Source organism: Paroedura picta, chromosome 5, assembly GCF_049243985.1.
Source record: "Paroedura picta isolate Pp20150507F chromosome 5, Ppicta_v3.0, whole genome shotgun sequence".
Classification (NCBI taxonomy): Eukaryota; Metazoa; Chordata; class Lepidosauria; order Squamata; family Gekkonidae; genus Paroedura; species Paroedura picta.
In genome coordinates, this window is record NC_135373.1 from 79,356,942 (window position 1) to 79,429,030 (window position 72,089).

At 41.3% G+C, this 72,089-nt stretch overlaps 1 long non-coding RNA gene across 2 annotated transcripts; it reads left to right on the forward strand.

Moving 5' to 3' along the window:
- The first annotated feature begins 13,514 nt into the window (after positions 1-13,514).
- On the forward strand, positions 13,515-22,701 carry LOC143837998 (uncharacterized). 2 transcript variants are annotated; one of them, XR_013231190.1, is made up of 4 exons: positions 13,515-15,522; positions 16,278-16,388; positions 17,758-17,916; positions 20,150-22,701. It is a non-coding gene; the product is annotated as an uncharacterized LOC143837998 (long non-coding RNA). The 2 variants fall into 2 exon arrangements; XR_013231191.1 differs by having other exon boundaries at positions 16,278-16,384.
- The last annotated feature ends 49,388 nt before the right edge of the window (positions 22,702-72,089 follow it).

Consider the following 72,089-nt stretch of genomic DNA (forward strand, 5'->3'; position numbering starts at 1 on the left):
GCCTCATAATCTTGTAATCTTTTTGTATGGCCATCTGCCAGAAACAGCCAGCACTAGTAGGAGGGAAAAATTACATTCTTGGCCAACCAGCAGAAGAACAGGAAACAAAGACTTAAGCTGGACCTTAGACTATTCAAGTGCTGGATAAATGTGCAGGTTCATTCAGCAAGGAGATGTCGGCTCCTTGCCCTGTCTCCTGGTTGGAAACAGCAGCGAGTTAAAAGGACTACAGCTAGAACAAAAACCATTATCATAATGCAATGGGAAAATTCAGTGTGGTAGTAGTGAAAGACATTCTAATATTTCAAGTAATTCTGGAATTGCATGATCTGAATCTGAAGAAGACGGCAGGACACTGCTACGGAAACATGCGAAAGGGAGGGTCTTACTTTTAGGGATTCTTTATACTTGTTGTTGTTATGTGCGAAGTTGTGTCCGACCCATCGCGACCCCATGGACAATGATCCTCCAGGCCTTCCTGTCCTCTACCATTCCCCGGAGTCCATTTAAGTTTGCACCTACTGCTTCAATGACTCCATCCAGCCACCTCATTCTCTGTCGTCCCCTTCTTCTTTTGCCCTCAATCGCTCCCAGCATTAGGCTCTTCTCCAGGGAGTCCTTCCTTCTCATGAGGTGGCCAAAGTATTTGAGTTTCATCTTCAGGATCTGGCCTTCTAAAGAGCAGTCAGGGTTGATCTCCTCTAGGACTGACCGGTTTGTTCGCCTTGCAGTCCAAGGGACTCGCAAGAGTCTTCTCCAGCACCAGAGTTCAAAAGCGTCAATTCTTTGACGCTCGGCCTTCCTTATGGTCCAACTTTCGCAGCCATACATTGCAACTGGGAATACCATAGCCTTGACTAAACGCATTTTTGTTGGCAGGGTGATGTCTCTGCTTTTTAGGATGCTGTCTAGATTTGCCATAGCTTTCCTCCCCAGGAGCAAGCGTCTTTTAATTTCTTTGCTGCAGTCCCCATCTGCAGTGATCTTGGAGCCCAGGAAAATAAAATCTGTCACTATCTCCATTTCTTCCCCATCTATTTGCCAGGAATTGAGAGGGCCGGATGCCATGATCTTAGTTTTCTTGATGTTGAGTTTCAAGCCAACTTTTGCACTCTCCTCCTTCACCCGCATCAACAGGCTCTTTAGTTCCTCTTCACTTTCTGCCATTAGATTCTTTATACTATCTTTTGGGTATCCAGAGGATCATTTCAGTGAGTGCCAATGATTTTCTGGATACAGGTTGCCTCTGATCTTTGCCCTTATAAGAAGGGTTCAAAGTATTTGCAAGGGATGCTAAGATTTTTGCCATGTGTAAGTTAGCAAGATAAACGTACCATAACTGATGGTATTGATTATGGTGAGGAGTTCCTGGGATTATTGAAGTGGCAAACATCCTCAAATTATTCCATATTAGGTGGCTGCACAGTAGCTTTTTTATTACTAGCATGGCTAGCAGTTTGATGTCCTAGCCCTATTAACAGATAGACCCATTGGCCTGATAAACAAGATCATTCCAGATCCAGGAGACAGAGCCTGCAGCATGAAGACTGGACCAGCTATTAGACTATGGGAAACCTGAACCAAAGAAAATGCCATTTCCCTAAAAGTAAGCCTGAAAAGAGGAACGTGAATTTTCCAACTGTTATGATGAAAATTCACTGACAAGAAACAATATAGATACTGGCTGATTTCCCAGAATGAAGAAACCCAGACAGGCTCAAGAGTCCATGGCTTTTGCAAATAAACCACTCTGAGATGAGCAAACAGAATGAAATCACTGGCAAGGACAGTAATATGGAGAGGGTTTGAAGTTGCACTATCAGAAATAATACTGTGTGTGTGTGTGTGTGTGTGTGTGTGTGTGTATATATATATATATATATATTATTTCTAATATGCCCTAGGATTTTAACAACCACCCTGAAAAGACAAAGAAAAGGGGAAGAAATCTCAGCCTTCATAATAGTTTAATTACTTAAGGTTTTTACTACCTCCTCAACTCATATATTCTGGTGTGCATTTATTTTTTTCCCAGTATTTTTTGTTTGGGCCTATTGGACTAAAAAAATGGGATTCCCAAAAAAAATCCTGTATCCCTATGCTGATATTCAGCATATCAGTATTCAGATCTAGGATTTTTAAAGAAAAAATTGAATTCTTGCTGGTCAACTAGATCCAAGAAGAAAAAACGAGGGGAGGGGAGATTTCACATCCAAAACTGTTCTGAGAGCAAACAATCCACTTGCAACTGGCATGGCTGATTCTCAGGCTGGCTTCTACTTTAGCCACAAACTTGTGCCAATGGGGAATGGTCCACTCCCTGCTGGCATCACAGATCCTTGGGCGGGCTTTTCCTGCAGCCCTGTTTAAACCGGGCTGCACAAGACCTGTAGGGTCTTTCTGACCCTACAGGTGGATTCATGACAGCAGGTGATCTTTGGGCTGTCTTCTAGTGTGGCCTAATTTAAATGGGGATAAACAAGTAGCCACTCTGAAGCTGTGCTGGCAAGGTACACTGGTCCTTTAAACTTCATTATAACACTATTCCATAACAGAACATCACATATAAAGTGAAGAACTCAGTGGTGACTAGAAGTAAAAGGACAATACAAAACCATGACACTTCTTATGATGAAACAAAATATTAAGCATTTTAATGACACACTCACCTCCTTATGTAGACAGGTCATCAAGGTTCACTGCCACTTTATTAAATAAAGACCAGTGTAGGGATGAGATGCCATGGGTCACAAACCACTGCTCTAAGCATCATTTGATAATAAAGAAATTATATTGAATTATCTTGATATTTCTACCACGACTTGAGTTTACAGTTACCTTCAACCAAGGTCAAGGCAGCAAATGTATATATATAAACGTATATATATATATATATATATATATATATATATATATATATATATATATATATATATATATATATATATATATATATATATATATATATATATATATATATATATATATATATATATACACGAGCGTCAAAGAATTGAGGCTTTTGAACTCTGGTGCTGGAGAAGACACTTGCGAGTCCCTTGGACTGCAAGGCGAACAAACCGTTCAGTCCTAGAGGAGATCAGCCCCGACTGCTCTTTAGAAGGCCAGATCCTGAAGATGAAACTGAAATACTTTGGCCACCTCATGAGAAGGAAGGACTCCCTGGAGAAGAGCATAATGCTGGGAGCGATCGAGGGCAAAAGAAGAAGGGGACGACAGAGAATGAGGTGGCTGGATGAAGTCACTGAAGCAGTAGGTGCAAACTTAAATGGACTCTGGGGAATGGTAGAGGACAGGAAGGCCTGGAGGATCATTGTCCATAGGGTCGCGATGGGTCGGACACGACTTCGCACCTAACAACAACAACAACATATATATATATATATATATATATATATATATATAGCATAGAAGTTTGCTGTCTTGACCTTGTGTATATATGCATGGGCAAGAGCACTGACCATCTTGCTGTATAAAATAATGCCATCTAATAATATTGTCATTTTCACTGTCTATAGAAACACATTTGTGGTCATGTGAAAAGCACAGGGGAAGAGCAAGATTCTTAGCCAGCAAACCTATCATATTCTTTGGAAGCACTCTGAACAATTTCCTGATGTACCAGTTTTATTAAACTTGACTGAGAGGTGTGCTGTACGTGGGACTATACTACATCAATAGCCATACAATGTATTTATGATGCAAAACATACTAAAAGAGTAACTACTAAAAGAAAATATATCTATGAATATCTATATGTCTATATGTCTATATCTATCTAGATATGCAAAGTTTCAACAGAGAAAAATCTTTGCTAAAGACTGCTTGCAGACTCCTCTTACAAACTTTACCAGGCTTTCTCAGTTAGGGTTTCAGGAAATTCTGGGAGGTTTTGATGGCCCTGGAAGGATTTTCCAAATTGATGGGAGTTTATATATATGTTAAACATTTATCAGGTGACATGACCATGTATGTCAGCCTGCCTCACCTTCCCAAAATGACCAGTGATGGGCCTGGAGAGGGTGGGGAGGGTAGGATCCCCAGGTGTTTCCCAATGTTTCAGGTGTTTCCCAATGGTAAAAAAGTTGAGGAGGATTGATCTATACAGTAGGACTTATCTTTCTTTTCTACTAATGTTGACTTATTCCCATGTCCTAGACAAACTGCTGTATAATAACATCCTCAGCCTGTAAAAAGGTTTAGCAATCCCTGTCTAACTACCAAAGGCAGAGCATCTATGCCCAGGCATAGCCTGAATCAACTGGATTATTGTGTTCCAGATGCAGAGGGTCAGAGGCCCAGGATGATTAGGATGCAGTAAACAAGAGTAGACTGCCAAGCATGACAAAATTTTGGTTAAACACATGCACACAGAGATGACTTGTACAACTTTATGAGGGAATAAAAAACCTTTCCCAGATATCTAGCCTGTCTGCTTCAGGGGAAAATGTTTTCTGCCATTGAGCCTATTTTCCAAACCCAGTATGATTAGTTATATAATCTGAACACTCCCAGGGATGTTTCTGTGACTCTCCAAAGAGATCAGCAGGAAGCAAATCTATGCCCCCTTTACCATCAATAGTGGACATTTTATGTTCAGCATGAGTTGTTGTCTCCCCTAAGTGGCTGTTTTTTTTTCTTTTTAAGTTTCTATTGGGAGAATAATGTTCACTACCTGTTCAAGGTGATATGACATGGTTGGGGTTTTCTCCCCTTTAGCTCATCATTGTTTTCATCTCTTTCCTTTTTGGAGCCTATATGGTACAATAAATCACATCTAAAGGTGGTGATTAATAATGAGACGCTTCACAACAAAGCCACTGCAGCAAGAAAGAAAAAAAGAGGAAATTGAGCAAACAGGCAGGGTTATCTGTCACCAAATGACAAAGTTCAAGTTTAAGAAGCAGCTTGTCAAATACAATCGACTGAACGAGTGATAGATTAGATCTTAATAGCAGTAAAAGTAAGCTATAAACCATTGCCTTCTCTTGCAACATAAAAGCCTCTCCTTTAAACACTTGATGATGAAATGCAGTAAAACAAAATAAAAAATGGTACCTGGATGACTGGCAATGTTTCTTCTCTGCCCTGAGAACAGGAAGTGTGGTACCATTTTGTGATGCCTGCATACTGCCAAGGTCAAGTTCATATTTTCCTTTGTTATTGAAAAAAATGACTGCAATCCATCTCATCCCTTTCCTAATTCTCAGGCCATTACAAACATCGCTCGAATCCTTTTTCAGTGTGACGCTCTTTTGATGAATAGTTTCCTATCACCCCTTCCCTTTCAATGTGCTACTATACAAATCTTTCTGCTCATTTTTCTTTCCACATTAAATGTAGTTAAAAATATCATTTAGTTTTAAAAAAAACTTGCTGCCTGGCATACTTCTCCAATTTATCTTTTTTCCAACTGCTACAGCAGTCAGTGGTGATTCAGCAGCAATTGTGAGGTTTTCTTCAAATTATCCAACTCCTGGGAAAAAGCAGTTATAGCCAGGACAAGACATGTTATATGCTAATAGTAAAACTTGATGCAACTTTGTTGAACAGACCTCCCATGGCTTTTTTAGGAACTAATAATAGAGTGTCAGGCAGTTTAGATTAAGGTTGTGAAATATGAATAGCATGGCCCCTTTCCCCCACGTTCTAGGGTTGACCTCTGCTGCCTATAAGCTTCTATTTGTCTCTGCAACAAACAGAGGCAAGTCCACTCACTCTTCTAGTATCAGCCAACCCCCTTCTCACCTGGATGGTGTGGAAAGAAAGCCATAAACAACCAATAAGGGCCATATGAACACTTGGAGGGGGATGAGAGGAAGGATCAAAGGGAGAAAGGTCTGAATTTTTTTAAGTCTCCAGGTTCATCTGAAAGCTTAAGAAGCATGAGTGGAAGTTGGCAATTCCTGGCTAATTCTCCACTCCCCATGCTTCAGTCTCTTATATATACAGTTATATAAAGTTGATCCCAAACATCATCAATGTAAAGAAAAGTTGTTGTTGTGTTCAGGATCTGTTAATCTTTGTATTGAGGCCAGAAATAGTCATAATCATATTTACCAAGGTAGGGAGATCATATCTCAGGAACATCATCATAATCTACAATTAGGGTGGCCAGTGGTCAATAATGCCAAGCAGTAGCAGGCCACTAAACAAACATTGCTTTGGCTTTTTTTCACTCACATGCATGGTAATGTGATGGGAAACTGTGGTATGAGGAAAAGGGGCATAGAATCCTCAATTTCCTAGGGAGTAGATAGAGAAGAACCTAGTGCAGGCCCATCCTTAGTCATCTGTAGGAAAGTATATGACTGTGAAATTATTTATATTTTCATTTATAATAGTCTGAACCCCACAGAAAGAGAACTCTGTAGGAGAGGAAAGGTATCATGAACTCATTGATTGAAACAATTAGAGTAAACAAGTGAGGAGTCCATTAAATTAATGGGGATGGAATCCCATTCTTCTCTCTTGGAGTCCAGCCACAGAGGCAGTGGCATCTGAGATCTGCTCCAAACCAAGAGAGGCTGCTGGTTTCTTCAGGGCTCTTCTGCCTCTGTGGCTAAGTTTGGAGCAGCTCCCCAGCTCCACGCTGCTATCCCCAGGCCCAGAGTGACTCCCAGGCTCCACCACTGCAGCCAGACTTGAAGCTGTTCCTAGGGTCCTCTGTGGTTATGGCCAGATACACTGCTGTGCTGCCATGTCCAGGCCCATCCATAGCTTCCAGACACTGTCACTGTGGCCGGGCCTGCCCTCGGCTTCCAGGTTCTATCACCATTGGCCCTTGTCTAGCTGTGGAATTTAATTCTGGAAAATTAAATCCCTCATTATATTTAAAAAAATATTTCCAGTTTTTCTGCATACCTGAAGAGTCCCCCAAGTGTGCAAAAAAAAATCTTCTTAGCCTCCATGTGGCCCTAATCCATGGATTTAGTTATCCACAGATCACAGTTGATGGTAGCTAATAGTATATAGATATTTCATTTATTTATGGAAGAAAATATTTCCTTTCCTCTCTCTGTTCCTCACAACTGCCCTGTAAAGTAGATTAGGATGAGAGTATGTAAATGGGGATTGGAACTCTGGTTTTTCCACTCTTAGACCAACACTATACCATTCATATATTGGATATGCATCAACACATGAATCTCAGAATCCAGAGTAAATATGTCTTTCTGAGATACTGTGGCCTGAAAATATGGAAATATTTGTTTGGCTGAAGTGGGGTCTAAGACTGCATAATTTCTTTACTTTCCATACCCCAGGACCATATTAGGAGAACATCCCATACAACATCCCAAACAAAAAATGTCTAAAGACAGAATATTCCCAAATCCTCCATTTTTTTTACTCTATAGCAAATCTCAGGATACCAGTTTCAACTTAACTTCCACCATTTGGACCACAAGTCTCAGCTCATGGCCCCCTTCTTCTCCACACAAGAGACTCTCTGTGAGCAAGATGAAGCAGAGAATGCTCTGACAACTGCACTGTGAGAACACCACTCTTCTAAGTGCTAAAAAGATTTCACCCATTCTGATAATCTTTTGCTTCTCTCTCGTCTTGGCTCTTTCTCTTGATTGCTTCTTTGTGGACAGTATTATAGTCCCTTTTTATCTTTACAAATATTTTAAAAAGACCTGTGCTCCTACAAACTTGCTAAATTACTACAAAAACAAACAGGGCTGATTGAATTTATCAGCCTGAACAGCTACATTATTCTACCTGACAGACTGGATGGTCGGGAAGTTTGCCTGTGCTGTGGAATACTGGAAGGCCATGAGCCCACTGCCCCCCTGAGGTTTATGCCCCTGGTGAGCAATAATATTCAATTAATTATTGAATCAATGCATGCTACCATTGTGAGTGCAGTGGCACTAGGCTGCAAAAAATATTTGTAATGCTACTTCTGTCACCAGTATACCAGTATAGCAGTAATCATCAGTAAACCTTATAAAATCCAAATTGACTGCTCACCCAATACCTGATTGGCCCTCATCCAAGAATGGCCTACCCAGGGTTTAGACCCAATCAGGAGGCAGCCCTCATCCAGGAAGGACTTAATTAGGGGTCAATTCTCCACCTCCAACTTCTTTCCAGTTTCAAAAGTTTGCTGGGTGGAAGAGGAGCCAGTGTCAGAGCATGCCCTGTAAGTTGATCTGACCTTTTTGCCTCTTTCAACTTGGAGGACATGGGGACAATGCCTCTGCCCTGAAAATATTTACCCTTCCTGGCTGAAGGCTGCCTCCTGATTGGGGCTAAGCTACCAGGATGGGTCATTCCTAGATGAGAGCCACCACTTACTGATGAGTAAACATTCCCAGGGCAGAGGCATTTCCTCAGCACCATGGATCCCAGAGGGCATTCGGGGGCCATTTCTGGGCCTTCTGCGGCCCTCCACCTCCAGAAGGTGCACAGAAGCTGCCCCAGCTCCCCTGCGCCATGTCCTTCAAGTTGAAAAAGGATAGGAGGCCAGGACAATTTACTGGCTGCAAGGCATGCTCTGAAGCTGGCTCCTCTTCTTCCCAGAAAACTTCTGAAACTGGCCGAAAGTTGGAGGCAGAGGCAATGAATTTGGGTAACAGGGCTGGTTCACTACCATAGTTTACTTAGCCTGTTTAATATGCTAGGGTTTCATACTAGCACATACAAAAGTTATGTGTTTAAGGGCCTTTAATTCCCTCTGAAATGGATTGCTATATCTTGTTAGCCAAAACAGAATGAAATGAAACAGTTCAATATGACGTTATATAAGCTGTGAAAAGAGAGGCAAGAAGTCCAAATGCATGAGTTGCTTGAGAAACACATTCACAGTACTTTCAAATGACTGTCACCACTGTCCTTCTGTAACAATGGATCGATACATACAGTTGATTGAACATTCAATTCATGGACTTGACCTTTGCTTCTGAAGTCTGTTATTTGATAAGAAAGTGCAAAGGTGCCCTTCTCCTTCCTATGATAACACCTTCCTAACATTTCACTACTACATTTAGCCTTGTTTTCAGTCTATAATTCAGTCCTCTGCTTAGGAAGAGTCTTCAGTCTTCAGAACCGCACTCAAAGAGTTGTTGTCAATGGTGTTTCATCAGACTGGAGGGAGGGGAGTAGCGGGGTACCTCAGGGCTCGGTGCTCGGTCCGGTACTTTTTAACATATTTATTAATGATCTAGATGAGGGGGTGGAGGGACTACTCATCAAGTTTGCAGATGACACCAAATTGGGAGGACTGGCAAATACTCTGGAAGATAGAGACAGAGTTCAACGAGATCTGAACACAATGGAAAAATGGGCAAATGAGAACAAGATGCAATTTAATAAAGATAAGGGTAAAGTTCTGCATCTGGGTCAGAAAAATGAAAAGCATGCCTACTGGATGGGGAATACACTTCTAGGTAACACTGTGTGTGAACGAGACCTTGGGGTACTTGTGGATTGTAAACTAAACATGAGCAGGCAGTGTGACACAGCGGTAAAAAAGGCGAATGCCATTTTGGGCTGTATCAACAGGGGCATCACATCAAAATCACAAGATGTCATAGTCCCATTGTATACGACACTGGTCAGACCACACCTGGAGTACTGTGTGCAGTTCTGGAGGCATCACTTAGATAAAATTGAAAGGGTACAGAGGAGAGCGACGAGGATGATCTGGGGCCAAGGGACCAAGCTCTATGCAGATAGGTTGAGGGACTTGGGAATGTTCAGCCTGGAGAAAAGGAGGTTGAGAGGGGACATGATAGCCCTCTTTAAGTATTTGAAAGGTTGTCATTTGGAGGAGGACAGGATGCTGTTCCCACTGGCTGCAGAGGAAAGGACACACAGTAATGGGTTTAAACTACAAGTACAACGATATAGGCTAGATATAAGGAAAAAAATTTTCACAGTCAGAGTAGTTCAGCAGTGGAATAGGCTGCCTAAGGAGGTGGTGAGCTCCCCCTCACTGGCAGTCTTCAAGCAAAGGTTGGATACACACTTTTCTTGGATGCTTTAGGATGCTTTGGGCTGATCCTGCGTTGAGCAGGGGGTTGGACTAGATGGCCTGTATGGCCCCATCCAACTCTATGATTCTATGATTCAGTAGTCCTATTGCTACTATTCAATTCAGTGGGTATTGTGTAAGAGACAACAGTCCTTGCACTTTCAATAAAGAGGCAGAGGAGATATATAATTATGATTCAGCTCTTCAACCAGAATGGTTGATGAAATATATCACTTTTTAATTAATATAATTTAATATGGACATGGCTCATTATTAAGCCAAAATATTTTTTCAATGAAAATCGCTAAATGGCAATCAACAGGCCTTCTTACCCACCATACTATTTGCATTAAGCCTACTCAGATAGACATAGGTGCAACCCTTGTACATATGACAACCACTGTACTCTGACTTCTCAGAGCTTCAGGACCCCAAAACAGGTTTACCTGTACCCTAACATTTGTTCCCAGAATGTGTCCCCAGTGCTATATCACATATAGTCCTCTTATTTTGATTTTCCAACATTTTATCATTATCAACTTAGATACTAGATTGATCATCACTAAGAATCAGAAGTCATTCAGACTTGTATTGAATAGAAATATTCTTATTAGTTATTTTGAATGTTTTTTTCAGGTTTTGTTAGCTAGCTTAACATTCAAATTTTGACATGTTTTGAGGAGTAGCCATGGTATAGTGGCTAGAATGTCAGGCTAAGGTTATTTGAGAGACCCAGCTTCATACTGCCACCGAAGCTTGCTAGGTGATTGTGGGCAAGTCACTCTTTCACCACATGAGGTTGTTGTAAGGAGAAAAGAGAGGTAAGGAGAGTGATGTTGAAAGTAACTTTCAGTCCCCATTTAGGTGTACAGTGGGATATAATTGTATAAATGATCTAAGAGCCATCTTGGTGTAGTAGTTAAGAGTGGCAACTTCTAATCTGGTGAGCCGGGTTTGATTCCCCAATCCTCCACATGTAGCTAGCTCGGTAATCTTTGGACAGTTACAGTCTGATGGAGTTGCTGATGGAGCTGTTCATCTAGAGCAGTATTGTCAGAGCTCTCTCAATTGCAACTACTTCACAGGGTGTGGTACAGAGAGGAAGGAAAGGTAATTGTAAACCACTTTGAGACTCCTTTGAGTAGTGAAAAGTGGGGTACAAAACCCAACTCTTGTTCTTGTAAGCCATGTTCATTTATGAAAGCTTGTTTCTTTGCTACTGGCATCATTAATAATCAGGCTGTTGGTGCAAAAGCAACTAAAGATTATCTTAAGAAGGAAACTCAGTTTATACCTGTGCTATGTAGGTAGAACCTCAACTTGCACCTTTATACTGGCATCCTGTTCTCTGTAAAGTCACTGAAGGATGATGTAATTGTATTTATTACATAGTAAAGGTTTCCACACTTAACTAATAGAATATCCTTTTCCCCAGCTGATGTTCTCAGAGTGCTGATATTTTTCAATAGCTTCTCCTCCAGATAAATTATCATAGCCATCAGTCTTTAAAGTTACTTCCACTTCATCAAACAAAATGTTGTGATTTTCTTCTGTGGCATGCTGAGCAACTGCTGGTTTTTCTGGTCATTTTGGTCATATATAACATTTTTGTTCAGTTTCTGAATAGTTACCAAAGGATTGATCATTCCAATGTAAACCTTGCCACAGTCACAGGGGATCTTACACACTCCAGATGTTTGCAAAGGGTGAAGTTGATCTTTAACGTGTCACAGCTGTTGACATATTTTTTAATGTTGGCACAAATGTTGTCTTAATACCTTTCCTCTGCAGAATCCTAGAGGTTCTGTCTGTTGTGGTTGTAATATATGAAAGCAAGGCTTGCCGTTCATTTTTAGAGTTTTCTTAAGATGCTTCTTAGCTGTTCTTACAAAAGATTGATTCCTGATGATACAGACAGAAAAGACCAGCAAAATGTCTAAAAAGACAAGGGTTTCTTTCAATAAACACAGCTTACAAGCCCAAAATTTTTAACTGATGATTGTTATTCCAGTAAGATTTAGTAGACACCTGTGCTCTCATGTCTTTCTGTTCTCCACATTTTCTCTTCATGCTTTATAAAATTATTGCACATTAGTTCAGGTGTCCATCATAACTGTCTCTAAGTATAATCTTGTTAGAAAAGTGAAGAGGTTCCCTTCTTTTAAAATACATAATTTCCGAGCACTGACATTTCAAGGGACAAGCTAACACCTGTTCAAGACATCAGCACTATGAAGTTGAGGGGAAGGTAAAGCCAGCCTAATGGCATCTGTGATTGGCACTATTAATGACTTGCTGTCTGTTCTTGCTCATTCTAGCATGAACTGCAGTGAAGCAAATTCCATGATCCCTTTCATGACTTCTCTGCACTGATAAGGGGAAAAAACTGTTGAATTTAAGGGGGGGAGGGATATAGAATTACTTTTAATATGGCAAAACTTAATTTCTCACACAGTAGGAATTCCCAAAAAGCATGTAGAAACTCTACAGCTTTGAGTTATGGTTAATGTACTCACAGGCAAATGATTGTGTGTATATGATGCTACTGTGTAACGATTGTAAACTGAACTGGTGTAGAATGCAACAGTTTGACTATTGATGGGAGTCTCTGGCTGGATGCACATTATGCTAATCTGCATTGGCTCCAAATTTGCTACCAAACCTAGTTCAAGGTGTTGATGTTAATATATAAAGCCCGAAATGGTTTGGCCCAGGGGTAGTCAAACTGCGGCCCTCCAGATGTCCATAGACTACAATTCCCAGGAGCCCCCTGCCAGCTGGCAGGGGGCTCCTGGGAATTGTAGTCCATGGACATCTGGAGGGCCGCAGTTTGACTACCCCTGGTTTGGCCCATAGTTATTTGAAGGGGCACCTTCTCCCTTATGGACCTGCCTGAGAATTGGGATCTCAAGGAGAGAGTCTTCTTGTAGTTCTGACTCTCTCAGAGGTGCAAAGGATGGTGACATGCAGTAGGGCCTTCTTAATTGTGGCCCCCCAGACTTTGGAACAGTCTTCCTTTGGTGATTCACTAGGTGCCTTCACAATATGGTCCTGTGGCTGAAAGGCAGGGGGCAGGATCAGGAAGCGCGTTTGCCCAACCTGGCAGGGGCGCAACTTAACATCACGTCCCAGGCCAGGAATTTGGGTGTGATCATCGATGCCTCCCTGACTATGGAGGCTCAGGTCAAGAGAGTAGCGGGCCAGGCATTTTTCCATCTTCACCAAGCCCAGCTACTAACGCCCTACCTGTCCCCTGATCACTTAGCCACAGTGATCCATGCGATCACCTCCAGACTAGATTTCTGTAACTTGCTCTACGCGGGCCTACCGTTGTCCTTGATCCGGAAACTTCAGCTAGTGCAAAATGCAGCTGCTAGGGTACTCACTGGTACATCTTGGAGGGCCCACATCCAGCCTGTGCTGAGGCAGCTGCACTGGTTGCCAATTGCTGCCCGGATCCGGTTCAAGGTTTTGGTATTAACCTTTAAGGCTTTACGCGAGCTGTGACTGCCTATCGCCCTATGTCCCCCATAGGGTGTTACGCTCTATGGAGGGAAATCTATTGGTCATTCCCAGCCCTAGAGAAGCATGCCTAGCCTCAACCAGGGCCAGGGCTTTTTTGGTCCTGGCCCCCACCTGGTGGAATGAGCTCCCAGGTGAGCTGCAGGCCCTGCGGGATTTGTCAGCATTCCGCAGGGCCTGTAAAACGGAGCTCTTCTGACAGGTTTATGGTTGAGGCTGGGGTCTGCGAGGTAAAGCATTCCCCCCTGGGGGGGGTCTGAAGTATACATCATCTCCCCCATTCTCTATCACCTTGGCAGGTGGGAATAGATTGAGATTGCTGCCACCATGTTATGATTTTAATGTCTTTTAATGGGGTTTTAATTGGGATTTTTAAGACAATTGCTACCCGCCACGAGTCTACCCAGGGAGTGGCAGGAAATAAATCAAATAATAATAATAATAATAATAATAATAATAATAATAATAATAATAATAATAATAATAATAATAATAATAATAATAATATGGTTTTCTGCACTTGGGCCAATTCTACACAGTGATAGCCACACAGGGCCACTACCAGTGTGGTGCTGCGGAGCATAAAGCTCAAGAGTGTACTGTGTTCCAACAGGGGACACATTGCAGTGCCAAATCTACTCCAGTACCAAAATATATACTTCCAGGAAACATAGCAGTGGTGTAATAGTTCTGCCATGCAGGAGAAAGATGCGTGTGTCTGTGTCTGTGTATGTGTGGGGGGGTCTTTTTATTTTGTAGGAAGGTGGGATTGTGTTCCACTGAATCTTCTCTTCCTGCAAAATAAAAAGGAATGCCCTGGTCTGCCCTGTGGTACATCAAATGCCATGAAGCAGATAGGGGCATTCTTTGCCCCCTCTGGGTCACTGTAGGGAAGGGAGGAGCTGGGCCTGGAAAGCCTGGCTCTTCCCTGTCCACACTGGCCTTGTTGCCCTCCACAGGAATTCGGAAGAATCTGCATCCCCTTAGCCTGGTCTGTGGCAGTCCCAGGATTCTGTTTGTGTGAAATCAGCCTCTGTGAAAACACACCTCTTCAACCATGCTTTTGATATCTAGTTTTCTCTGAGTGATGTCCTGCCAGAATGTGAGGGCACAGGTAGAGGTGGGCTAATGTTTAAAATATTTTAAATGTGTTTTAGATTATTTTGTTCTGTATTTCATTTTGTTTTATTTTGACCCATCCTGGGACCTTCAGATGAAGGTGCAGAATATAAATTCCTAAATAAATAACTGCATAGGATATGGCCAGCACCTGATTTACATAGGCAAGGTCCCAGATTCAGTCTCTAGTATCTCTGGTGAAAAAGATTTCTGGGTAGCAGGTTCCAGGTAAGCCTTTGCTCTGTCTAAGACCCAGGAGAGATGCACTTGTTTAATCTGGACAATAGCATCCGAGAGACAAATACAAATACAAAATGATGGCATCTAGATTTTCTAGATTCCCTGCTATGTAATCAAAGTTCAACAAGCTTAGCTGGGCAACCTTCTGAAGCAAGTCACTGCTTTCACAGTCCACTCTAGTTGGTAAAAGAAATAATCTTTAGTAACTATTAATTGTTAGGGGGATGATGTTTACCCACCTGAATGTACTGCCTATGGAGAAGATTGTGTGAGCAATTCAAATCACACCTCATACAATTTCAGTGCTATTCTAGGCCTTCTTCCTACCATGGCCTTCTTATAGAAGCATCATACAATCAGATATCCAACATTATTCTTTGAGAAGTGTCTTTGAGAACCCATGCTCAAACATTTTTGGACATTGTCATTCAGGTGTTTTGAGATGTGTCAAGGATTTCCTGGTTTAACCTGGTTTGTCTGTGTAAGAGTTATGTGCAGGAATTCGCATTACTATCCAGTGATGAAAAAAGTATGCTTAGCATTCTGGAGCTGTCTGAGTAATGCTGATCCAAAGCCAGAATGAATCATTCTGCAAAGGCTGATGTGTGCATACCTGCTACAGCACAGCAAAATGGAAGGTGAGAGTTCAAGTGCTGCAATTGCAAACTATTGATCAATGATAATTGTTGGCACCCTTGGGTTAGTTCTTTGGACATATGGCAAGCAAGCATACTACTGAAGTTAAGTATGAGCCATCAATTTCAATGTAACTCTCCTACTTCATTTTTCATTGGCTTACTAACTAAACTCCTTGCTCCTGATCTCTTCTACTTCCTTGGTTACTTCTTATATAATAAAAAACCTGCATTTCAGTTGTATCAAATGATGGGGAATAGTAAATGTTTGAGAGGGAAACAGATCCCGGAAGTTATTATGAGACAAGTCTTTCTTCTTCTGTAATCACTAGGGGGACAATTGGGTTGTCTTGCTTCTGTAAGCCTCCCATATCCACTGAAGCCAAAGGAGGTACTGTAGCAAATTGTATCATAACAGCTACCATCCCCTTGCATTAGGATAAAATCTGGCAAAAGACCCTAACCTTCCAAGAGAGCCAGCTTGGTGTAGTCGTTATGAGTGGCAGCCTCTAATATGGAGAGCCAGGTTTGATTCATAAATCCTCCACATGCGGCCAGCTGGGTGATCTTGGGCTATTCACAATTATCAGAGCTCTCTCAGTCTTACCTTACTTATATGGTTATATAGGTGTCTTTTGTGGGAGAAGAAGGGTAAATGATTGGAAACTATTTTGAAACTCATTTGGGTTGTAAAAAATTGGGTACAAAAACAAAACAAAACAGTTATTCCTCCTCTTCTTTCTCCTCCTCCTTACCAGGAGACCCAGAAAACTTTCAGCATTGTTTCTTAGCCAATGGACAACAGAGGCAGATGTTCCAGGCACTATACTTGAGAGGCCCCCAAATTCATCCACAAAGAAGAGGAGTAGGTAACTGCTGCCACTTGCATCTGCAACTTCTGAGTCTCAGGGAGCTGGCTACTGGCAGCAGTAGTGGCTGCCACACACATTGCATAGGGAACAGCTACCCCTTGTGTAGTCCCAGCAAGGGGGGCTAGCAGTGGGGTGGGAGTGATTCTTGGACTATCCTTGAATTTTGTCCAGAGCCTCAGAATTACTAAGACTGCTCCTGATCTTATGGATATCAAACACCAAAAACTGGCTACATTTTATATACACCAACTCTAATTCTGCGTCTGTCCTCTTTTCTGTAGCATTACAAAAAATTACCTGATTTTTAGCAACCAAAAATTAGCATTATGGAAAGGTCATGTATATCATATATGTTATTGCATTAACTTTCTGGATTTTCACCTGTTTCAGAGGTTTCCACCTCTGCTAGAGACTGGTCTTTATAAATGCTGCCACTCTGTGGATGGGTACCATCATCAGAACTTTTTGGGAGACACCATAGACCTGTTTTATTTGTGAGGGATTTTAAATGGTGTTTCAGCTGCAGGCATTTCGTTAGGGAAGCAGACCAATGCGGTCGAATGTATTTTGTGTATTTTTAATCTTGAAAGTCATCTTGAGCTACAAGGCAAAGTTAGGACAAAAGTGTTTTGAGAAGTAAATAATAGACATGAGGGATAATATGAACATAAAATATTATTTATGCTTGCAGATGGTTGTGAAAACATCCCATTTCAATACAAATCCACCCAGAGTTCTGACTGAGAAAAGATCAGTGGTTAAGTGAAGAAGTTTACTTTTGAAATTGAAAATAAAAATGGAAAGCTCATTTTATTTCACCTAGCTGGAGGAATGTACAGGTTAGAACTACCAAGTAACACTGACAGGTTTAATATCAGTATAAGAGGGCTTCTGAGCTGCAGTTTATATTTCAAAGTCTCATCGGAGGCTTCAGGGGACTTTTTTTTATTGTTCCAATTCTTTCTTCTTGTATTTCATGTGATATCACAGGAGAATATTTATTGGCCAAAACTGTAGGACAGACATATGCCAAAACTTCCCATAGAAAGGGAAAACAGAACATGCTGGATTTCTACTATTTGTGCACCATAGTTGTGGGGAGAAGAATCCTCTCCTCTCAGTATAAAAGTTAATTGTCAATAGAAATCACATTATTCCAACTCTAGAGGAGTGTTTTTTTTTAAAGGGAGATTTGATTTGATTTCAAATCTCATGCTGAGAGTTACCAATGTTTGATTTACACAATAGAAGGGGGGGAGCCCTTGAATAATGAAACATCCCAAAACACGAATCTCTAATATAATTTTTATTCTGTGAATTTATCCACCCTCCTCAGTTCTCCTGTGTGGTTTTTTTCCCCCTCCAGCATCATCTCTCTTCAGTATGTTCATCTGGAAATAAACCTGGCAGAGGTTTCAACAAACATTCATACAAGAGACAATGATTCTGGTATCCTGCTGGAGCAGCTGCCTCCCTTCGACATAAAGGTTGACTGATTTTCTCACCAGGAAAAAGAAGCCTGCAGGTGTGTGGAAGGTATTGTTAGCTGTGCCACTCTCCAACTGATTTCAAAAACCCTTTCTTCATTCTAAAACAGTTCCTTCTATTGCTGTGGGATCTGATGGAAGTTACACACTGAGGCTGTCTTTCTGAGCTTCTTTTACAAAGCTCCCTGTCAGGGATGTGTGATTTATTTTTTTTTAAGTGGAGAAGGCTGTTCTTCAGCATACTTGCAGGATTTGTTAGGGAGTAACCTTGCTTAAGCATTCCATATTATAAGCATGCATGATTTGAATGTTGTATTTATTATGACTGGAATGCAGTTGTGATAGCATTACAGAAATAGCAATGGTGTACCCCTAACACTGCTTTTGTGTGTGCATGCATGTACTCATTACACCGCATAATTCACACTGGATCCTATTTAGCCTGAGCAGAGAAGTGCTCATGAAAGTGAACTTCCCAGCGGTCCCAGTGCACCAAGAATCATATACTGCTTTTCCCTTCAACATTTTCTCTCATTGGTATGTTCCTCTGGAATAAACCTGGTTGAGTTCTCAACATGAGCCTACTGTGTCCCTAAGAATCATACACTTGAGGGGGGGGCATAGATTCCTCCCTAAACTTTACAGAGGGATGTGGAGGTATTTGTGAAATGCTAGATACCACTGTTAATGATACAGCATGATCTATTCTGCTATGAGCATACCCTTATTAGATAATCTGGAACAAAGATTGATTTTGACTAAGAGTTAAAGTAATCTTTTTTAAAATTTGATTTTATAGTCTTTGTCCAGCAATATAATTCATTGCTAAGTTTTATGAAGTTTTGTGATGGTCCTAAGGTAAATTTACAGAGGACTGACACACTATCATAAAATCAATGGGGGAAATGGTAAACTGATGTAATGCATGAAACTTCTGAATCAGGAAGATGGGGGGAAATCCACAGTGTTAAATCAAATAGCATGGTTCTCCTGTTTTGAGTAAAAAATGTTCTGCGAAAACTATCAGTCTTCTGGTCCAAGCTTGTATTCAAATTAGCTATATTAACCATGTGGGAATCTTTAATAAGGCATTAATGGCACTCAATACTAGTTTATTGGTGAGTATGGTTTGGAACCTGAGTCTCCCACTCCTAGTTCAAGCTTCAAGTTACTAATCCAAATGCATTTTTGTTGTAGCTGAGGCTGGATAACCCACTCTAGCTGTGGTGTGGCCACAACGATCCTGGTTGTCATATGCTCTTGCGTGTGTCTAATGTCGCCCTATCAATGATGTTCTGTGGTTCCATTAGCTGTAATCAGACTTAACTGAAGACTAAAAAATATAATCACTCTTTCTTCTACCACAGCCTGTTACCAAGTACTGTCCTTCACTTATGATATTGTTCCATGTAAGCCCAACTTTATAGAAACAGTATGTGGAGAAAGGATTCTAACTTTAGATGCTGTTTATCCAGTAAGTGAGAGGAAAGAAAGGTAACAGATTAATCACACAGGTGGATAGTCAAGATAATAGCAATAATCTCACACTGTGGATGCTGACTGTGAGATGTTTTATTGTATCAGTCTTACACCAGACTCTTTGGCTGTCCCGCAGTGAGCCAAACAAATTTGTCAAAAACCCGTTTCTTGTTTTCTCACTCTCACACTATGTCATCACTATGTTCAAACACCATCAAACTGTGTTTAAGGCAATCAATACAATCCCTGTCCATTATGGCAAGCTGTAGTAATATGACTATAAACATGCCCCTGAAGTTTTTTTTAAACTTTTTACTTAATAAGTTGACAGAGATATATTTAAATGCTAGACTGTTTTGTAATGTTCTTTGAATGTTTTGATTCATTTTCCCTCCCACAACAATACATACCAATTCATACTTTGGATCTCTATATCTAATTGTGAATTGCTGGTCCCTTTGTGACCATGTGACCAACTAGTTGTGACCATGGCCAAAGGTCTGCAAACCTGGAGGAAGTTGCCCTTCCAAAACCTTACCAGTGCCCTCTGCACATCACAGCTTGAAAAAGTGCACCGGACAGAATTTGGGCATCACTTTAAGTTGCCATATTAACCACAACAAATGCCTAGATGTCTGTCTCTATATTCAGCCCATTTCCTTGGAGGTGGCAGCCAAGATAGGATTGGTTTCAGTTGCACCATTTCTGTTGCTTTTGTTGACATTGATTTACAGCATTTGCATGTCACTTCTCACTGGCCTCCTGACAAACAATTACTTTATTCACTTATAGGTTGCTTCCACATCTCAACCACCACCACCCCAGCAAATACGAAGCTTCTCAGATCTGCCCTCTCTCAGAGTCTTCAGATCTCCATCCCTAAAGGCAGAAGGGGACACCATCCAAGTAATTCTCTGCTCCTTTTGGATATTTGCCTCCCTCTGCACACCCTTGTTTTTGAGCCTTCCTGTACTCAGTGAGGCTCTTCCTCAATGCTTTCCTCAGTGCCATCCAACCCCTTTCTCTCTGCCTGATACTCTCTTTAAACCTGCCTGGGTTGAGAGGGCAGTCCCTACGTTGCCACCAATGATATGCATCACCTTCTGGCTCACCCATTTTTATGTCTGACCAGGACAATAGAGATGCTGGGCTAATGCTCAGAGAAACAAGGATGGGCCATGTTAAAACCACTTTTCTCTTGGAAGGGAGCCATAATGACTCACAGACAGATACTAAAATGCTAATCCACAAAATAAACAAAAAACACCATTAAACAAACAAAACAAACTGGGCTAATCCTGACATAAAATTTCCTCACACAGGCATCAAGTGGAGAGCCAACATTACTGTTACTGTTACTGTTACTGTTACTGTTACTGTTACTGTTACTGTTACTGTTACTGTTACTGTTACTGTTACTGTTACTGTTACTGTTATATTTTCAGGCCGCCCCTCACTGCATGCAGGGTTAGCTTACAGTACAGTTTAATATAACATAACTTATAAATTAAACATTACAGTTTAAAGTAAGTTATTGCAACATCTTTCCCTCAGCTCCCCCTGGCATTTTATATCAGTTTTCCAGAGCTCTGGTGGAGGAATCTTTCTAAGTGGGAGACTATCTACTTATAGTTGGAAACCTTCACATTATGTCTCGGGGCCTGTCCATATAAGAACCAACTCTTCTTCTTCTTAAATACCTGCAAGAAAAGGAAGACAGACTTATTCAGAGGGAACTCACCTGAGGCCAGCAAGAATGTTCCCCGTCCCCACCCCACCCATGAGCCTATGAAAGAGATGACACTCTCAGACAAGTTTACATGTGAGAAAGTAGTCTTTACATATCCCAACTCTTGGCATTTTCTTCAATAGCACATAGTCTAGATACCCAGGCCTTCCCACCCCAGGCATCGGGGTAGTGGAGTGTGTTAATATTAGTTTGAACTTGGCTGTCTGGTTAGTATACCGCCCACCCAACATGCCACCGGACACCCTGCGGAGCCTGCTGGAGGTGGTGGCCACCTGGGCATTGCAGTTCCCAAGGTTATTAATCCTCAGTGACTTCAATGTCCATGCAGACTTGGCTCAGACCTAATGCTTTTCCAGTTTGTTGCCAAGCTCACTCATTAGGCCAGCCACACCCTCTACCTGATCTTTGGCGCAGAGATAGAGGTGGGTATGGATGCGGCTTTGGCTGTTACATAGTCAGACCACTATGCCCTCTGGGCCTGGCTCAAGACTCTGGCCTCCAGGAAGCACATCTGGCCTCAACATGGGCCAGGGGCCTGACCCCTGAGCTCCTGGAAGAGCTATGGACCCTGCTTTCAGCTTTCCACAGGGCCTGTAAGACAGAGCTCTTCTGCTGGGCCTATGAATCATAGAATCATAGAATAATAGAGTTGGAAGGGACCTCATGGGTCATCTAGTCCAACCTCCTGCACTATGCAGGACACTCAGATCCCAATCGCTCATCTACTATAATCTGCCACCCCTTTGCCTTCACAGAATGAGCCTCTCTGTCAGATGGCTATCTAGCCTCTGTTTAAAAATTTCAAAATATGGAGAACCCACCACCTCTCAAGGAAGCCTGTTCCACTGAGAAACCACTCTGTTAGGAACTCCTTCCATATGTTTAGATTGAATTTCTTTTGAATTAATTTCATCCCATTTGTTCTGGTCTGTCCCTCTGGGGTAAGAGAGAACAATTCTGCTCCATCCTCCATATGGCACCCTTTTAAATACTTGAAGATGGTTATCAGGTCCCCTCCCAGTCATCTCCTCTCTAGGCTAAATAGACCAAGCTCCCCCAACCTTTCTTCATATGTCTTGGTCTCCAAACCATCTTTGTTGCCCTCCTCTGGACACATTCCAGTTTGTCAACATCACTCTTCAACTGGGGTGCCCAAAACTGAATACAGTACTCCAAGAGAGGCCGAACCAGAGCAGAGTAAAGTGGTACCATCAACTCCCTTGATCTGGACATGATACTCTGTTTGATACAGCCCCAAATCCCATGGTTGAGGCTGATGCGCTGAGGAAGATCTGGACCCCAACCTTGGGCGGATTGATTTGATCTGTCCTCTGTCCACCATCGGAGATGTTATTAGATGGGAGTTGATTGGGTTTTACTGCTGTATATCTTGGATTTTTGTGTGTGAGGATTATGATGTTTTTCTCTGACTTTTTAGGGGGGGTATTGGGATGATTTTATTGTTTTATTTTATATTTTGTAAACCGCCATGAGCCAGAATTTCTGAGAATGGTGGTATATAAATCAAATTATAAATAAATAAAAATAAATGGTAATATTTTGATAGAGAATTTATTTACCTGGTCATTTAATATTAGAGGTGCTGCAGATTTCAGAGTGAACAAGTTAGCAGGGGAACACACCTGCTTTGACAACTACAGTTACCCATGAGACTTGCTTTGTTCTCCTCCAATATAAAACACCCACTGAACAGCTTTGTGGTTGTATAAGACCATGGCATGGGAATTTAATTTTCCTCAACCTTATGACCACTTTTGAACATGGTCAGTTCTCCCCAGGCTCATAGCCAGTTGGGTCAAAAGTCTGTCGGGAAATGCACATTATGAACAATGTTCATAAAATGGATATAGACAGAAAGGAATGGTAAGATTTTTAGATAACCATTTTTATAACTCATTTACAGTCTGGATTGCTCACTCTTGATTTGAGAAGTGGCACACAGTGATGGCAGGTCTGGCAGTAAGGGAGAGGGAGTATGCATACAATGCTGCCAAGTTGCACTGCACTCTGTGATTGTGACTGGCTCACTGTATTGGCAGGTCTCCGAATATCCTTATTTAATGTTGGATTATTAAATCTCAAATTAAGTAGGTATTTCACAACCAGAAACCAGCTGGTCAGCTGCTCACCAATTTAGAAACCCTGTGCCAGTTTAAACTTAGAAAGTGTTGAATGCCCCAGGAGCTTCCCAAGCCTGTTACACTTGGCAGGCTTTTGAACAAGCCAGCCAAGTCTGAAGCAAATAAGCAAAAAGAAAAAAGAAAGAACCCCACAAAAACCAAAGTGAACAGTAATCCTGTTTTTCCCTTAAGTGCTAAATAGATTTTTTTTCAAGGAGAAAAGGCCATGTTGTAAATTATGAGGCCCTTATCTGGCATGTTCAAAATACACTTGCCACAAGAGATGTGTGGGTGGGCTGGCAAATACCCATTCAGTTTCCATTTGAGGGCACTGAGAAAATCCTTTATTCATAAGTTTCAATAAGCTTACCGTTGGCTCTATAAATAAGCACCAAATGGATTTTGTAGGATGATTTGATTTCCATTTGATTCCATTTTCAAATGTTAGCAATGCTTGATTTTCTCATTCTCACTTCCAACAAATGGCAGCTTCTGTGAAATGTAGACTTACAATATTGCTGAACATAAAGTGCGAAATTACTCAAAGGTGAAGCCTTGAAAGCAACATTCTTGGGGGTGTTTAAAAGACCCTCTCTGAAGTATGGTTCACTGAGGATCATTTTAGCAAAGGATCTGAGTAGGAAAGCAGCAATTAATTTTCCTAAAGGACGATATAAAAAGAGAGCGAGCTTAACTTTGGCTCTTGAACAGCTTATCTAGGCATAATACCTGAGAAAAAGTAGTATCATTCATTCATTTGTTATAGACTGTTCAAAAGAACTGCAAATACAGATTAACCAGCTTAACAGACATAGGTTTTCCTGCCCTTTCCCCTGTACTCCCTACAATGCTGTTCCTCATATCTTTATTTTTAAAAAATGGAGAATGAAGGGAGGAACCTACAGTGGGAAGGGAGAATCAAAGCTAGTAAAAATTCAAACCAAAGCTTGGAATCCATACCTTTATTGTTATTATCTGTCTTTTCATACAAATATCTTCTCCCAAGGCATTTCACCAGCATCAAAACACTATCAATATGTACCTTAGGGATGGGATTCTTTTTTTTAAAAAACTGGCCTCATCTAAGTAGCAGTAATTAGAAGTCAAAAATATCAGTGGCAATTAGAACCTGAAGAGCTGGATCTAAGCATGTGAATTAGATGCCTTCCCTTATGCTGTGTGCTTACATGGGAACTGAACCTGAAGGCTCAGATTGAGAGGAACAGAAAGAATCACTGGACTCCCTGCATCCCAAAAAGTACTCTGCTCCCAAATGTCCATAACTGTGGTGATCACTAACAGTATATATTACAGGAGGACATATACCTGATGAGTGGCATCCACAGACCTTGTTCCATTCCCCAGAAGTGCTCTTATCTCCATGGCTGAAGTTGATTTTCCCATTCAGGATTTCTATCTCTGTCATCTCTACCATAAGAGCATCAAGATCAGGGACCTTCTCAGAGCAGAAGGCAGCTTGGCAGCACAGGGCTTCCTCTCTGCTGGTCATACTTGGCAGAAATGATTCCAGACTTAGGTAAAAACTTGAACCAGTCTCAGTAAATGGGCAGGGGAAAGTGCATTACAGGGTCAACTCTGTAACTCCTTTTCATTTTCTGATACTCTCCTTAGTACCCCAAACTCCCTTAGAACCAACAGTTCTTTCTAACTCTAGAGGTATCTGAAGAAAGTCTCCTTCTACATCAGGGGTTCAAAGTAAGTTTCCCTCCTTTTTTAACTAAGCAGGGGTCCTTCTTGTCTTCCTAAAAGATTTTCCCCTTTCCTTTTGCTTAAATGGGGAGTTTCACAGGAGTACCAAAATCACCCTGCCAATCATCAACCCCAGGCCTGCCAACTGTGTGTAGAACTACAGTCACCTTTTTAGTCAAGACTGTTTGTTTTTTTATTAAATTGTCCACAGAGCAGATGTTACACAGCTAAACACAGGTAGATTTCTTTTGACACAGGCTTTTCTCAGAATCTGAACTTACACTTCTTCCCTGAATTAAAATTTCTCACAGCTATTGCTGGCTGACCAGAGTGCTGGGAGCAGCATGTCACTCAACTTACTGGTACTCTGTAATTTCAACACTTGGAACCTCACTTTTAAATTGCTGTCCACCACACATGGCATCATGCTTCCAGATTGCAGCTTCATAAATTAATTAAACTCTTACTAGGGTGTGAAGAACATATTGTAGTAAATATAATTTTAGCACAAATTATTGGACTCCAACTTTTGTGTCAGAAATAAGTCTTAACAGATGTTACACCTTGTGTTACATTGTTAATATTTCTAATTTCAGTATAAGTGGTCTTCATTTTATATCTATAAACAAATGGTGCATACAATTAAAAAGTTACAAAGAATGTAATGGTAAAACTCAAGTGGTAAAATTTAGATATATAACATTTTAGCTGATCTCTCGCAAACTCATGTGACCAGAACTTCATTTAATAGTTAAGGCCCAATCAAGAGTGCTCTGTTAGCCCAATTGTGATAGGCCCCCTTCGATAGTTTTATAAGAGACTTCAGAAGTCATGAGTTCCTTCTTCCTTTTATACACGATTCCCCGATGGCCATCCTGCCTGGATCTCTCTGTCTCCCGCTGTCTCTGTGGGTAACTTCTTGGCTAAAGAAGATCATTCAATCCTTAATTTTGTGTTGCTTTGCTTATTGTAATAAAATGTTACCAACATTAACCACCCAGGGCAGAATCTTTCTTGAGTTTGCTGCTTTATTATTTTCATTGATTCCAACTTTCCCCCCCCCCAATAATCTGAGCACAGGTGACCCAAAGCCCAGAGAAATGACAAAAAGTGATGACATCAGTTTTTAATCATTTCACGATTCTACATAAACACTTGAAGCGGCCTTATACTGAGTCAGATTATTAATACTGCAAGGTCAGTGTTGTCGAATGAGCCTAGAAAGAGTTCTTTCATGGTCTCAAGCAGAGGTCTACCATATTGCCTAGTACATGATCCTTTAACAGGAAATGCCAAGGACAAAACCTGAGACTTTCTGAATGCAAGACAGATGATCTGCCCTGGGCTATAATTCCACCCTATTCCAGATAAGAATCCTTACTTTCCTAACTATAGATCTGCATAGTGTGGTGTTAGTATTAAAATATACTACCATAAACTGCTATAGCTAAATTGCAACCATTAGGACAAATGCTACTTGTACCCCACTTCTACAGACCAGTGTTGGTGACAACCACACAATATAGCACACAAATGCCCACTGGCAGTTTTTGACCAGCTTCTTACAGAAGGACAAAAGGATGTGTCTACATCAGGCTTTCTCAACCTGTTTTTGTTTTTTTTTAATGGCCCTGGAAACCATGAATATAAAAGAGCAGCAGTTGGGGAAGGGTGAAATTAATTAAGGAGAATATTCTTGAAAAGGGATCCAAACACAGACATCCTACTAGAGCAACAGTCTCACTGAAACAAAAGAGTGGCAGCTGTATAGCACTGTATGTTCAGTGTTCTCACGAGGAAGGTAAACACTGTTGCACTGAAACAGAAGAGAATTTGTATGAAAAACTTGATTCCTCATTCATCTTTATGTGGGCTCCTCAAACCTCAGAACAGAAAGAGGAGGAGGTATATGCACCCTGGTCATCCTCCTCCTCCTCTTCTTTAGCCATCCAGAAATAGGTCAGCTGCTGGTGTATCTCCTCCCCAGCCTGTCGCTGGAGCCCTGCTTTGTATCTCTTAGCTTCTTCCCATCTTTGCCCACTTCCTACCCTTCTATTGGCTAAGGCAAGCTGTCTGCCTGACCCAAGGTCCCTCCATTGGTCCTGCCTCCTGTTCTGGTCCATGAGACACCACCCCCAAACTTGCTCAGCCTTTTGTGTTGGCCAAGCTCAGCCCCTGAACTGGGTACTACTTGTGGGCTGGGTGGAGCCTGCTTCCATGTCTTACTCTCCCAGGAATAATGCTTGATCACTGGATCCAGGTTTCAATTATTTCCCATACCTCTTGTGGCACGTTCAAATGTTCAATTTCTAATTTTCTGGTTTCAAGCTTTCCTTGATTCATACTTCTCACATTCCATATTTCTATTATACATGTCAAAGAGCTTTGGATTGTCCTTTTATGTTCATTCATTGGTCCAGCTCTTCTCCAGTAGCTGACTCAGTGTCATTCAGTTTGGGAATCCTGTCTTCCAGCACTATCTTTTGTTTTGGATGGTCTCATCATTGAGTTTTCAAGGTAAGAGATGATCACAAGTGATTTTCCATTGCTATCTTCTGTGCAATATGCAGCATCACTGCATATGTCAGTGCAAGATCCTCCAATAGACCCATTATGCACGGGGGTTTTAGCGCACATTCGGGGTGGAATGGCGGCGACTAAAATCACCGATAACGCACGGAGCCGGCTGCAACCGGCCACAGCTTCGGTGCATGCCGCCGAAAAAGCCGCGTCAGTGAAACGCGGAAGAAAGCGCAGCTTCCGGGTGACCGGGGCGCAACCAGAAGCAGCGCCCGGATCGCCGCGTGCATAATCGGTTACTCTGGGTTTTGCCGCCGTCGCGCCCCGCCCCGTACATAACCGGTATGCGTTGCGTCTTCCCCCTCTGCGTTTTCCATGTGACCCGAAATCGCCGTTTCGGCGGCCGTGCATAATGGGCCTTAGTGTCACCTTCCACTACTGATGCCCCCCAATGTTAACCTTCAAGGATTCCTCCACCATCATCAATTATTCTCTTCTGCTGATTTGGCTGCTAATTCCTGAAGGGGATGGATGTACCTTAGTATTTTGTCTCATCACATAATCTGTGATGAGATTATTGTCTCATGTGATGGGCAGCATCACATAATCTGTGATGAGATTATTGTCTCATGTGATGGGCAGCATTAAAAAGTAATGTTCTAACTGATGAAGTAGAAGTAACAAGAGAGTGAAGAGTTTAAAAAGCTCTCTAGGGAGAAAGAGCCAGAGCAACAGACTGCTCTGACCAGCTACAGCTGAGAGAGCATTGATATGTGGTTGTGTGCTGGAGAGAAAGGCAGTCTATTTGTACTCTGTGTCTGACAGATCTGTAGCTGATAATCCACTCTGAGGAGTAACTCTAGTTAGAATACTAAATTTACTACTGATAGTTAATCTGCACAGTTTCCAGACAACTAGGGCAGATATTCGGCTGTGGTAATTTGGGCAGTGAGATGTCAACTCCCAAATGAGGCCACGTCTAAATAGAGAAGGAGGATTCCTGCCTAATTAGAAAGGGGAAATCTGATGTTTGTATTTCCTCAGACTCATTTGTGTGAGATAGGACTTCAGACTCTCCAATAGGTAGTGGGATACCGGCTCATCTAGAAAAGGAGAAAATGGTGGAACAAGGAAAGAGTACCCACTTTCTTGGACCCAAGGAAAATCAGTGGAATTCAAAAAGTTGAAGCAAAACCAGACATGATCCAGGACAGTGGTACTCAACCTTTTCTTCCAACTATGGTGCTGAAGCCCAGCCAGGAGGCACTTCCACTGCCCCCCCCCCAGCCATGGTCATGGGCAACCCCCCACAGGAGGAAAATGGAGGAGGACTGCTGCTGCTGCTGCTGCCACTGCATCCAGATTGCTCGCTGTCCCACTCTGGGCCGGGCTTGGGCGTGCATCTTGCTCCCTTGGCTCATTGCTTATCTCCTTTCTCCCTTCTTTTAACTGCAGGGGGGGGGTCCGTAGCAGCCCTACTGCAGAGCATGTGGGGCTTGCCGGATGGATATGGGAGGGGTGGGGCAATTTTGGACCCATGGGGGGAGGAGGTCACTTTCTTGCCAGCTCTGAAAGAGCTGAGAAAAGTGTTTTGGTGCATCCCTCAGCAGGCGCAGGTGTGACCCTCCGGGCAGGCTGGGCAGCTGCATAAGGAGCCAGTAGGGCACTGGAAACGTGTGTGCACATGTACGCACACAACAACTGAGGTGGCATCAAGGCAATCATTGCCATGACTCTGCTACCTCCACCCACCTCTGCCAGCCACTGGTCACTGCCTCTTCCTGCTTCCACTGCCACCACCCACCTCCACACGTCGCCACTGCCCGCCACTCACCACCACCACATGCCTCCACACGCTGCCACCTGGAGGCAACTTGGCGACCCCAAATGTGGTCCCCACCAAAGTTGAGAACCACTGATCTAGGATAAACACCATAATGAAAACCTCTCAATTTAAAAGTAATCTAAACATCACAAATGCCTGTCACTAAAAACCTGGAACTTAAACTGTCTGATTTATATGAAAAACTTGATTCCTCATTCCAACTACCCTTTCCCTTTTTGTAAAAAAAAAAATCATTTTGTTGTTAACATTGTCTCAGTGCTATTCTGACAAAATGGTTATAACAAAAAGGCTCTACAACTTCCCAGAAGTTTCCAAAGCTGAGTTAATGTGAGAAGATCTAGCATTGGTATAGCGGTTAAAAATTGGCAGCCTCTATTCTGGAGAATTAGGTTTGATTCCCCACTCCTCTACATTCAGCCAGCTCATTTCTTCTTCTACTGACAGGGTGGTACAATGACCTTTATTTTATATCTAATAAATGACACTACCAGGCTAGTTCAGTCTGCGAGGAAACAACATGCCTTTATGGAAGGAAAATTTACTTCAGAGAGGGGAACTATGTAGAAATAACCATGATATCTCACTGGGGCCATTCTGCCTTGCTGGGAGTTTAGCCTGTTGAAAGAGTCTAAACATGATATCGCTCTCAGTTTTGCTGACACACACAATTCTCTCTCTATGTTAAGATGCACCGCTTTTATAATACCCAAAGATTGAGGCCTTGTGGGATGATCCACACACACACACACACACGCACATGCTATGGCTCTAACATTGCCCTATTTTCCAGAGAGGATTATGCTTATTAATCCCATTTTATATCAGGCTTCTACTGTTACCAGAAGGCAGGAGACTGGACAGTAGAGTATTCTCACATCACTGATATTAGGAGGTATATGTAGCTCTTTCATAAGAAACTTTGATGTGAAACTGAGCAGGCACTAGTATCTTAAAACATTTTTACTATGTGAAAGAATATGCATAGATTGCATGTAACTATGGTGACCCAAAGAAAAATTCAAAAGCAAAAGCTGTATAATACATTTCCTTACATGGCTGATTATGAACAGCACAATGATATGCCCATTTACTCAGAAGTAAGTCCTGCTGAGTACAGTCAGGCTTACTCCCAAGAATAGTGATTTGAATTGTAGTCTTACAGTGTGATCTTAAGCAGAGTTATAGCCATGGACTTCAATTGACTTAGAAAGATACAACTGCTTCAGGTTGCACAGTTAGTGCCAAAATTGAATCTTGTCTAACTAATTATTTCAGGAAAATTATCAGCATAGCAGGTGTTAGAAATATGGTCTGGAAAATGCGTTTTCTAAACATACCCCTCCTACTTTCAAAATATTTCCCAGGTATGCTGTGAGAATTTCTGCCTATAACTGTTCATTAGCAGAAGAGGAGTGGGAGGAAGTAAATAATGAAATCCATTTGTTCCTTCAGTTAAAAATATACATTGTACCAATAACATAGAAAAGAAGCAGCAGGACTTGTCAAGCAAATGTTTACGAAGCCCAGTTGCTAGAACTGTTTATACCTTGTTCTTGAATAATACATCAGGTATATAGTAATTCATTGTCCAAAGCCTGTCATTCAAAAGAGAATGGGATGGAACTTAAACAGTCAAAAGTTTGGGTTTTTTTGTTTTTGTTTTTTGCATTATTTCATCTCTGCATGACTGAAAATACCATGCTGAGGATCAGGCAACCTATGGATACAGAAGTCATGCAAGATACGAAATGTGGTAAAGAGAGGAACTGGATAGACTAAGCTGGCTGTATTCAACTAATTATTATTGCTGTACTGATTATATAAATACGAGGGTGGACAAAAATTAACACAAAAAGGATCATGTGCAGACTTCATTTTCTCATCAATGAATTATGATGATCAAACCAACTTTATCTAGAAATATGGTGCTGATCTTCCAGACACGTTTATTTCAAACTTCCTTCACATCTGCTGTAACTTTATCAAAAACAGCTAACCTCCAGCCTGAGCCTTTTGTTTGTATGCAGCATTTTGGGTGTAGTACTGAAGGAAATTAACTGTTAAGTATCCAAATCAAAAAAAGTTATATCAGTATACTGAATATTCTCAACTCCAGGAAACTGCACAGGACATACAAGAAAGCCAGCTTTGTTATTGAGTCCTTCTTGGAGACACATGTGAGTATATTTATGCAAGGTTTAGATATTTCCTTCAAAACGGCCAACTTATTCAGAGAAGATGACATGTACTCTTCATGCATCAGCAATATCATCTGACTAGGGGACACTGATTCTGTCCTCATTGCTCTTTAGCAATCTCCATTTTGGGGTGGAGTCATGCCAATTTATTTTTGATTTATTAGATTTATAAGACTGCCCTTCTGTCATGACCCGCAGACAGCAGTTAACCCTCAGAATCAACATAGCAGAGTCCCAGACAAAAGGACCATAGCAGAAGTTAGTCCTTACAGAAGGCACTTTACAGAACTACACATCAACAGCAGGAATGCACAGAACTAGGAAACTGGCAAAGACGAGGTATAAAGGGAGAAGTGGGGTTCATATGTGCCCAGGCTCCTGCCCCCAACAATGCCCAGGAAAGTGGTTCCTAGGAGTGAAACCCTTTGATCAACAAAGGTGCGAAACATGGAGATGAGCATGCCCAAATCACCCCAGCTGCCTCTAGCAGCTAGCCTAGATGTTTACACCTCAGAGTAAGGCCATTCAGATAGCAATTTACATTTCACAGGAATTAGCTGGAACAGCACCTGAATGAAAAAACACAGAGAAACCTAGAAGGGAGAGTCAGAGTGGAGGAACCCAGCTCCAGTCCCTGAGGAACACTGGCATGGCACATAACACCTTCTCGGCACAGCTGTCTCTGCATGGTGTACAACTGTTTAAAAACAAGTAATACAATAAAACAAGAGTCTTATTTATTTGTAAAGCAAGCTTATAAAGCAACATCTGTTAAAGCCAGCTTGTTCCTCATGATCCCCATAGGGGCAAGGGTAGTCCACTGATTTCTCTGCTTACCTTTGCTCTCAATCAGGGTTTTCAACAGAGGTTTGCCAGCCCTGCCTCTGTATGGTGGCCCTGAACATCTTTTGTGGGCTCCCATCCAAGTGCCATCCAGGGCTAACCCTACGTATCTTCTGAGACTGGAAAAGACTGTCCTGGACTGGACCATCCAGGTCAGGTCAAGCACTGGATTAGAACTGAAGAAATCTGGGTTCAACTCGATATTTCACAATAACAAATCTCACTATAGCTACTGTAGAGTTGCGTAAGCTACAACAGGCAAACCCTGACTTCTTTTGAGGAAAGGCAAGGTAAAAAATGAGGTTAATTTCTCTTAATTCCTTGTACTTTTATTAACATACAGAATAACTCATTCTTTACAAATGGGTTGTGCTGACAGCCTTAGCTGCAACTGTGGAAGGTTTCTACAGCTGCATTGCTCATAATGTCAAATTTTAAATCTACACTTCCCTATTGTGATTGATTAGTGAACTATCCTGAACTGTGTACATTCAATTAATATTTTGAAAAAGCAATCTGTTCAAAGAAACAGTGATAATTTGGGTTTAATCATTGTGTTTGAAACTTAATTTTTAAGTACTTCGCTATAGCTACTACAGTACTTAAAGTCAATGATCAAACCCTATCTCCTAAAACTTTTAAAGATCAGGTTATAGTTCCTCCACTCTAGTGGCTAGTATTTCAAGGAATGTAATCTCCTACTGAGAAAAAAGAATGAATTAAGACTTCCAAAGTGTACAGCTCAGAAACTAAATGGAAATAAGGTGAACTTTCAAGTCTTCTTTCAATATGATCCTTTTAAGCTGTACTAGCTTTTGTGTTTTGCGTGTGTTGCTTTAAACATAATAATAAAGTCTCATCCATTTGGAGGGGCCTTTGGCCACATTCCTCTCAGAGAGGGGACATAATTTTCCTTCTTAATTGAATTGGAAACATTGATGTATCACCTCCCCTTCATTCTAATCTCAAGTTGCCTCTCTTTCTGGCAGAACACCTGTGCTTTTAAGTGCTGCATTGTCATTATACACAAGCCTGGCTATTATACAAGAGGAATAGCTATGAGTAGTATTGCCTCCTCTTATAGAACAAGGGTGTGTTTTGAGAAATGAAACATTACAGCATGACTTGCAAGAGATTCTGCATGTGAGATTCCAGCAATAGGTATAAAGCAAGTCATCCAGAAGATTGCATTGCCAGATTAAGCAGGGACAAATTGATAGAACCTTATGTCACCTTTAAATATTTATTGATATTTTGCCAACCCTTTCATATCTCCACATTTTGATGTACGTTTTGTATATGATTTTATATTGTATTTGCCTGTTGTACTGATGTAAGTGCAGTGTATGTGGCATTTATATATGCAGTATGTGTGTCAGTTGGCATTATGCGGCCACTATGCATGCAATATGCATCATTATACATATCATAGAATCATAGAGTTGAAAGGGACCTCCAAGATTATCTAATCCAACCAATGCAGGGAATTCACAACTACCTGCCCACCACAATTACTCTAATTCCATACTCAGATGATGCCCCCCCCCCAAAAAAAAAACAGACTCCCAAGCCGGTCTGTCCTGGAAGAAATTCACCTTCTGACCCCAAAGTGTTGATGGGCATGCAAGGAAGGGTCACAAGAGTCAAGCACGGACACAATCCCTTCTGCCCACCCACTTTAAATCTCTCTAAATTCACAGAATCACCTAATGTATAAGGTTCATTTGTTGACATACAAATCATGTTGAGAATGTGTACATTTTATGAAAGAAATTCAATAAAAGTAGTCCCTTGCCTTAAGGAAACACACCTGGCCTCAATGAAGGCCAGGGCCTTTTCAGTCCTGGCTCCGACCTGGTGGAATGAGCTCCCAGGAGAGCTGAGGGTCCTGAGGGAACTATCACAGTACTGCTGGGCCTGTAAGATGGAGTTCTTCCACCAGGTTTTCAATTGAGGCCAGGGTTAATAACAACAGGGCTGCTCCTCAGGCTATGCATTAAAATCGTGTGCATCCCACTCCAGGGTAGACTGCTGTGAGGTTAAGGGGAAATTTATGCCACCAAACTTATTTTATTTGGGTTTTTTTTAGGGAGATTGATGGTTATCGGGTTTTTATGTAGTTTTATATATTTGTAACTCACCATAAATCTCCAGAGAGTGGTAAGCTAGAAATGCAGCAATTAAAAAAAAAGAAATTAGAAATATGAACAAGAATAAAAGGTTCACTGTGACATAGGGATTTGGGAGTTGAAAAAAAAAAAACCAAGGAAGAGAGACTCAAAATCCTCCCTAAAACAAAGATGAGCTTTCATTTTATACACCCATAGAAGTGTCACTATGTATGTCAACAATCTGCTTAGATATGCTATTCATATTTAATATTTTAACTTCTTGAAGAAAATACATGTTCAAATGTGACCACACTAGTTCTCCTTTTGGAATTTAAGCAGAAAACGTTAGGATAGCTTGGAACAGTTATTTCAGGCTCTTTTTTTCTGCATACTTTATTTATCACAGGAGATTTTAAGAACCATTCCAAAATAGGAGGCAGGTCTGGTCACAGATTAAAAGGGGGGAAAAACAGCCTCCAAAAATGGCCAGCAATTATTTCTGACTGTAGTTTTCCTTGGCCAGTAGTCCGTGGTTCGGGTTTACCTCTCCGTGCAGGAGAATATCTTATAATAGACACATCATACGAAGAGAAGTGACAAAATGATGAAGCCGGACATGTTCAGCACTGTTCTGTGTTTTATCTTTTACACATTACCCCTTGCACACAAAAAAGAAAACAGCCTTCCCTTAAAGGGTGCTATTACCCTAATAGCTTCCATTTACATTCTGAGTTTTCATTGTACTAGTTATCCAGTTCCATTTAAATGGTGAAAGATGAGGGTTGTGTGGCTATTTTAATGTGATGTCTTTTCATGCTGTAATTGAGAGGAGTCTCCAATGAATAAGACAAATGCTTTCAGCGGAATCTTAAGCCTCAACAGACATCAACTAAAATGTTAAGAGTGTCTCAGAGTCCCTCTGGTGCGATATTTTTTAACCATGAAAGAAATGTCATTATAGTAAATTCCCAGCCTTTGTCTGAAAATCTTGTACTAGATCCCTGGAGAGCCAGTTCAGTTAATTAATTCAAACATTTCCTTTCTAATCTTTGAAACATTTTCATATTTAAAACAATAAATGAGACACTTAAGGGGGTTCACTCATTGCTGGGAATTAATATGCTAAGGAATTAGAAGAATTATAGCCGGCCTTCAGTGGAATGAATCATTTTTCAATATTGCCAACCTGAGCAAGGTTAAAATTATGACCTCTCAAATATTCAGAGCAAGCAGATACAATAAAATCATATTGCCTACATGGTTTCAGATTAACATATTCTCTCTCTCTTGTTTTTTGCCTCTCCCTTTTTCTGATAAGCAATTTGATACTTAGCCTTGTGACTTATGTTACTACAGAGGTTCAAGTTATTTAATGATAACATAAAAATTAGCAATTAAGTCTCAAAGTGGATTGATTGCATTTCCCTGGAATCAGAGCATGGGGTTAATGCAATTGGAAACTGATGGGTCTGGTAACTTTGACACTAATTGGTGATTGGGTTACATGTTAAGATAAGGAGTCAGCATGAGAGAATTCCCAGGACACTTGTCTTGAGGCTAGGCTGTGTATTTGCCAGTCATCTCATCTCCATTCAGTCTGCATTCACAGCCATGTGCTTTCTCATCTTGCAAGGATGATGCGTCAAAAGATTTAATGCATGATGCAAAATATCAAAATGTAGGGGACACCAAATAAGATTATGGTTTATTTTTATTTAGTACCTTTAATAGACATAATGAACAATGCAGAACATAAGGGAACTGCCCTGAATGCCTTACACTAAAATGGCATACAATTACAGTGCCAGCAGTGTGGGAAGCAACAAAGGAAAGAGAGAAAGGAAAGTCAGAGGGCTGAAATGAGGCTTTATGATTGATGAAGAGGGGATAATTTCTTGGCCTGGCTAGCCAATTCATTTCCCAGCTTTTAAATATTTCTCCATTGCATTTTTGTATGTGCTCTCTGGCTTTGTGTGATTTGCCGCATGGATTCCCAACAGTTCTTATTATTTGGCCTGTGCTTTCATTTGTGCTAGTTTCTGCTTTTATTTGCTTTTTGTATGGTAGAGAAGGTACTGGTTTTGTGTTGATTTCACAGTTTTATTGAGATTTATTTAGGGGATTTCACCCAAAATTGTCAGGTGGATATCAACAATGAGTGTAATAAAATCAACTATCAAAATCATTAAAGCACAACATGAAAACAGATAATTAAAATTTATAAGCGAAATCCCTTTCTTCTTCTTTTTATAAAGCAGACAGCACTAAAAGTTAAGAAAGAATGCAGTTTTTATCTGCCACCTGCTGGACTCGGTGCTTTTGAGTAGGGTTAGAGTATTGGACTAGGATTTGGGAGAATGCAACCCATACTGGAAGATCACAGGATAAATCTGGGTCCCTCACTTTCTCTGACACTCATATATCTCTCAGGGTTACTGTGAGAATACAATGGAGGAGGAGAGAATAAGGTTGGAAGCCACTTTCAGGTCTCCATTGGGAAGAATATATCTAAACATTAAGCCAAGTTTACCTTGCCATTTTCTTTCTGTTATAAAAGAAGCTTCAATTACAAAATTTCTGTCTGCCAGATTGTGGTTATAGGTACAAGAACATGGCAATACACATGCTGTCCAAAACTAAACAATCCTACTTCTAACCCTGCTTAATCTAAAGACAAAAACTGCAAAGGCTCTGCTTAAGAGCCCTGAATACTTCACTGCAGTCCCTTAGAGCTGCCGGAGCTGCTGATAAACATGGTTGCCACTATTACTTGCACACCACTGATTGCTGCAGCCGGGCAACTCCAATACCAGAAAAGATAGCTCAGCTGCATCAGATAGGGCCCTGCAGCCTAGCCGGACCTCTTGGTCCCAGCTCACTTCTGGCTGAGCTGCCCGGCGAGGCATGGCTGTGGGTGATGGAGGCCATCCCTGGTTGCCCATATAAGGAAGGGCTCCCAGTTGTGCAGCCTTTTTTCCTCATCCACAGCCTTTGAGTTGCTTCACAGCTGCCCATCCTAATTGCGGTCATTATGTCTTTCCATTTGTCTATTCATTTGGCTCATGCTTTTCTTATATTGTATTGTTATTTGTCACACCTGGCTGATCCTTTGGGACAGAGCTCATCTCTGTATGATGGGCTGTGCCAGGATTTGGAGCCTCCTTAAGACGATGGGTCCATACTGAGCTTCAGGTGACAGGGGAGGCAGCTGTCTCACACTACAGATGGCTGGGGAGGGGCACTAAAAGAGGCTGATGCCAGCAGGGTGCCTTCCTCATGGCACCTCCTGTTTGCACAGCAGGCCTGGTGGTGGTGGGGGGCGGAGCTTGACCTGCATGTTGCTCAGTCCCATGAGTGTCCTGCTGATATGGGTGACTACAAGGGGGCAGGATCAGCCCATGGTTTGCATCACTTATTTGCAGAACAATAAAGCTGTGGCCAATTTTTAAGCCAAACATGATTGTGTCAGTATCCTTTGTAAGGGTCAGAAGATGTCCCTCTGCAATACAAACCTTATAAGGATCCATCTTCTGGCTTATGCATAAGCCTCATTTGTCGGCATAAACACTATGGAGGCGAGTAGAGAAAAAACATCCCAGATGCACATGTTTAATGCCTCCGCTCATTCCTATCAGATTTATATGACAGTGATCTTATGCCTGGCAGAGAAATTTCTGTTTGTCTTTCTGGCTAGACTAACAATATTTTCAGGTTTTTCTTCAACCAGGAAAATGACCACTGCTTCCCATCTCTTTGATAAGGGAATATCAGCTCAATGATGAGTTGTAGGAATTTATTTTAAAAACCTGGTTAGGACAATATAAATAACAAATACAAACAAAACAATGTTTGTTTTTAAATGTTTTTGGCCAGCACCATTCCTTACTATAGAAATCAGTAGAGCAAAATGAGTTCACACGAAATCAGAGTCCAGGAGCACCTTTAAGACCAACAAAGATTTATTCAAGGTGTGAGCTTTCAAGTGCAAGTACTCTTCCTCAGACTATGAACTCCCTACACGACAGTGGGAATATATAGCAAAAAATTAATTATGTAAAATGAGTGAACTGTGTCACACTTCCAAATACAGCCATATGATAATTCTTTGCCAAAGCAGCCAATCAAGCCCCTGGAATTCAGCTGTAGTTCACAAAAAACATAGGAGAAATAAAACTCTGTCAGTGATCAAAGGATCCCACCCCACCATTTGCTGTTAGCCTACAAGTGTGAAACATTCTTGTAAGGGAATTGCTGGCAATTATCTCATCCCAAGAATAGGGATTTAAACTAAAAATTCCATTCCATTACCATTACCTTACAGTCACATTATCACAAATAAAATAAATTGTGAGGAATATGAATAGAAGAGTTGAACAAGGTTAGCATGCATAGTGAGATAAAAAAAATCTATGTCGTTGAGTCCGGGGTATGTCACAGTTTTGAGTGTTGTAATAACTTGCATTTCTGCAATCTTCCTCTCTAGCCTGTTCTTGAAGTTCCTTTGCAATAAAAAAGCTACTTTCAGATCCCTTATTGAATGGTAGGGTGGGAGCCTTTGATCACTGACCGAGTTTTATTTCTCCTATGTTTTGTGAACGACAACTGAATTCCATGGGCTTGATTGGCTGTTTTGGAAAAGAATTATCATATGGCTGTGTTTGGATGTGTGATACAGTTTACTAATTTAAAAGAATTAATTTTTTTGCTATATTCCCACTGTCATGTAGGGAGTTCTTAGTCTGACAAAGGGTGCTTGCACTCGAAAGCTCATGCCTTGACTAAATCTTTGTTGGTCTTAAAGGTGCTACTGGACTCTGATTTCCTTGTGCTATTTCAGACCAACACCGACTACCCATTTGAGTTCACACTGAAAGACATCTGTGTTAGAGTCTCTAAAATTGAACTGTTTGGCTCAATTCTCTTGAAACTTAGTCATTATTTAGATTACAAGGAAGAATACATTCTTTTGCAAATTTTGAGTCATTATCTTTATAAACTGCAAACTTAAATGGACTCCGGGGAATGGCAGAGGACAGGAAGGCCTGGAGGATCATTGTCAATGGGGTCGCAATGGGTCGGACATGACTTCGTACCTAACAACAACAACATCTTTATAAACAACTGTTCCAGACTTACCAGTAGATTCCCCATTGAAAGCAATGGTCACAACATTCTAGAAACTGAAAACCTACATGGATTTGAATTCCAAGCCAGTAAAATTCTACACAAACAGAAGCAATCACAGAACTTCCCTGACCTTCAGATACATAAGTATAACAATTTTTTTCTTGGAGCACACCCCTAGGTACCATAGCTAGCAAGGCTATGAATTGCAGCTGAACCATGTCCCTACCCTCTAGATTCAGCTGGAGGTTGAATTCATTATAGCTGTATAATATATAGTAATCATATTCACATCTTTTTAAAAGCATTTCATTTATAACAAAAAACACCAGTTCTTTGATTACTTATGTTTGTTCCTCTCAAGCTTTACAATGCTGATTCTAATTGTCAGTTGTAACTAACTGTCACAGCTCAGCCAGTCAAAGTCCAGAAAGAAAAGTGGGGAGCACGGTGGTACCCATGAGAGGAGCAGTGGTGCAGCTGCAGATCAGGGGGAAGGATATAGCAGCTCTCAGGGAACTAAGGAGCCTCCCCAAGAGAAAGGGTAAAGACCTCAAGAAAGAGGATTTCCTCAGCTGAAAGAGTCAGGAAGTAGATGTAGTTGTGAGGAAAGAGATAAAAGGTTGACACTTTGCTGTTATTGACAGGAAGCTTTGTAGTGGGGAAAGCCTGTTATTGCTACAGTTTGATATGTCCAGGTTCTCCCCTGGACAAGGAAGAAAGACATTACAGGCTGGGAGAATGGGTTCAACTATGGTATCAAAGATACTGGGGTCATTGTGAACTTCAGGCCTTGCCCTGGAATATGGGTGGAGTTGTTGGAGGGAGCAGGCAGAGAACCTTGGGCAGAGCTCTGTGGATAGAACTAGAATCTATTGTTGAAGCAATGGGAGGAATTGACATGTGGGCCACCTGGAGTTATATGAGTATATATAACTGATTTATATGAGTAAATGAGAACTAGATCTGTTTCTGTGGTCTGTCCCTAGTGAGGCTGGAACAAGGTGAAATATGATGGTGAAGAAGTAGATTCTCTCCTGTGGGTTGGACACCAGCCAGTTTCTCAATTTGAATGGAATCAGGGATAATCACAAAGGGTTTCATTATTGGTTTGAAATTGTTTAAGCCGTGATTAGGCTTTAAGTGTTAGTGTTTAAGTGTTCCTGGGGGTGGAACATGTGTTGGCATAATCCCATCTCTGAGCTGGCATCCCCATTATTAATTACAGGAGAGAGAAGCAAATATGCCCCCTATGCCACAACAGTGAGAACTGAATTCCTTCTGAAAGATTCCACGGGCATAGATATATTTTCACCCTATTGTAAAACCAGATCAGTCAGGAAAATTCCTGAAAAAACAGGCAGGCAGGGTCATGTAATCAAGCTCTGTTGCCACAAAGGCTACTTGAAATGGGAGAATTCCCAGAGGGACTAAAAGAGGCAGTGGTTCAGCCGCTACTGAAAAAAAAAAACTCGGGAACTGATAGAGCCCGACAACTATTGACCATTTCGCACCTAGCATTCCAGGGGAAAATGTTTGGGAGGGCTGTTATTGAACAAACATCAGCATCCCTGGAAGAAGCTTCCATCCTAGACCCATCCCCAGCCAGGCTTCCCACGGGGTAGAAACAGTGCTAAGCACCCTGATGGATGACCTCCATCGCCATGTGGACCGAGGTGGGTTAGCACTGCTTGTATTATTAGATCTTTCAGTATTTCTACACATCAGACCTCTATTAAACCAACAGGGAATTGCTGAAGTTTGCCCACGAGGCATGTGCATATTCGGCTTGGAAACTCCCGAATCGGGGCCGTTTTGGGCATTTCCGAACCTAAAACGGTTCGAAACGGACCATCCTCCATCTTTAAAAGTCCAAATCCATGAGATTCCACTGAATCGATTCTGATAGATTAGCCAGCCATTTGAAGCCTCGTGGCTGCAGCAGCGTCCGGGCTGGCTTCCCCCCCCCTTTTTTCAGCGCCTAAAATGGCCGCCAGGGGGGAAGGGGTGTAAGTTGTACTCCTGAAACTTCTTGGAGAGCTCAGGGAGGGTCTTCCCTGACTTCTCTGCAAGTTTCAAGAAGGTTGGACCAAGAGGTCCAATCCTAGGGGCTCCCAAAGAGGGTACCCCTATCCGTTCCGTTGGATAGCATGGAGGTTCGGAAATCTCTGGTTTTAACTTGATTTCACATAAACTTCTATGGGAAATGGTCTTTGGGAGCTTCAAGGATGGGACCCCTGGTGCAATCTTCCTGAAACTTGCAGGGGACTCAGGCAAGACCCTCCCTGAGCTCCACTGCAAGCTTCAGGAAGATTGCACCAGGGGGTCCTGCTCCCAAAGAGGGTCCCACAATTCCCTCTTTGGGAGCCCCTAGGATGGGACCCCTTGGTCCACTCTTCTTGAGACTTGCAGGGGACTTAGGCAAGACCCTCCCTGAGCTCTCCAAGAAGTTTCAGTGGTGTAACATACACCCCCTCTCCCCCAGTCCCCAGAAAGGCGGGGGAAGGATTTCCAATGCAAGTCAATGGCCCTATTGACTTGCATTGGCTCCGAATTGATTGTGACGGCTCGAATCGATTTGGATCGATCCGAATCGGCCTGATCCAAATCCGAAACAGTTTGAATCAGCCCAATTCGGATCCGAAACAGTTTGAATCAGCCCAATTTGGATCCGAAACAGTCCGAATCGGGGTCCCCTTGCACATGCCTACTGCCCACTGTTCCATGGAGTTTTCAAAATCATTGGGTATAGATGCAGCTTGGTTGAATCTAGCATATGTATTTTGGGGCTTAAGATGACAGCTTATTTGATGCATATGAAGAATATTTATCAATTCTGAATTCTTGATGAAAAGAGTGTTTTAAAACAAAAGCCATTATGCTGCAACTCAATTGCATGACTCTTTTTTAGTATCTCAAGTTGTGCAATTGGATACCAGGCGGCATTGCTTGGAAGTGTTATTTGGGTCAGGAGACTGCCATTTGATAATAGTTGCTGTAGAGACATCCCTCAGCAGGCAACAAATATAGTAAAAACTATATTGCATTTGGTAATGCTCAAAATGTTAATACTGCAATAGAGGATTAAAGACACCTTGCCTCATTTTTCACATACGCATGAGCAACCTCATGCTTTCCATGCAACTCTTCAGCTCAAAGATCAAACAGGCTATGTAAGGTTTCTAGAAAATCCATTAGAAAAATTATTAGCATCATGTTAAAACACAATGCAGTAAAAATCCAATTTGGTTTGCAGCTTTACTCTATAAAAATGATATTTAAGTAACCTTAAATACTTTGATTTGTATGGTATTTAGAGCCATGATTATAAAACCAAGGATTCAGTTTAATAAATATATCTGAGCTTACTAGTTTGGGATACAAGAGGAGCTAAGAGAAATGTTTCATAGAACATTTCACTTAATTTACAAGGATAACAAAACATCGATAAATGTTAATTTAAGAACTCCCAATGATATAGAATCTCATAATCGTCTTATGAAATGATCTATTGATTTTTCAAGGTTCTCTCACAAGTGCTTAGGCCACTTCAGGTAATGAACAACCTTCTCCCCTCCCCCATAAGCAGATATTTAATATACATTCAGCTTTTTCTTCTGAGCAGTTAAGCACTGAGCTTTAAGAGTTCAGATTGTATTGGAAAGAACAATATCTTCATGCCTAGAGAAAAGATAAATTTCACTTATAGAACCTGATTAAAGAAAATAGCAATAATTTCAATTCATGTTCAGCTCCCTAGAAAAAAGAAGAGTCGGGGCCATTCTGCACAAGGACCAATGTTGCCAATTGCTTTCACGAAGCGGAAACGCTATTTTAAATAGTGAAATCTCGGTGTTCCGCATATCTTCATTTGTAGTGGAGCACAGTAGCGTTTCATTCGTTCCACACAGGTTTCCGGTCTTGCAGGAATCGCCAGAAAGGAAGCAATTTTTTTCTGTGCTTGTCCCCGCCCCTGGCCATCAATCAAATGGAACAGCCAATGGGTGGTTGTTATCATGCTCCTGAAGAGCCCCTTTCCTTTAAGCACATACACGTTTATTATTATTATTATTATTTAATTTTTAGACCGCCCTTCTCCAAATAGGTCTCAGGGCGGTTTACAACATAAATAGTTAAAACACAATAAAATCCCCATAAAAACCCCAATTAACATCAACAAAAGTTATATATAACATATAAGCAGCAGTGGTCACAATTCTGATCTTAGTTACCTGACTTCCCCCCAAGTTCAGCCTGGTGGGGAGAATAATATTCAGAAGAGGGTGGAACCAATACAATAGATCTAACAATGATCTCGATGTTAGAGATTTCAATATTGGAGGGGATTCTCTGATGGATTTGTGGGAGAGCTACCCTGGCCTCAACCATATGCCTGGCGGAAGAGCTCCGTCTTACAGGCCCTGCGGAAAGCTGGTAGATCCCTGGTTGCAACGAATATGCATTTATTCGTTGCAACGGAAAGACCCATCTAGCTGGTGTGTGAGCTGGCGATTCATCATTACCACGCTACCCCGAGTGGGGAAAAAAATCCCCCCCCCGCACGGGCGCGATTTTTGGCCAAAATTAAAGGGAACTGGCGAACAGGGGACTGTGTTGTGCTTGGGGACTTAGGGAACCTTTAAAGCACTTCTGTGGGGGGGGGGGGACTGTAGCCGGAGAAGCCTCGCTGGGTGAATGAAGCCTCGCTGGTTCGTTGCTTTCCCCACTCTGAGGAAAAAAAATGGTGATCGCTTCGCCGGAAGTTCGGAGGAGAGAGCCAGGGGGAGGGACTTTGTTGCAACTACTACATTGAGCATGCACATGTCTTTTTCGCAAGAGTTGCAGGTTGTTCGCAAGAGTGTGATGATTTTCTGAGGGTGAATCCACTTTTCCCGATTCCCCGAAAATCACTACAACAAAGCGATTTTGGCGCTAGTGTTGCAGGAGTGTTGCAGATTACTCACGATGTCATGCGGAATGCAGTTTTAGTGGAAAAACCAAAATGTAAGACTACTGCTACATTAAAGTCGTGCGGAATGGCCCTTGTTTTTTATAGTCCACTTTTCACTACCTGAAGTAATTTCAAAGCAGTTTACGCTTTTGCCTTCTTCTTCCCACAACCTATGAAATAGGTAGGGATGAGAAAACAGAACTACTGTACAAGAACATCTGTAAGAAAACTGTGACTAGCCCAAGATCACTGCATGTAGGGCTGCATGGCTGCATGTAGGGGGGTGGAGAATCAAACCCAGTTCTCCAGATTGGAGTCTGCCACTTTTTAACCACTATACCACACTGGCTCTCTACGGAAAGGACTGGGGCCAGAAGTAGATATTATGTCAGAACTTGTGCATTTCCAAACATATGTCCACCATTGCCTAGAGAATGTGAAGAAATAGATGATGGGTAATTTGCAAGACGTTTAGCAGGCACACTGACAAATTATCAGATAGGAAATACAGAAGGAAAAAGAGCTGCTGTGAATCAAGGAAGATATTTACCAGTCCTGGAGAGTGGCAGAGAGATGACACAACCGGCCAGCAGCATGAAGGGTCATCTGAATGGGTCCTAGAACAGAAGCACACTTTGGTTCGGCAAAGCAAGGGTTGTTATACCCTTCTGAGATGGGTCATGCTTGGCACATGATGGGAGCAGGATGGGGGCAGGATGGGAGGAAAACACTGGGCTGTGTGAGGTGGCTGTGTGAGGTGTGTGAGGTGATAAAGGGCATAAAGAAATTTGTAAATAATTAGTAATTAGTAAGTAATTCCTGTTGTGGAGAAATTAGTAAGTATTCCTTAGGACAGGGTAATTTGGTCAAATAATAATGCCATTACTGCTATTTGTCTCATTCTGTTGTATGCCAGTGATCTGGATTATATGAAGCAGTTGAAGGAAGTTGTGCCTTTCTTGAACATCAATATTGTGTAAAGAATAAAATAAAGATGGTATCTGTTTTCTTCCATTGCACACACATATGCTTAGCTGAAATTGAGTTTTCTTCTCTCATGCAACCTGTTTTGGAAAGAAAATAGAGTATTGATATCATCAGTGCAAAGTGAACTAGGTGATAACATTCATTACCTGGATATAATTCCAAATCTGATCTATTAGGAATGGGATAGGAAAGAATCCATACAGTTTGAACCTGTAGTATATCAGTGGTCACAGATGTTTGCTCATGTTATGAATTATAGAAATAGCCTAAATTTTAAGACGTGAAAGGCAGGAGGAAGAATGCAATAAAGGAAGCAGATTATCATGTAACTATTGCTTCAAAACATACTAAAAGACCGCTGAACTTAAGCATGTCTGATGGCGGTAGAATGGTGAAGTGGGTTAATTTACAGCAGTGGTCCCCAACCTTTTTATCACCGAGGACCACTCAACGCCGGGGACCACTCACTGGGGACCACTCAACACCTTTTACTGAGGCCCGGTGGGGGGAGTAGTTTACTCCTCTACTCCCAACCACTGCCCTAACGCTCTCTGATCGCTATGGTAATGTTTAAACATCCCTTCAAAATAAGATACAGACACGCCACAACAATGAAGTGTGTTGTAAAGGGCTGGGGGGGATGAAGTAAAGGGCCGGGGGAGGGGAGAAGGCTTCCTTCGGGGCCCACCTCCAATTAGTCCACGGACCACAGGTTGGGGATCGCTAATTTACAGTGTTCATTGCTGTAATGCTCTTTCTAGTCATTTTTCTTGCCAAGACACAATATCTATTTTCGCTGTAGGCAGAAATTACATAATATACTGTTAAGAACTATAATTTTGATCTCTATAAGCTAAGAAATCAAAGGTTACTTGCAGCTATCCTACAACTGACAGGGAATGTTCATTATTCTGTACTTTGGAAACATCAATCAAAACATGCTTTAAATAGTCATTTATACCATAAAATGCATATTTCTTCAAAGATCCTTCCTTTTTAAAACTAACATAGATGATAATGTATTTTCCCTTGGGACAGGACTGAATTATTATTTGAATTTAAGGCAAATTAAATAAAACTTAAGGAAATCTAGTTGTCGCTGTCTCATCAATCCCACTTTAAATAATAAGCCTTGACAAGAAAGAAATTACCATCGAAGATGGCCCAATTAGGAGAACTATAGATTTAAAATGATGCTTTTATGGCATTATATAAGTCTTGAGCCTGCTAAACTGGCAGCTATCCCAGTTTTTAAAGGTGATGTGCAAAGGACTCACAGAGGAACCCATTCCTAAGCAAAAATAAAGTTTCTAAATCCACTGAAAACAATGGCTCTAGAAAGGTGTAATGCTGCTTGAGATGGCAGGGTTGGTTCTGGAAAAGTTAGATAATTGTAAATGGATGCATAACAAAGTAAATCGATCCAAACAGATTGTGAGTAAACCATACTCACGCGGTTTTCTAACCTGGCGAGCTGGGTTCAATTCTGCACTCCCCCACATGCAGCCAGCTGGGTGACCTTGGGCTAGCCACGGCCCTGATAAAAAAGTTCTGACCGAGCAGTGATATCAGGGCTCTCTCAGCCTCACCCACCCCACAGGGTGTCTGTTTTGGGGAGAGGAAAGGGAAGGCGACTATAAGCTGCTTTGAGCCTCCTTTGGGTAGAGAAAAGCGGCATATAAGAACCAACTCATCTTCTTCGTCTCAGTGAGAGTTTGCAAGAAGAATATGGAGAGCAATGGCATTTCTCCTTCCTGCAAGTATTCTTGGATTCCCTGTTTTGCTTCCCTCATCAACAGTCACCTATTGGAGTAGGCCTAGAAGACATCCTGTCAGAGTCACAAGAATAGCTGGAAAAAAGTAGCATATGTTTCCCCTTTCCAGGCATTCTTTGAGCTATGAACAGGCATCTGTAAGGGGATTGCCCAGGTGGCCTTGCTTTCTCAGAGCCCTGTCAATGCTTGAAAGCAGAAAGGTAGCTTTTAGCTTGCCTGAGGCTCATTAGGACTGTTCTCATGTTTGCAAGCAACCAAAAATAATTCACAATTTTTAGTTCTGTTTCTCACTTGTTATCCCCTACAAGACAAAAAGTGGGATTCCTGGATACCCTCTCATTAGATAGCGATCAAGAAGTTAACAGACAGGGCACTACCAAAACTCCCTATTTGAAGTATGAAAAAGATAATAATTGCCACATTGATATTAACAATGTCATTAACTGCACAAGAAATGAGAGCAAAGCACTTACACACAGAAAAGAAATTAGTATCTTGACAAGTTGAACAACCAATTATTTTCCTCCACATAAATTTGTTATACTTCTGCATCTTACTGTTTCACATTTAATGCCATTCATGTGACATTGTTGGTAGCAGACAACTAAGAAGTAATTACAACATAATCCTAAAGTAAGCCCTGAAACTTTTTACAGTACAAACCTAAAGGAAGTCTGTTGAAGTCAAAGGATTTATACGGGTGTAAATCTTCTTAGCACTGTGCAATTAGGACGGCTGCTATGCCTCATCTGTAACCGCTCTGCCGGAGCAGTATAAATAAAACACTAAGGGGGGTAGAGGTGGGCTCTGTCTGTGATGGGCAAAGGGGCACATTGGCCCCTTGCCCATGGACTGATAAGCCCACCCCACTCGCCTTCTCCCGGCAGCCGCCATTATGCTGCTGCCCACCTAACAGGTCGGTCAGTGCCCCATGCCCCAAAGGAACCCTCCCATCCCCGTCCCCCTCCCTGATGATCCCCCACCCTCCCTCAGCCCGAGGGAGCACTCTGCGTGCATCGCTGGCTTCCGGGGCATGTGCATCGCTGGCTTCCCAGACATGTGCTTCCCAGGCAGGCAACAACCACCCGTGACCCTCCTCCTTCCCCATGAACGCAGCCGCTCCCATGGACCCGGGGAGCATGACGCTCGTGTCGCTGACACAGCGGTTGTGCTGTGCGGCCCGGTGACAGCCTTCCCCGGCCCTCCCCCTCCGCCTGCCCACCAAACACCCACCCAACCACCTAGTCCCCACGCCCCCCCAAACTCGCCCCCTTCACCATCCCTACACCCACCCAACCACCCATCTCTACCCCAATCCAATCCCCGTGCCCCCCAAACTCACCCCCCTTTGCCATCCCTTCCCCCATCCCTTTATACTGCACCTTCCTACCTTCCTTCTTTCCTTCATTTCTCTCTCACCTTTCTGCCTCTTTCTCCCCCCTCGCTTCCTTTCTTCCTGTCTTTCTTCTCTCCATCCATCCACCCACCCCTTACTCTCCTTTCTCCCTCCCATCCATCTGTTTCTCTTCTGCCTCTCTCCCATTCTATCTCCCATTGCTTACTCCCATTTCTCTCTCCCTCACACTTTCTCTCTCTCCCCCCTCTCTCTCCTACCTTTCTCTGTGCCTGCCTGCCTGCCTGCCTTCCTCCCCTCTCTTTTGGGGGTCACCCCCGTGGGGGGCCCTCCTCCACCACCCACTGCCCACTAGTGCCCACTGTATCTCTTATACAGCGGGCTTGATTTCTAGTGCTGGTATAATGCAGATATACATTCACGTATATGGAGATATTCTGGCCCACTGGAAATGTCAATAAGCTGCTCTGTCCCACATTCTTTTTTTTGCCTCCCAAACATAGATCTTCTTCCTTATCCTGAGGGCTAGAGTCATCTCCTTCCAGGTATATCTGTGCTTCCTTGCATCTGCCTGTATGTCCCATTCTTGATCCAGGGTAACCTTCCTTTCAGCTACACTCCTAGAGGCACCCATAACTCTGCTGCTGCCATCTTTCCTGACTTGTCCATCCTGACTTCACCAAAATAACAAATTCACTGCAGATCAAAAGAGTATGTTGCCCTTCAATTTAGTTATATACAAAGGCCTTGATTCCCTGAAGCTGCCACCATGTCACTCCTTTTTAAAATATAGGAAATGTATTAAATATTTTCGGAAATATTTTTTGTTTCTAGGCAATACAACACTTCAAAATCTTGCAGCAAAGGAAAGAAGAAAATCGAACTTTTACTATATAGCACATTTATGTCTTGCATTAGATGGAACAATCTTAAAAGTCCCAAAAGTTGGAGGTGATGGTGTTCTCTACATAGCCATGCATTGCACTGTGAGCATATCATAGTCCAGGACTCAACTTTCTAAAAATTCCCCAAGTTAGCTTCAGGCTCTTAGTTTAATTAGAGTCTTGAGGCAGCAGGTGTCAAGAGATGGTTACAATTCAATCAAGACATATTCTTTCTCTATAAGGCACATTACCACTCCTGATACCCTGCTCCCATCTGGTAAGCTACAGAGTTTCAAGAAGACCAAGCTATCACATTCCTAACGCTTGCCTTGAATATGATAAGGGCCATGTAAGCAGCATGGCCTAATTGCTAACAACTGCAAGATGGAATAAGATGGAATCACTGCTGTACACAGACAGGGCCTCTGCCAACAGGATCTTTCTCATGACAAACCCCTGCAGCTGTGACAATTTAGTGCTTAAACCAACACAACCTTCAAAACAGGGTGGGTGGGAGGGAAGGTGTCAACTGAAGAGCCGGCCACAGGTGCATTTGGGGGCGATAAATAACTATTAAAATTTTAAAAAAATTAATTTCCAGGGGGCTGAGTAATATTTTTTCTGGAAAGGGGGCGGTAGGCCAGATAAGTTTGGGAACCACTGGTGTACAGGAACCCCTGGAGGTTTGGCAGGACCTCCTAAGAGGTGGCACAGCAATGTGGAAGCCACCCATCTTGGTAGGCTTAAACAGACCCATTGGACAGGGGACCTGGAGGTAGCCAATTGAGGGTGGCACCCTTTGGCTCCTCCTCAAAAGGTCTCCTTGGTAGAGCAGAATTCTGAGTGGCAGGGAGATCCGAGTTCCTGGTTAGGAATGCGTAGGAGCTCCAGGGTGCTTCTCAGAATCTGGAGTTTGGGAACCAGTTGGCTGACTAGTAGGTCAGGCTTTCTTCTCATTGGTGCCAATCTTGTTATGTATTGAAAAATAAAAGCTATGGCCATTTACAAGCCAGTATATCTGTGCCATGTCTCATTGCAGCCTGCATGCCCCACTGTAAGTCAAAAGGAGCTGGGCTAAGTCAAAAGGAGCTGCTATAGAAAAAGGTTGGATTCAGACAGATGTTGGTGCTCCCTTGCATGCAATGAAATCTATGGACCTGAGATCACTCTTACATTTTAACATGAATGATTATGTCTGTCAGATCTGGCAAAGGACCCATGAATTAAAAAACAGACGCCTGGAACTATCTCAGTGATGATTTCTATGTCAATTTAACAGGAACAATAAAACATAAAAATGGGTTGTGAAATCTTTCTGATTGCAATAATCTGAAATTCATCTATTTTATAACCAATGCACTAGAATCTACCATAAGTCTATTTGGCCTACAGACTATGTGTGAGAAAAATTAGAAGAGCAGGGGGGACATCTCAATAATCAAACCAATGAAAACTACAGAGGAAAATAGCATTTTAGTAATCATTTCAAAGGCTGCCTGAAGGCATAGTACTGCTTTATCCATGTACCATAAGACCCATAAAGGGCAGCCTTTGTTTAATAGTGACACCTGACATTTACTATACAGCTTCAGATGGATAGTATTCCATTCAGTTTATGAAGTTATAAGTGTATCATCTCTCTTTTCCAAGAACAATTGATGCCTTTAGAATCTTAAGTAGATCTTGTTTTCCATATATCAAAAGTTATGTTTAACAGCACAGCACAGTGTACATTCATCAAGAACAAGGAAGAGAACTTTACACAGCAACTTTTCCAGCTTTGGCCCATTATGCATGCACATCTTACTACAGATTTTTATAGCAATAAGCCTTTAATCTTGACTTTAGATTCTGTGCCCATCTTATGTGCCATTATTTTTCCTCCAGTGTATCAATTCTACAGATACAATTAAAAAACGCACTTTTGTAAATTGATGTGGATCATCGCTTGTGATGAATGGCCTCACAATTGCCTATTGCAGCTGTGCAGTAGCATCCTACCACTGTCTTCCATTGAAATCCGCATAGTCCAGGTTTTATGCATGCATTTTAGCATAAGTTTATTGAATGAAAGGAAACAGAAAGGAACACAGGCAAAGGGGTAAAACCTGATATTGAATCTGACCAGACTTTTTTAAAATCCCATTTCCATATTGCTGAGCACTAGAAGGTTCCTTGCTGTTACTATCAGAACTCAGAAGCTAAGCAGAATCAGTCCTAACTAGTATTTGGATGGGAGACTTTCAAAGATTTGGGTGATCGTTTCTCCATGAAACATTAGGGGTCATGACATGGAGGCAGTAAATTACAAACTACCTCCAAACATTCCTAACCTGACTGCCAGATCATCCTCAGATCTACTAGATATGCCATAAGATAAATAACAATAACTAGGGGATTCTCTGCTGTTTTATCAGCCACTGTGAAAAGTGGGGAAATCATATGAACATATGAGTCCTAGCAGATCTGGAGAGTTTTATGCCAAGAAAAGGTTACTGACTGACTGACTGATCTGGAGAGCTTTTTCATTCTTCCACCACTAAATTGGAAAAATTAGGGTATGTTCACCAATGCAATAGTGCAGCTGCATACTAATGCTAATTTCCTGTCATTCCTTGCATATTTACATCATTTGCTCTTTGTGATTCTGTAATGTGATCCTGCACATTGGTTGTGATTTTGGCAGTGTTTTAGAGCCTGTTCTGTATGAATTTCACTTTGCTCTCAAAACGATCAATCCCAAGCGATTCTTATGTTCAGCAGTTTGCAGAAGGTTCATGTAGCTTGGCTGCCATTTTAATATTAGGCTTCTGGAGACTGCCAAAATGTCCCCCCCCCCCCAACATTCTTAACTAAAGAGAAAATATTTTCAAAGCCTTAGGCTTCCCATCCAAGTGTCTGTCTCTCTTTACCTTTCATGTCAAATTCATTATGTGCTGATTATCCCCCCAATTTATTTTGTTTGCATGCAGCACTGAAATCCTTTCTTTTTTCTTTTTTGGGGACATAGTCATTTGCTTCTTCTCTGATTCCCCTCTCATGTCAATATCAGCGGAGAACTAAACTTTGCACAGATTTTTGGAAACTTCCCCCCATTTTTTTTAATTCAGTGATCCTAGACTTGTGGTAGTTTCATATCTCAAGACTCATGCTGCTTGGAAAAAATGTAATTTTAAAAAGAAGTGAAACTAGAGCTTGTATATTGATGAAGGAGAGGATGGAGGAAGGTGCAGAGTGGATGGAACAACACTGATGTGGGCAGGGGCAAGACCTTTGAGGCATGGCAAAAGGGCAAGGGGAAAATTCAAAGTAATTTGTATGCTTTTGCATACCTTCAGTAGGAAGTGGAGGGAAAGGGACAAATCAGCACATAAACACTCTCAGAAAATATGGGGAAGGAGCAACCCAAAAGTGAACTGAGCACTGAAGAGACAAAAATTAATGCAGGTCAAAGAAAAATCAACAGACATTTATAGGGAAAGTGAGGGAAAACACAATCTTAAACATCCAACCTTGTCCATAATTGCTATTGTGAAGATAAATTGGGAGGAGATGAAGAATCGTTTCTGCAACCTTGCAACTGTTACGCATGGCAGGACTCTTGCCTCACAGACTGGCATACTGTCTTCTACAACCAGTGGCAACTCTCTATAGTCTAGGCTTAAGCCAAAGCCATGACACTGTTAAAGTCTGTCAAGCCAGGTCAGACTCCATCTGAAAGAGTTTGCTCTTGGCCACAGGTTCTGAATGGCAGTTTCTGCCTGACCCAGGCACTTCCTGACTCAAGATTGCTTTCTTCTTAACCTCTGATTCTCCACTCTCCAGGAATGGTAATTATACTGAACCATCTTCTTTCCCCACTCTGATTTTTCTCTATGTGATTGCTTGCTAGGAACATTAGTGAACATTAGTGATATTTATGCTTTTATTATTTTTCTTATTAATACAGACTGTTACTATTTTTGCAGTTTACCAACATTGTCTGCCGTGAGTTCTTAAAGGCATAATTACCCCATGAAACACTGGCATTCGATCCTTTAATTCTAAGTTACCCCTGCCCCATCACTGCTCAGCTAATTCGCCACAGCTTAATACACACGTCAGGACACGTGTACAATTTGGGTAACACAACTGAGAATCAGCTGTGAAAAATCTAGGCTGAGCATTTCTCTGTTTTGCAAGAAACTTAAGTATGGACTTGGCTTTAGGAACTAGTCTCTGGTAACTTTTGTTTCTACATGAACCATTAGAGCACAACCAACACCAGCCTTCTGGATAGTAATTTGTTTTACGTTTGACTTGGGGAAGCTTTTGGGTTGCATATTTTTGTACAAATTTCTTTTGTACATATGCATTTTGATTTGCAAGCTACCTTGAGGTCCCAGTATAGAAAAAATGAAGGGCAAAGATATTAAAATAAATTAGTTATATCAAAGGAAGTAAAGGAATGGAATAAATAAGAAAATTATGACATCACAAAAACATTTTCTGCTATCAGCTGGGATCTATTAATTGCACCACAATTTTAAAAAGAGAGTTGCCAGGGGTGCCTGTTGCTAAGCCTTTAAAGAGCCAATCAGAGCAGAGAGACTTGTTAAGGATGTTTGAGCCAGTCATTTCTCTGGTTAAAACTTCCCTTTTTTCATAAATCAGTATGGGATTAGCTGGCCATGAGAAAGTTAAAATAAATAAACCTGGACTTCTAGATTTATTAGGACCTAGCTAAGGGGGGCAGAAGCATTGTGTGTAGAAAGAACATCATCATTATTATCTCAATAAATGGAATATTGTTGATGAACACCAATGGCACCACATTGGTGTACCACATACAAATTCAGGAATAAAAATCAGAACACTGGAGAATTCCTAATGGGATGGCTGCCTTTCAGAAATAAGGTAAGATAATTTGGAATTCCAAATTCAGAAAGAAATCTGGATGAGGCATATTTCCAAAGTATTACTGATCTGTGACTAACAGTGGTATCCAACACATAATTACACTCTTCTAAGGGCCCTGAAGTCAATGAGCTTATAAGTATGTAACTGTGTTTAGGATTGAATTGCATCTCTCTGTGTGCACCAATCAATCAAGGTGAAAGGAACTAATTGGGTTTCTGTGGTCTGAATAAGCCAATTAACTCACAGATTCCTTTTGTTTTCTGTGGTTGTTGATTTGGACACTGAATGACTGTGACAGGAGAGCCACACCAAGTGAAACAGTATTTTGATATAACTCTGCAAGACAACACCATTTCATAACCTGGACCTGGCAACCATCTTCAATAATTTTAAAGTACTTAAATCCCCCTCACCTTTTTTCAGATATTCCTTCAAACCTTTGGGCTGTTCCAGGTTTGTAGAAAAATCCTCCTTCTGTAAAAAAAATTAAATTATGCAAATATTTTGGTGCACATTCTGAGGCCGTGTTCAGAATGATGTATGTTTGTGTGTTTGTGAAAAAAAGAAGCTACCAATTTTGCTTGGCAAATGAAGGTTCTTTTCCCTTGTGTTTAAGTAGAGATTGGAATTAAAATACTACTTTGTGTTTAATGATAAACTTCAAATTGCTTAGCTCCTTATGCCAAAACATTTGTGAGTAATGATGGTTGCATATGATGACTTCAACACAGCTGTAGGAAAGCTCCATTATAAGATAACCAGGGGTTCTTTTGCTGTTTATAAAAAGCAAAAGCTGCAGTAGATTCAAAGTATGCTCACTGATAGAAAGTAGCTTCACAGATTCATCCATCTTTGATGTTTGTCTTTTTCTTACAAACCTGATGGATGTATTGCTAAAGATTTCAAGAGAAAATCCATAAAAATTGTCATCTTAGGTTCTCATTTGGTTGAGATTCAGCATGTTTTACTAAACTACAGGAGGAAAATGCTAAATTAAATCATTGCTTTAAAAATGTGATGCAATGGCAAAGACAGTATAATACCAGCAAAATATATCTTTGATACTATAAGTAATAATGTCCCCTGTGGGCATTGGGTTAGATGCTATAAATTTTGATTTCATGGTTGCTCTGATGACAGTATGGGCCAGTTCACACAATTAAACAGAAATATCCACAGTATCCATATCAATACTGAAGTAGGAGTGCCATAATTTGGTTGCATCACCATTCAGTGAATTTTGGCAAATACATAGCTGTGACTAAGTTTTGTAAAACTGTAGAGATGGAAATGTCATTAAAAATATCAGGCAGTTTTTGTGTATGGGGAAAATCAAACACAAATTTTGTGTAATATCAAAATGAAGGATAAGTTGTGGGATAGAAATATGGAAAAGCCAGAAAATATACCAAAATGTTATTGCTACTGCACATCGACATTCTCAAAAAATGAAATGGGTCTTGCAGCCGCAATTCCTCAATATGCTTAATCAATAGAGCAACAAAACAGGCACATTATCATAAAATATGAAACGTACTTGAATTGTATTCAGTATTTCATTCAAGTTTGAAATTTAGTACTTTAAAGTGAAAAATTCTACCTGCTTGCTGATGGAGGTAACAGAAAAGGTAATACATGATTTTTTTAACACACCAATCATGCAGTCCTATGTAAAGATACACCAATAGATTTAGACAATGAGTAACAAAATAGCCTAAAATGTGTCCCCTGACCTTTACTCACACATATGCTAAATTTTAGGTTTTTGTGTTTCATTCGTTTGATATTAGTTTTATTGCTTTTTTCAAATGTTGCATTAAATACTCATTTCAAAAGTCAAAAGGATAAATGAATCAGTTAACCAATCAATTCTTCCTACCCAAGTAAAACGATCCATCACCTATGAATCAACTAACTTTATAATGTCAGTGAGATTTATAATAAAATATAAAAACTGTTATACAACAGTATAACTATAGGGATCTATTTATACTGGAGAAGAAAAACAAGGGCATAACTCATGCCATGGTTTACTATGAACCAGCCCTGGCATCAGCTTTGAATGGCGGGTTTCAACACTGGCATACCTAATGTAAAATATCAGACAGAGAGTGCATTTCCTTTGTTGCTCAACAACTAAAAAGGTTCAAAGGCTTCAAGGAGAAGTAGGATTTCCAAACAAATATGAGCATTCAGTTTGCTAGAAATGAAGACTGTTGAGTGACAATTACTGCAATCTTAAGAACATTTTCCTGAGAGTAAGACCAACTGAATAATATTGAACTAACTTCTGATTAGACATTGTTAGGATTATTAGCTGACTTAACTGGTTCATTTGGACAGTCAGCCATATGTTCACTGTAGGCATCATGGAAGCCCTATATAACCTTAACAGCCTGTGTTTGCCTTCTATTGTATCAGTCATATCGACACAGCATACTTCTATTTTTTTCACTAATAAATATTTTCTTCCTTTTTAATTGCATTAAGCCATTTATTAGAACTGTACCAGAAACAGATTTTTATAATCGAGCCTCTTCTCTGTAGGCTATACCTTCAGTGTCTGGCTTACCATGGTCAGAACTTTCTCTATAGTAGGGCCATTCTCAGACATGCTCTCTTAGCAGAGGTCATCCTATCATCTATCCTGGGATCCCCATAGTCTTTGAGCCAGTAGGCATTTTTTGGAATTCCAACACAGGGTGGTGGGCCTAACCGCAATATGGCTTCCACAGGAGGTGTAGCCAGCCACATAATATCAGAGGTTGAGGTCATGATTAACTGTAATAGAAAATCTTCAGCATTTTTTCAAACAAAACTGTGTTTTGTGGTAGCAGCTGTTGCCAAAGCAACATTTTAAAAAATCTGCATAGCCAATAAAATCTCCAATGGCTATAATTCATGCCATTAAAGGTTTATTGATTGATTAATCTCCAACAGCCAAATAGAAATCTCCAACAACCAAATAGAAAGCCCTATCACTTCTCAAACATAATGAAATGTTTCCACAGGCACTACATTGGGAATATCTGATCGAGCCTATCCTCCCCCCCAAGTCTTTAGTTGATAAGTTGATGATTTCATTGCCGTTTATACCATTTATTTCTATGTTAAACTTCTATTTTCAATCATCCATTGGCTTTATGACTGCTCCATTATTAATTTGTTGTTATTGATATATTTTATTGGATCATTCAAGTATTTTATTATTATGGCAACAAAGCAACCCCTCTGTCCAAATAAGCCATCCAGTGCTGTAAAATGAAGAAATCCTGTATGCTATGTTTATGACACAGCATCATCAGTGTGCAGAACAAATTACTCTTGGGAATAATATATCGGGGAAAGCACATTTCTATTTTCTTTAATTTTGTATAATCAACATGGCTGAATGCTTTTCAAGTTATTTTTGAGCACTAGTAATGCTCCATATTTTTCCCTCTCATCTCATGTTTTTCCTTCAATTATTTTAGTTTGCATTTTGTCTTGCTATTATTCTCCTTTTGTCTGTTTATTCTGTCTCAAAAACATCTGAGCAATTTTCATTCACTGTCTCCTTTGTTTTTTCCCTATTCACTAAAAACAAAAGGCAGCTGTTAGAAATACCTTTACACCTTTTTCTTTTTCAAGTTTCTTTTTAGGTACTGAGTTGAAACCACTTGTGAATTTCTGCACATTTCCAGCACAAGATTCAGGCTACCACCCTTTGCAACATTTCATTAGGTTTCCTCTGAATGCTAACAGTAACTCTGGGGTGGTATCAATGGCACAAAACAGGCAGAAGAAAAGATCTATTCTGAAAAGAAGAGTTCAGTTCATGATTCTTTGGATCCATCCCTTTGTGTAAAGATAACTTTCAAGATCACATTTTAAAGCAATTGTTTCCATGGTAATTCTTTAAAATGACCTTTGATTTTTGTTTCCTACCTTTCCAGGTGCTATCATGAAATTGGTGGGAAATAAGTCAGTTACCTCCTCTAGCTATTCAGTTCAAATACTTTGGTATCACTGTGAGAAGCTCAGTTTCACCCAACAAACTTTTATGTTGTCTGAGCGGTAATGTGAAAGTCTCTTTGAAAGACATGGGAGAAATTCGCCAGCTGTTACATGCAAGGTAGTAAGTAGGCAACCTATCTTCACAGAAATTTCTTTTTTTTAAACTCACAAAAGTACATGTGCCAAAGAATCATACAGAGAATATAAATAAACTCCATTTCTAAGGAAGAAACTATATACTAAATTATACATTCAGAAAATCCATTCCTAGCAGCAATTATAGGGACACAATTATTTTGAGAGAACTCCTAGGTATGTCATCAGTCAGCGTTTCATTCTCTTGTTCAGAGAAAAGGTCACTAATGACAGGCAGAGTTTTTATCTACTTCTTACCTAACTTTAGAATCAAATTAACGTAAGTACCCATAATGAAGGTACCAAATAAGATCATCCGGACCAAATGTAAATAGTCATGGGATATAAGGCTGGTAAAAAATAGAAAAGAACTGAGTTACATTCCCACCAAAATCTACAGCAGTGCCACTTCTTCCAACAAGAGTGGAAGATTTCTTGGGGACAGATATGGTAGTTCTTGCAGAGAGAGAAAGGTGTATTTGACCTTTTGCTCTAGAAGGTTTGTGATATGTAAAGAGGGTCTAGTGCTGTCCTCTGAGCTGCGGTAGGCTCTGCTTTACCATTCCTAGATGTCAGCCCTCAAATTCATCAAGGGCCAGGATAAGAAAAAGTGCCTTGTAATTGGATCAGATGTTTTCTATTCTGGTATAGGGAAGGTACTCTATATCCCAGCACCAGTTCAATACCGTCCAGGATTACGATTCTGTACAGCAGTCCTGTTGAGCTGGCATCTTCCACAATGAGCATTATTGGGGTGTCACAAGCTGTGGCTGCTCTAGTACTTTGCACTGGTTCTGCTGCACTTGCTGAAAAATGCCCCTTCTACCTCAATTTCTACTTCAAATCCTGTTGGGTTAGCACTGCCAAAGTGGCACTGGTTCTGCTTAGCAGTATCGCAGCTGGACTGGCCTTGCAAATTCCCTTCCCACCTTTTCTCTCACTGCAAAGATTCTCTGGGACATAGTGCTGGGCTTGTATTGTCTTACTATCCTTCCCCCATAGGAAACAATGGAGGCACCTTCTTTGGGTGTCCATAGAATCCCTGGTCCATTCTTTTTGAAACCTGGGGTTCTTTTGAGAAGATGCTTCAGTAGCTGAAAATTAGGCACCTCTTCCTCAACCCCCCTTCCCACCTCAGATGACTGAATAGTCTTAGCCTAGGTTTCCCCTTGACTTTAATGGCTCCAAATGGCATAATGGAATGGGATACATATCTAGGAATCCTGAATCTTGCCAAACCTATTTGGGTTTAGCAATTCGGCTCCCTAATCAGTCAGGAAAATCAAAGTTCAAGTTAAAAATGCCAAGCAAAGCCAAATTGCTACCCTTATTGCTACCTTACCCTTTTTGCATGTTTCAGGCAGGCTTTTGACTTTTTAAAGAACTTTTTCTTCAAGGTTGCCAGAACATTTATCAGTGTATCCATTTATTTTCCCTCCAACAAACAAATCTCATCTATGGGCAAAAGGAGGAAATTGCTTCATTATGACCAAAAGGAACAACCAATCAGCCCTATATCTAACTGGTTGAATGTAAGGGATTGATTTCATTATTGAAACAGTTCTTACAGGTGTAAGCAGAGACAGCTAATTGGAATCCTGACTTCTTCTGGAAACAGGAAAAACTTTTTGTACCCAAGCTAGATTTACCTTAGATGTCTAAGGATGTGGGCTCATCACTCAAGGTTTATAGGTAGCCTAATAGAGCTGTTGAGATGTATCCATATCATAGAATTGCTACCCTGCTTTTGTTCCTCTTCTATGTAACTGAAGTAAGGTAAGTACAACATTCAATTGCTTCATCCACTGTCACCAAATCTAATTATTTTCCCTCCTAGGAGAACTGCTAACATTGTTCATTTGGCTGGGTCATCATCCGCTTCAACCGTTCAGCCTTCAGAAGGATTGATGGTACACTAGAGAAAAATTTAATTTGTGGCCCTGCAGTCATTAGGTGGCAGATACGCAAGTTTTTAAAATTTATGATGCCCAGTCCATTTTAATTTTATTCTCTGTCCTTGCACATGTTGCATGCTCCAAGAAATGTCCATTTATTTTTTTACTAATTAAGATTTTATTGCTACCTCATAGCACAGCAAGCCTTGTAGAGTTTCTGCTTAGAGAGGCACAGCTCTCTACCACAATCATCACATTTGTGTAAGAGATCCTTGAGGGATCTTCAATTAATTCCTTCATGCTAAAATCTATTTTGTCACATTGCTTGAGGTGCACAATATGCAATATGTCTTCTTGTAATACGGTATGTATGACCCTCCATAATAGAACTGACCCTTAAAGCTGTAGTCCTAAAGGTTCTTTCTTGAAAGTTTGGTTCCGTATCTCATGAAACTTACTTCTGAGTAGTGATGCTTAGAATGTCTTAGTAAATCTATACTGACAAAAGAAGAACAAAACAGATACAATAGCTCTTCATCAGGAAAGCTTTTGAAAACATAAGATTAAATTGGAATCCAAATTCAGGAAGAACAAATTAGTACAATTTGGGCAGCTTTATTCTCTAATCTATCATAAGGATACGAAAAATATATGTTGAGAATTCAAAGTTTTAAAGGATTTACAGAAAAAGAGGCCATGAAAAACCTTAATCTCATGTACTGTTTTTTTAATGAAGCCCTCATTTAAAATGTGCATGTCTCAATCACAAATGTACAAGGTGACCTTAGGAAAATCATCAGCCCCAATTCTCCACCTAATACTAGTGGTCTTTTCTACAAAAGTTACCAAAATATATGAAATACTTTAAAAACAAAGTAGTTTAAATAATGAACCCTTGTATTTCCATTATTTTACATATGTAACTAGATAAAATTACGGAGATCTATGACTTGAGTCTCTGGCACCTTTAATTTTCTTAAAAAGCAGCTGCTATAGGCCTCAGCTTGAACTGGGCCCACAGTGCCAGAGAAGGGTGGGGGTAGGTTAAAGCTGTCCAAGTACTGTTTTGCCAAGAGAAATCCCTCGCCACTGCCAGTTGCTTTAACTCTGGGAAACAAAATGTCAGTCTCTGACTGCTCTTTTTTTTATTTCCAGGGCTTAAAGCAGCTTGGAACACCAGTGTCCCAAGTAGAGATGTGAAGGGCTGGAAAAAATGGATAATTTGGGAAGTGGGAACAGTTTTGTTTTTGTTTCTTTTCTGGAGCTTAAAAATAAATCTGATTGAAAAATTGGAAATTTGAAGGAGAAATGGGGAAAAAACCCTTCATGTGGAATATTTTCCCTTTTAGAATGAATTAAATGCTTTGAAAGATGGGCACGGTGTAGGTATATACAGCTCTTAAATTCAAATGCATTTTTTTGCACTTAGAAGACTAATCTTCATGAGGGGATCATTCAGGGCGTTCATTGCTGCCAGCTGTTGTATGCCTTCTGTTGGCCCTTTCCCCCTTACTCTTCCCTTGTGGTTGACCTTTCCACCTCTCCTTCAAACCAGTGGTCCCCAACCTTTCTGAGGCTGGGGACCGGCAGGGCATCGGGCTGCGCCCGCGCGGACCGCACCCGCTCATCGGGCCGCGCCCCCGCGGTACACGCCCGCGCATCGGGCCGCACCCGTGCATCGGGCCGCACCCGCGGACCGCGCCCCCGCGGGCTATGCCCGCGCAACTTCCCTCTCCCCGCCCTCCCGCAGTAAGAAGCTTCCCGGGCCGCAAGCTTGCGGCCTGGGAAGTTTTTTACTGCGGGGGGGGCGGGGAGAGGGAGCCGTGGCCCGGCGCCATGGACTTCGCGGCCCGGCACCGGGCCACGGCCCGCAGATTGGGGACCACTGCTTCAAACCACTGTGACATGTGTACCCTTTCCTACCTGTATCTGATGAAAGGAGCTTTGACTCTCAAAAGTTTATATTCTGAAAATCAACCATAAATATCCACAAATTGGGTAACAAGTTGCTACCCTATCTTGCTGAAGGAGAGGAGAGCGACGAAGATGATCTGGGGCCAAGGGACCAAGCCCTATGAAGATAGGTTGAGGGACTTGGGAATGTTCAGCCTGGAGAAAAGGAGGTTGAGAGGGGACATGATAGCCCTCTTTAAGTATTTGAACGATTGTCACTTGGAGGAGGGCAGGATGCTGTTTCCGTTGGCTTCAAAGGAAAGGACACGCAGTAAACTACAAGTACAACGATATAGGCTAGATATCAGGAAAATATTTTCACAGTCAGAATAGTTCAGCAGTGGAATAAGCTGCCTAAGGAGGTGGTGAACTCCCCCTCACTGGCAGTCTTCAAGCAAAGGTTGGATTCACACTTTTCTTGGATGCTTTAGGATGATTAGGGCTGATCCTGCGTTGAGCAGGGGGTTGGACTAGATGGCCTGTATGGCCCCTTCCAACTCTGTGATTCTGTGATTCTATGATTCTATGATTCTATGATTCTAGAGTCTTTATCCAGAGGGTGCCCAGCCTAGGGACTGGCTCAAATTGTGGACAGATTTGCCTCAGGATGAGGGAAATTGCCAAAACTGAATTTACCACCTCCTATTGTGCTTCTCAAGGTTGACTCAGCCTTCCATCCTTCCAAGGTCGGTAAAATGAGTACCCAGCTTGCTGGGGGGGGGGAATGGTAATGACTGGAGAAGGCACTGGCAAACCACCCCGTATTGAGTCTGCCATGAAAACGCTAGAGGGCGTCACCCCAAGGGTCAGACATGACTCGGTGCTTGCACAGGGGATACCTTTACCTTTACCTTTATGGCCCCTTCCAACTCTATGATTCTATGATAAGAAAACATAGATTATCCGGGCAGAAACTGCACCAAAGCTTTGGAGGAAAACTCTGAAACTTAAATTGAGAACTGAGAATTAGTAGCCACAGAAGGAAGAAGGCAGCATCTAGCTGGAACTAAGGTACATGTGCTAAAGTAGCACAGGGTGCATTAGCTTGCAGTTTTCTCTCAAGTATTGGTATATTTGCAATTTTGCTTGTAAAAAACCTAAGGCTTCTGGAATTCTGCTTGCAGAAAGCTTAAAGTTTTATAAATATTATAACTTTTAAATTCTATAAATATGTCAAATACTACAATTTTATATGCTAAGGTATGAATGATGCTGTTAAATAATAAAATTATTTTTGACTTGATAGGACAGTGTTTCATGTATTTCAATCTTCCCCCAAAATTTCCTTTACACAGGGGAGGGAGAGGGTTTTTGTTCTTTTATGTCTTCAAAATTTCTGGATATTTTACATCTCAGCTCTAAAGGTGGAAGGGTTAACATCTCCTCCCCAGTGGCTGCTTCTAAAGAATATTGAAGGCATTGGTCCTCCAATAAAAAATCTTCCTTCCTTAGACAAGAGCTTTAATGATGATATGCTTCTTTTTCAAGCCTACTTCACTTTAGTGAACAATATGTAAGCTAATTATTTGATTTTTCTCTTATGCTTTTTAGTACTGATGTTACTGCAGTCTGTTGAGACAGGATTCTTGGACAGTTTGGATAACAAAGTCAGGTTCTGCTTCAGTTAACATCTGATCCCTGCCTCTCCCTTCACATACACAATACTCTCTCAGCCTCATGGCTGCCAGAAGGTATTTCCAAGGAGTATTTTCAAGACAGGTGAACCAGAATTATTAGGGAAGTATGAAAGGCACTATCAGTGCTGCTTTTGCCATAAAAGTTTTGTTTGTGCTTCCTACTGCAAAGCTGCAATCACAGTTATCTCATTAGCATCTATCCAGTGTTCATGATGTCTCCACTGAACACTGTGTACAATACCTTCTGAACCAATGTCCCTAGGATCACGCTGCATCATGTTGAAACTAACCTAGGATTTCTTAGCCATTGTAATCCTTGGGCCATTTCATCTTTAATGCATTGAGAGGGCTCTCTGAGCACATTAGTTTGAAAGAACAGGTCTATTAGATAATGTGATGTAATGAAATTGACCAAGTCATACAGGTGTGCACAATCAAGTTATATATAACAAACACAACTCAATTGTGTTTTGATCAAAAGATAAATTCAAAGACTGGAGGGGAAGGAAGGGAGGGTCTGCAAAAGATCACACCATAGATGTTCACTGACAAGCAATGGCTTTCTAAACCTTCATATTTTTCTGCTACAGCCCCACCATCACCATAGTGTGTGACATCCCCTCCCCCCCCCCCAAAAAAAAAACTTCAAGGGATAAAATCACAAAAGGGCTTTCAGAGGTTCAAAGAAAAACAACAAAGAAAATTTCTATTGTAAGTCCCCTTGAGTTCTTCAAGGGAGAAAAATAGTTAATAAATGTTTAAACAAATAATAATAAAACAGCCATTTTTAACAAGGTCATTTCAAAAGCTGGTCACAAGTCAAATCATAGGTTTGCTGCCTGATCAAATATTTGTAAAAATAAAAAATAAAAAGAAACTAGGTCTATGTCTTATGTGAAGAAAGATGGCAAGAATAATTAGCATAGTGCCTCTGCTGTTCTGACAAGTTGCTAATGATCTATTTATGAATGCTTGCCTAATTTATGCAATACATACTATAGTGTTTCCTACTAAAAATGTGTTAAAAGGATAAACTTGAAATCTTCTGTTCTTATTACCCTTCCTAGTCCATCCTAATTCTTTGCATCTAGATCATAAAATGCAGATTCCAAATTAAATGCTTGGGGTTAAAATCAGGATTGTGAATCATAAAGGGAACTGCTCAAAAAATGAAACTTGTCCCCTTCATTGTGAAGATTCCGAAGAGGCTGCCCCAAAGGATTTCCCAGCATTTGGACAACCCAGCCTGGCTCCAAGCTCAACATGTCCTCTGGCCATACCCTTGCTTTTCCTTGCCTGCACCAAATTTATAGAGAGATGATGTCCAGCAAGCCAACCCCTCCACACTTTACAGAGCAAAGGTTCACATGTTCCCAGCCTTCTAGGAATATCAGTGGCTGGTTTGGGTGTTTCCTTTCCTCCTTGCATGCCTCAGGTTGCTTGTCAATCTAATCCAACAGCAACCATCTAATCTGCACAAATCCTGCCAACCCCAGTTTGGGCCTTGCCAATCTCTTATGATCAGGCTGACAAGTATTACCCAACCTCACAACACAAAAATGTAAAGCAGGACCCTTTATCCCAGCCAGTTGGATCAAGACCCAAAGAAATCGTTCTAAGTCTTGAAGTGACCAGTGACCAGTTAATTTCATATTACTGTCACGGGGAGGGAAGGAGAAGAAGCTCTGCAGTAAGAAAACCTAATTTCCTTTTTAATACTGACCAACAGGCAAGAGTTGGTGGATGAGGTGAAGGAGGTGGGGACCCTAGTGACCATGTCCTCATAGAATTCCTTTTGAGATGGGGAGCCAAGGAAGCTTGTAGCCAGATGCGGATGTTGGATTTTCGTAGGGCAAACTTTAATAAACTCAGAGACATGATGAGTGTCATACCATGGACGAGAATGCTGGAAGGGAAGGGAGCATGTGAAGGGTGGGCGCTACTCAAACAAGAGCTATTGCATGTTCAATCAATGACTATCCCAGAAAGACGAAAACACTGCAGGAGCTCTAAGAAGCCTATTTGGATGAACAGAGAACTTCAAGAGGAACTAAGAAAGAAAAGGAAAATGTTCAGGAAATGGAGGGAAGGACAGAGCTCTAAAGAAGAGTCCCTACAGGTTACTAGGCACTGTAGATCAATCATCAGAAAGGCCAAAGCTGAGAGTGAGCTAAGATTGGCCAGGGAAGCCCATTGTAACAAGAAAAGATTTTTCAGTTATGTGAGGAGCAAACGTAAAGTAAAGGAGGCAATAGGCCCACTGTTGGGTGCGGATGGACAAACTCTAACGAAAGATGCAGAGAAAGCAGAAAGGCTTAGTGCCTATTTTACATCTGTTTTTTTCCCACAGGTCAAAGTGTTTAGGCACATCTAGAGATGGCCGTAGCCAAAGGATAGTGTCTGGGTGGCAGGTTAACATGGATAGAGAGGTTGTCGAGAGGCATTTAGCTGCACTGGATGAGTTCAAATCCTCTGGTCCGGATGAAATGCACCCGAGAGTACTCAAAGAACTTTCCAGAGAACTTGCACAGCCCTTGTCCATCATCTTCGGAACCTCTTTAAGGACTGGAGATGTCCCGGAGGACTGGAAAAGAGCAAATGTTATTCCGATCTTCAAAAAAGGGAGGAAGGATGACCCAGGAAACTACAGACCAGTGAGTCTGACCTCTGTTGTGGGGAAGATAATGGAGCAGATATTAAAGGGAGCGATCAGCAAACATCTGGAGGACAATTTGGTGATCCAAGGAAATCAGCATGGATTTATCTCCAACAGGTCCTGCCAGACCAACCTAGTTTCCTTTTTTGACCAAGTAACAAGTTTGCTGGATCGAGGAAATTTGGTTGATGTCATTTACTTGGATTTTAGTAAAGCTTTTGACAAGGTTCCCCATGATGTTCTGATGGATAAGTTGAAGGACTGCAATCTGGATTTTCAGATAGTTATGTGGATAGGGAATTGGTTGGAGAACCGCACTCAAAGAGTTGTTGTCAATGGTGTTTCATCAGTCTGGAGAGAGGTGAGTAGCGGGGTACCTCAGGGCTCGGTGTTCGGCCGGTACTTTTTAACATATTTATTAATGATCTAGATGAGGGGGTGGAGGGACTACTCATCAAGTTTGCAGATGACACCAAATTGGGAGGACTGGCAAATACTCCGGAAGATAGAGACAGAGTTCAACGAGATCTGAACACAATGGAAAAATGGGCAAATGAGAACAAGATGCAATTTAATAAAGATAAGTGTAAAGTTCTGCATCTGGGTCAGAAAAATGAAAAGCATGCCTACTGGATGGGGGATACGCTTCTAGGTAGCACTGTGTGTGAACGAGACCTTGGGGTACTTGTGGGTTGTAAACTAAACATGAGCAGACACTGTGATGCAGTGGTAAAAAAGGCAAATGCCATTTTGGGCTGTATCAACAGAGGCATCACATCAAAATCACAAGATGTCATAGTCCCATTGTATACGGCACTGGTCAGACCACACCTGGAGTACTGTGTGCAGTTCTGGAGGCCTCACTTCAAGAAGGACGTCGATAAAATTGAAAGGGTACAGAGGAGAGCGACGAAGATGATCTGGGGCCAAGGGACCAAGCCCTATGCAGATAGGTTGAGGGACTTGGGAATGTTCAGCCTGGAGAAAAGGAGGTTGAGAGGGGACATGATAGCCCTCTTTAAGTATTTGAAAGGTTGTCACTTGGAGGAGGGCAGGATGCTGTTTCTGCTGGCTGCAGAGGAGAGGACACGCAGTAATGGGTTTAAACTTCAAGTACAACGATATAGGCTAGATATCAGGAAAATGTTTTTCACAGTCAGAGTAGTTCAGCAGTGGAATAGGCTGCCTAAGGAGGTGATGAGCTACCCCTCACTGGAAGTCTTCAAGCAAAGGTTGGATACACACTTTTCTTGGATGCTTTAGGATGCTTAGGGCTAATCCTGCGTTGAGCAGGGGGTTGGACTAGATGGCCTGCATGGCCCCTTCTAACTCTATGATTCTATGATTCTATGATTCTATGATTCTAAGAAAGTATGGCGCAGGACAAGGGAAGAGCTTTAAAGTAGCTTTTTATTTTTGACCCTGCACTGCATGATGCAGTCTATCCTGACCTTCAAAGTCTTAGTGCATCCAATGCTCTGAAGGGAATGGGTGAAAAAACATTCCCTGCTACTACTTAGACAGAAACACACTCCTTTCTCCTTACACTCTTTGATTTTCAGTAACTGTAGAGATCCACTACAACGTCCTCACTCTCCTTGTCCATGAGTACACAAGAGGTAGTATGGTATTTGAGGCGGGCTTGTACCTACTTCTCCCCTTCCCATCTATCTTGTGGGTAACTACCTTCCACCATTCAACTTAGCTGCCCTTCCCTTGATGTCAGTAGCTTGAGAAACCAACAGAAGAAACCTGCATGTTGTGTGCAGTGTCAGCTATGCACTCCCTTCTCCTCTTTGCTAACAGTCCAGAATTTAGGATGTGCATAGATATATGGCTAGGTGCTTGAATGAGAACCTCTTGGTAACAGTCTGAGATATTTACAAGGAAAAATGACCTTTATTTACTAACATAATCTGTATTCCCTGGTTGCACAGAAGTATGGGAAACGAGTATCAAAACATTAGCAGAAATATTACAGAAAGTATTAGCAGAAGTATTACAGTAGTAAAAAATAATGTAGCTAACTGTTGTGCAGGTCACTGATCTAACCTAAACATTCCTTAAGCAAATCTGGTAGGCATGTTGGTCTGAAGCAACAAAATTCAAGTCCAGTGGTACCTTTAAGACCAACCAAGTTTTATTCCAGGTATAATGTTTTGTGTGCTGAATACACTAAAAAAGCTTGCACTCTGAAAAAAAATTAAAGGTGCCACTGGACTCAAATTTTGTTTTGAAATAGAGGTTAGTCCAGACAGGCTTCATTTCATTTCTCCCAATTCCTGTTCTTGGATGACAGAACGCTTCCCATTGTCTTTAAGCAATTTTTAACCAAGCCATTTTCTTTAATCCATTATAACCAGAACTGTGTCCTCAATGTTTATAGCTGTACTTCAGGATATCAAAAAAGCAATACATCTTGCCTCTTCTGACAGGCAGGCAAATGGCTATTCTTATGCCATAAAGAAGAATCAATACCTCACAGCCTGAAGCCCAAGTATTTTATATCTTGGTTCACTTTTCTCTGAGCACAAGGGATCTCTCAGGGCAACCTGAATTTCCCAGTCATAACAACAGCATTCCCAACTGACCAGGTAATCTTCATCCTGATTTTTCATCTTTAAGTCCGTTACCCCCCAAAAGGGCTGAGCAGAGTTTTCTTTCCTCCTCAAAAATATGTTTTTAAATACTATACATATTAGATTATTAGATTTTGTGGGTGCCTCCTACCCAACCCACTGAAAGGCTGGATTCTGCACCTGGATCACTTGTAGTCTTTGATTCATAAGCCCAAGTGCTCTGCATGATGGCCTCTCTCAGGGACCAGGAGACATTTCACAGCCACCTTAACATGGCACTCATCGTTCAAGCTCTCATTGGCCCATTATGCACGGCCGCCGAAACGGCGATTTCGGCTCACATGGAAAATGCAGAGGGGGAAGACGCAACGCACACCGGTTATGCACGGGGCGGGGCGCAACGGCGGCAAAATCCAGAGTAACCGATTATGCACACGGCGATCCCGGCGCCACTTCTGGTTGCGCCCCGGTCACCCGGAAGCTGCGCTTTCTTCCGCGTTTCGCGAACGCGGCTTTTTCGGCGGCATGCACCGAAGCTGCGACCGGTTGCAGCCGGCACCGTGCGTTATTGGATATTTTAGTTGCCCCATTCCACCCCGAATGTGTGCTAAAACCCCCGTGCATAATGGGTCATTTAGAAATCATGGCTGTTCTCACGAACAGGATGTGTCCAGACTGCCCCATTTCAATTCATATTTCTGCATATAAAAAGGTGCCCACAGAGAACTAACAGTGAAATCCTCTTTGAGGTGCTACTCAAAGCAAAGCTCATTGATTTCCGTGGTCAGACTGGAGAAACTGTATATAGGGCTGCAGTATAATAGGGTGTAGCTGGTCTTAGAAATGTCCTGTTGTAGCACTGAGCATAATTCAAAGCAAATCTATTCAGAAGAAAGTCCCATGTTGTTCAAATGCATAGGATTATGTCCTTAGAATTCCAATCCTAGTCTTCTCCAACACACTAATTTTTGTGCTGTTGTGGTTTTTTTAAAACCCTCATCTGCAACCTGCAGTGGTATAGTCCAGGCACAAGTTTCTCACTTTAGCTGTTGTTTGAAAGTATTAAATCCTATATGGGAGGATTTGTTCTTGCTCCTGCAGATACTGTTCATCTTGTAACCCCCTTTGCTAATATTTAATCCTTTTTTATTGGGAGAAATATTGGATTTTTCCATAATTATTATACTTTATTTTTACAATGACTATAGTAGAAATGTTATACTTTTACTCCAGGCTGAAATAGCATATAAATTTCCCCTGAAATGTATTACTGAAGGAGACACTCTTGGAATAAATTATTCTGAATAATAAATGGCAATAAAATATTGTCTTTTCTGCATAGCTTGGAAGCAAGTCCAATAAATGGTCATAATAATCCAGCACTTATTTTCATGAGATCTAACTAATTTCTCTTGACAAAGCAAGTATACTTTCAGGATACTTCAGAGTAAATGTAATTTCTTGTAACTATAACTGAATCCAAGTAGAAGGGAGGAAAGGTCTTAGTGTAGAATTATGCCAGAAGTCTGTTTGGACTTTGACCAAGATTTCCTCCCTTTTCCAGAATTCCTAGCTTACTTTGAAGAATTTGCCAAGAAGAAGAAGAAGAAGAAGAAGAAGAAGAAGAAGAAGAAGAAGAAGAAGAAGAAGAAGAAGAAGAAGAAGAAGAAGAAGAAGAAGAAGAGTTGGTTCTTATATGCCACTTTTCCCTACCCAAAGGAGGCTCAAAGCGGCTTACAGTCACCTTCCCATTCCTCTCCCCACAACAGACACCCTGTGGGGTGGGTGAGGCTGAGAGAGCGCTGATATCACTGCCCGGTCAGAACAGCTTTATCAGTGCTGTGGCGAGCCCAAGGTCACCCAGCTGGTTGCATGTGGGGGAGTGCAGAATCGAACCTGGCATGCCAGATTAGAAGTCCGCACTCCTAACCACTACACCAAACTGGCTCTCAAAGGCTTAGATTTAATGAGAAATAGGGCAGGTTATATTTATTGGGCTATTCAGACAGGGCCAATGAGACCTTTAATTTTAGATTATTCAATTTATTTATGATTGCAGACACGGTTCAGGAGGGCAGTGTAATTTTGTGAATGAAACAAAGTTTCAGACAATGATGTTTGGCACTTGTGGGAGAGAGTTTCAGATGGGGAGCCATGTTGGTTTGCAGTATAACAGCAACATTCTAGTCCAGTAGCCTTTTAAAGCCAAAGATTTCTAGGATATAAATTTGTGATAGTCAAAACTATAGTATTTGATGAATGGAGCTTTGACTCTCAAAAGTTTATACTCTGAAATTTTGTTGGTGTTTAAGGTGTTAGTAGACTTGAATCTTGCCCTTTTGATAGTTACAGACTGTTGGAACTTCATCTGAACAGTTCCAGTGAACTGTTTTTATCATAAGGCAAAGAGAAGTGGACTCACATATTACACCAAATTGTCAATCGATCAATCAATCAATTATTTTATTATGATCCAGGATCAGCATGCAGACATATCCAAAATTGCACCAAATTGTCTATACTTTCTGTCCTGACTTTTTCCACTTCCTAGAGTTGCAGCACGATACAGGAGATCAATTGTCTTTCCCATTGAGATATGTGAGCTATAATGTCATCTGTATATGCATTAGAGACATTACTTCACTTGTTTTCCTAAAGTGAGCCACCCAAATAGCTCCAATCATTCATGTTCCTTTTTATAGAAATTATTGCTTCACGAGACTCTGTCCTTTTCCTCTGCTGTCTTTGTCTTACATATAAATAGCAGTTTCTGGTATTTCTTGCCTAA